The following is a 72,089-nucleotide window of genomic DNA, read 5'->3' on the forward strand; positions in this document are numbered from 1 at the left end:
GTGGCCAGTTCCTCCTCCCTCGCATCCAGGCAGCCCATCGAGTCGCTCTCATTTCACCTTCATCTCCATAACCCGACGATCGACGTGAACAGCTGCAGTTTCGGCACCAAGAATTCTTCACTGTTCGACGCCGATCCTCGGTATTCCGGAGGCGTGCCCCAAGCCTTTGAGGAGATGCCCCTTACGATCACGTCTGATTCGGCTTCTACGAAATTGGGCAATGCAAACGGGATGTATCTGTACGACGCTAAGTCGGGTGACATCCGGTTCTTCCTCTTCACTGCGAAACTGGAGTGGGAGGGTCGGAATGGCGCGATTGTGGTGATGGGCAAGGTGGACTGCAGGGTCTCGGACGGAGCCCTATCAGTGATAGGGGGAACGGGAGACTTCTCGTTCGCGCGCGGGCAAGCCATACTGAGCTTGGTCTATGCAACGTTTTCGTTCGAGGTGGAGTTGCTTTATCCGCCGGTGGAGAGCGTCCATAGCGCGGTTTTGTAATGTTTCGACGTGAAGCTGAAAATCGTACGTAAATAAATAACTGGGAGATGGCAACGTTCCACAGTAGTAGAGCACCAACTGGGAAATAAATAACCTGTCGTTGGTGTTGGGGCTCCTGTATACCATGTGCTCTACAAGCCTGAAACACGCTCCTCGACCACCTCGTCCTGCACACTCTCGGGAGCTATGGGTAGGATTAGATGAAAAGAAGAAGAAATGATGCATCGACTTACCTGCCTCCTTAATACAAGAAAAGTTTAACAGACACCAATACTTTGCAATGCTATTTCTTTTTGCTTACTTAGAATTCGAAAATTGCAAAGATGCCACGACGGAGTTCCATTCTATGTCATCTCGTACCTTAATTTTTACTCCTTTCTTAGTAGAGAAAAGAAAACGAACGTAATTTTGTGCAAGTAGCAAGCATCTTGGAAGCACACAGGTAAGTCATATAAATATTAAGAGATTATATATATATATATATATATATATGATTGGTAAGTATAATTAAGGGGCTTGTACATGGATTCACTCTTACAATGCAACGATTTCCATGTCACTACCTAATACCATGCTTATGATGGCATGCACATTGCAACGATTGTGTGTTAAAAACAAGTTTCTTTTTACACAACATTTTCACTTGTCTTCACTTTTCTCAATCCTTATTTCCTTAAGATGAGATTCAAGGAGAAAATTTTCCAATAAAGAAACTTGTCTATTTGCCATCAATTAATTTAAAGTCAGCTGAATGCATTGCTTAGCTAGTGCAAGCGTCACAAAAATCTATAAGATATTATTCTAATTGCCTGTAACATGTATTAATTGAAAGTAAGCTGAATGCATTCTAACATGTATTAATTGTAACATGTATTCTAATCTATTAATTGAAAGTAAGTTGAATGCATTGCTTAGCTAGTGCAAGCGTCACAAAAATCTATAAGATATTATTCTAATTGCCTGTAACATGTATTTCATTAATTTTGGATTGGTGCACTCTCCAAATTTATTTTAGAGGTACTTTTGGACTAAAATTAAAGAAAAAAGGACTCTTTCAAAAAAAAATCAAAATAGTCGATAAGCACTGTATCTGTCGTATCGGGGGTCTCGCTTATCAGCACGAAATCTTTCAGTCGCCTCTCGGGGGTGTGTGTGTGTGAGAGAGAGAGAGAGAGAGAGAGAGAGGGAGGGGGAGAGGGAGGGAGAGAGACATGGGAGAGACATGGGAGAGGGGAAGGGAGGGAGGGAGAGAGAGAGAGAGAGAGAGAGAGAGAGAGATGGGAGAGACATGGGAGAGGGGGGGGGAGAGAGAGAGAGAGAGAGAGATGCGAGAGGGGGAGGGAGAGAGGGAGATAGAGAGACATGGGAGAGGGGGAGGGAGGGAGGGAGGGAGAGAGAGAGATAGAGACAGAGAGACAGGGAGGGAGGGAGGGAGATCGGGGGAGTCAATCATCATATGTAACCCTATCTCGTGAGTTCAATAGAATGATATTTTTTATTTCTAAAATTTACAGAAATAAATATACATAAGGGACTATTTAAAATAGTTTCGAAAAAAAGTTACAGATTTGTATAGAAAATGGGTACATTTTATTAATGAAAAATTTACTCATAAGGGATTTTAAAAATAGGCCTTGAACGCACGTGATATTAAGGGTTTATACATAGTGACCCCCCCGAAGGAGGGAGGGAGGGAGAGAGAGGGAGAGAGAGAGAGAGAGAGAGAGGGAGAGGGAGGGAGGGAGAGAGAGAGAGATGGGAGTATGTGTGTGTGTGTGTGTGTGTGCGAGAGAGAGAGAGAGAGAGGTGGGAGTGTGTGTGTGTGCATGAGAGAGAGAGATAGAGAGATTGATTGTACAGGGGGAGGGAGAGAGGGACAAAGAGAGAGAGAGAGAGAGAGAGAGAGAGAGAGAGTTTATTAAAGTCTTCGGAAGAGCGATGGGTCTATGAGACTGTAAAAACCTGATACAATGAGCTGTGGTAGTGGAGCTACTAAATGAGCATCCACACCAATGCAGAATGCAAAAAATGCAAAATGGTAGTACAAAATCCTAAGTACAACATAGTCATATCTCGATTGTATATATCAATCAATCTCAGCATCATCGTCGACATCATCATAACCATCATCATCATCATCAGCACAACAGCAGGACATCAGGATGGATGAGGTTGTGGAGGTGGAGGCATGAGGTCATCAATAGAGCATTGTCGCCTCCCCAAGGGTGCAATCTTGGTATGTCTCCTGGTTGTAGCTCTACTCTAACTAGGGCCACTCTGACCCCCGTCAGTCGAGCTCCAACCCTAAATAAGGAGGGCAATAAAATGCAGCTCAAGCAAGAGTTGCATAATGTGCAGAGAGAAAATATGAGTATCAATGACTAAGGTGAAGAAGATTTCAGATGCACTTGCTTCCATTGGGTCGCTAGTGGAAGATGATGATTTGGTTTCTGTGACCCTGAATGGTCTAGGAAAGGATTATGCACAATTCCGGACATCCATTGCCGACCGTGAAAAATTTCCTGATTTTGAGGAGTTGATTGCTCTTCTAATTTCTGAAGAGCAGAGAAATGGTGGTGCATCTTCTTCAGGAGGAACTTCAAAGGAAACTAACCCCTTCTCAAATGCTGGAAGAGGTAGAGGTAGAGGTAGAGCAGGCTGATCTGGAGGCTGTGGTAGAAATCAGAATATGCAACAAATTCAAGAAAACCAATCCTATGGAGGAGGACGTGGTAACTTTAGAGGCAGGGGGAGCCAAAGAGATCGTGGTGGATGGCAGAGAGGCCAAAATGCAAACATCAATGTTGAATGCTACTACTATGGTAAAATGGGTCATATGGCTAAAGACTGCTACAAAAAGCAGAATGACATCATGAGTGGAAAATTGCAGCAAGGCAATTATGCATCCTCTAATAGACAGGGTGATGAAAGAAATGAGCATTTCTTTATGGTGCAACACATGACCAATTCTGTGACAAGTGCAGAAGAAAGCAATGATGTGTGGTATGTTGACTCAGGTGTGTCAAACCACATGACAGGTCATGTAGAATGGATGTAGGATGCAAGGAAAATGGAAAGAATAGGATTTGTGGAGACTGGTGATGATACTGCACATCCTATTGTGCAGATTGGTAAAATTCTTTTGTCTATGCAGGATGGGAAAAATAAATACATGTCTGATGTATTTCATGTCTCGAATATCACTAAGAACTTGGTTTCTATTGGTCAAATGGTTGAGTAGGGCTCGCAGGTCAAATTTAATCCTCATGGATGCTTTGTTGAGGATATGAAAAATAAAGGCTGCTTGATAGCAAAAGGGAAGAAGAAGGGCAGGATGTTTACGTTGGATGTGGACATGCCTAAATTGAGTGTAGCAATCTTTGCACATGGGACCGGTGTAGTTGCAAATATTAATATCTGGCATAAACACATTGGTCATGTTAATGTACAATGACTGAAATTAATGCAGGCCCAAAATGTTGTTGTAGGATTGCGTAAGTTCAAGGTTGTAGAAATGCATAAGGTATGTGATGCCTGTCAATTTGGAAAACAGGCAAGGAAACCATTTCCTAGACATGTTCAAGAGAGTAAGAGGCCATTGGAATTAATCCACTCTAATGTGTGGACTACTAAAGCTGCATCTATTGGAGGCTGTCATTATTTTGTCACTTTTATTGATGACTAAAGCAAAAAAGTTTGGGTGTATTTTATGAAAAACAAAAGGGAAGTGTTTGGACATTTCAAAGCTTTTAAAGCTATTGTTGAGAAAGAAACAGGCTTGAAATAAAATGCCTAAAGTCAGATGGAGGGGGAGAGTACCTCTCAAATGAGTTTGCAAGGTTCTTGCAGGAGCATGGCATAAAGCAGCAATATTCATGCAGTCATACCCCACAGCAAAATGGACTTGCAGAAAGGAAAAAGAGGCATATTGGAGAGGTATCTCATCCCATGCTCAACAAAAAAGACCTGCCAGATTATTATTAGGTGAAGCAATTGCTACAGTAGTCTACATAATGAACGGGACTCCCACTGCAGCAATACATGGCATAATGCCAGAGGAGAGGTATATTGGTAGGAAACCAGATATTTCTCATTTGAAAGTTTTTGATTGCATTGCCTATGTTCATGTGCCAGATGAGTTGAGATCCAAGTTGGTTCCAAAAGCTGAGAAGTGCATCTTTATTGGTTATTGTCTGCAGCATAAAGGGTATAGATGCTATAACCCTTCTACTAATAAGTTAACAATAACCAGAGATGTTGTTTTTTATGAAATGAGAAGCTGGTATAAACCAATAAATGTGATTGATGATGTAGATGCACAAAATGGTAATGCTGCACAAAATTCACAACAGCAATCACAAAATATTAGTGGACCTGTAGTGTCCTCTAGCAGTGGTTCACATACTTTGCCATGGACAGAGGCAAATTGAGATCAAGAGAATTTCCTCAAAGCAATGCAGATAGTGATATGCAAGTATCACAAAAAAAAAAAAAGAAAGTAGATCAGCCCATGTTTGATGTGAATGCAAGTCACTCTTATGTGGATGGTGAATCCAATGGCTCAAAACAGAGCCTTGATGATGAGTTGGGTATTCCTTCTGTTGTTACACCTAGAGTAAGGAAGACATGGGATGTTTTGAGAGCACCTAGTAGTGATCTTATTTTGCATAGATCTACCAGAGTTAAGTATCTTGTGGATAGGCCAAAATATGATGGATTTACAGCCATTCACTATGCCTATATGGTCAAAGTGATACAAGAACTAGAACCCACTTCTTTTGAGCAAGCCATGGGAAAAGAAAAATGGGAGAAAGCCATGGCTGAAGAAATGGATGCCTTGGAAGCAAATGCTACATGGGAATTGATGACTTTGCCTAAAGACAAGAATGCAATTGGCTACAAGTGGGTTTATAAGGTGAAGCACAATGCAGATGGTTCTGTGAATAGATACAAGGCAAGATTAGTTGTCAAAGGTATGCACATACATATGGCATTGATTATGAAGAAACATTCAATCTAGTTGCAAGGATGGCAACTGTAAGAGCAATCATTGCTATGGCTGCATCAAAGGGATGGTCTTTACATCAAATGGATGTAAAAAATGCCTTCTTGCATGGTGATTTGCAAGAAGAGGTCTATATGGAGCAGCCACCAGGTTATGTGCATGTTGTTCATCCTGTTTACAGGTTGAAAAAAGCCTTGTATGGCTTGAAGCAAGCACCCAGAGCATGGTTTGATAAGATAGGACAGTATCTTGTCACTATTGGCTTTCAAATTTCCAAGGAAAATTTCTCACTTTTTGTGAGAATAACAAAGAAAGGCATTATGCTGCTTGTCATTTATGTTGATGATTTGATCATCATAGGTGATAGTGTTGAAGATATCCTTCATGTGAAAATACTATTGAAGCAAAAGTTTGAGATAAAGGATTTGGGAGAGCTGCGTTACTTCTTGGGCATTGAGGTGATTAGATCCACAAGTGGGATATGGCTCTTGCAGAGGCAGTATGGATTGAACATGCTATCCAAATATGGGATGACAAGTTGTAAGCCTATTTTAGTTCCTTTGGAGCAGAATGTGAAGTTGAGCGCAGATGCAGGTGAGCTTCTTGAAGACCCTACGATGTACAGATGCATAGTAGGAAGTTTGATTTATATGACTATTACTAGGCCAGATTTGAGCTATGCTGTTGGGTTGGTAAGTCAGTTTGTGCAGGCTCCAAGGAAATCGCATTTGGATGCGGCTAGATGCATACTGAGGTATGTGAAGTCCACATTACAATACGGACTATTTTATGAGACTGGGGTTCAGATACAGTTGCATGGATACAGTGATGCTGATTGGGCTAGTAGTATTTCTGATAGATGATCTACCAGTGGATATGTGTTCTCTTTTGGTAGTGTTGTAGTCACTTGGAGCAGCAAGAAACAACCTACACTTGCTTTGTCACATATAGGGTTCACCTATTCCTTTTGTACTAAGAGAGAGATTCTTTTGGCTTTTACAACTAAGAAGAGGAAAACTGTTTTCAGCCTCCACCTTTGTGTGTATTCCCCCATTATGTATGTGAGAAAGCTGCAAGTGAGACTCCTTACTTCTCTCCCACTCTCTTCACATGGTTTGCTTCCCAATATCATATGTATGCAATACCTTCAAAACCCTTTTGTTTTTTATTTTTTGGAAAAAGGGCAAAATGTTAAAAAAAGAGAATTGCCTTCAAACCTCTTGCATATGCAAAACCTTTTTAAAAAGCCTACTTTCCTTCCCAACCTCTTGCTTACTTAATACCTTATAAGTACAATTTTCAAGTAAACTAAAATTACCTCATAAAATGTAGAGATATAATAAAAGTATAGTATATTTATAAGAATTTAAAATATATAAATATAATAATATAATATAATATATTTATAAATACATATGAATATGATTATTTTAAAAATTATAATATTATTGATAAAAATAGATAGATATGCACCTCAAAACACATGAAGAGTGGGAGCAATGACCTCCTCTAGTGATGATAGAAGAGATAGGGTTGCCGCCACCTCCAAATCTTCCCAATCTAAAGCCACCAAAGTTAATGACTCCACTAACAGAGATTTAGGGACAACACTCAATCATGAGATGGACACTACTAGGGAGCAAGATGCAGACATGCATGACATGACAAGAGACAAGATGACAAATCTATCCAATGTACCGAGTTTCACCTTACACTTGGACGATAGAGACATGCAAGACCTGTAGAAAGGCATAGTCAAAAAGGGCCTCAAGAGACTATTGGTAGACTTCAAGTCTGCACCATAATGTTTCTCAATTCTCCAACAAGACATGAATAGAATTTAGCCAACCATGATGCATTTATGTGGCTTAACATCCAACTTTCTACGATGACTATCATGTATGTGGACATATGTTATGCAAACAAATATGCAGAGATGCCCAATGCATGGCTTATATCTAGTGAATATCTCATAAGGTGTTATACCCTAGATCAATTCGATCAAAAGCCGATGAAGCAAGTAATTTGTAGTGGCAATTTCTTCCAACCAATATTAATTCAAAAGATGCTTCACACTTAGCATTCTTGTCCACTAAAGTACCATTCTTCCTTTCAGCTATTGCATTCTATCAAGGAGCATCTACACATGTACCCTCTAGCACTCCTACTTTTTGCTATAGCAATAGATGCACTTGGATGGCTCACAAGGCTAACAGTGGCACTCTAGAAGAAATATAAGTGGAAGAAGGGAGACAAATCACCTGCTAACAATTTGTTGATGAACCAACCTGACACCGCACAATGATGAGCAATCAGTGTGACTGATTCTTGGAATGCCTAAATGTTTTTTGTCTAGCCTTAAGCTCCAAAATCAAACATGGAAAAAAATGCATACACGGTACCAGGAGCCCACCTCCCATAACTCCTCTTAGATACCGAATGCAAAGTTATATGGAAAGAGAAATTTTTAGACTTCTTAGTATCCCGATGGGCTTTAAATGCTTGTTGCTAAATGATCGATGGGATTGGGTAATAGATAAAGTAAAGGATAAACTCAAGAAGTGGCAAGGCCTATAGCCAACAACACTAGCAAGAAGAAAGTTTGTTCTTAACCACTACATTTATCCCTTGATCCTTTACTATATATCCTGCTAGACCCAAGCCAAAAAGAGTTTGAGAAAAATCAACAATCTTTTTTTATCCTTCCTGTTGGGGGGGAATGTTGACCATCACAAGATGATTCAGGTCAAATGGCAAGTGTGCACGATGCCCAAAGAGGCAAGAGGGTTGGGGATTATGAACATTGAGGGGTCAGTGGTGGCAAGATTCATGAATCAGTGGATAAATAAGGAATTTCTAGACCCTGACCCAATCTGGGTGACCTTAATTTATGCAATCTTAAAAAAGCTAGACTCAAGAGATGTAGAAACTAGAAACATATTCCCTTTGAGGTGGCACTAGAGGGTAATAAAACATGTATCACCAAAGGGTCAAAACTATGGATGGGAATGTGGCAAGGTTGGGAGTCAATGTGCTTGTATATCAAGTGGAAGGGCTTGTGAAGAAGGACGAATACCTTCTATAGTCAAGACTTAGTATGATTCTCTATAATTTGGATGGATGCATAGGTAAGCAATGAAGACTTCAAATGAGCTCTCAAACTTAACTAGAAGGGAATCCAAATTTGTGGGGATTGATGGAACCAAGAGCAGGGTACCTTGATGGAAGATGGAAGCTTGATAGCCAAATTTTGACTCAACAGATTCGACCTGATACATAAGAGACAGCTTCTCATGTCAAGAGAAAGCCTATTGTGCATGGGATGTTAAATTACATGGCGCAGCAGAATAGAAACTGAACAAAGAATAGAGAGTACACATCAAACTAGAGAGGAACAAATTTTCCTTCAATACTAATGTAGTACAGATGATGGCTCCGTCCACCCGTGCGCTCCCACAATGGAGCTTAGATGGTGATCTAGACAGATACTAGGTGAAGAGCTACTAGCCAGAAGATCTGATCTGATCTGAATTGATCTGATACAATGGAGTGGGGAGGTCGCCTCAGTCAACCTAGTCGGTGGAACCGACTAGTCGTCCATGGCATATTCAAGGAATATTCCCTATACCGTCACAGTAGCAAGAATAAGGGATTCCCACACAATCACCTTTCTACCATCAACGGTCTCATTGATAAACCTCATCTGACATGCAAGTCAAGATCCATCCAATGTCCCGGGCTCAGACATGGCTTCTCCTTATATGGGGGCCTTACAACTTGAGCACCTTAGACCACTGGTGGTTACCAGGAGGGTGGGGCATTGAGCATATCTAACACCCCCCTCAATGTCCACCCGTAGGTGAACTACCTTTTTGGCCCAATGCTGAGTCTCTGAAGATGACCCTGAAGCTGATCCTTCTTGAGTGCCTTGGTGAAGATATATGTTCCATTTTGATCTATTGGATAGTAGACCAATTCCACTATCCCATCCTTGATCAAATCACACACATAGTGATACTGAATCTCTATATGTTTTGTGCGCACATGAAATGCTGGATTTTTAGCAATGGCCATGCAACTTTGATTGTCGCACCTCAGCACAATTGCCTCATCCTCGCACTCCCATGTGCCATAAGGTCCTCCTTAGCCACACTGCTTCACATGCAGCAAAAGATGCTGCCTTGTACTCAGCCTCAGTAGAAGATAATGCCACTGTTGGTTGTTTCTTACTGATCCAAGAGAAGATACCTGAACCTAAAGAGAAACAATATCCAAAAACTGATTTCCTGGAATCAACATCTCTAGCCCAATCTAAGTCACAATGACTAGCCAAGGAAGTGCTTATACCATAGGTGATGCCATAATCAAGAGTGCCTTCACATACCTAAGTACCCGCATCCTTGCATTCCAATGATTCTCCCAGGGCTTATTGGAGAACCTGCTCAAAATGCCAATAGCAAAACTGATGTGAGTCACCAATCTGAGTCATAATGACCAGCCAAGGAAGTGCCCGTACTATAGATGATGCCATAATCAAGAGTGCCCTTCACATACCTGAGCACCTGCATCCCTGCATTCTAATGATTCTCCCAAGGCTTATTGGAGAACCTGCTCAAAATGCCAACAGCAAAACTAATGTCCGATTTGGTGTTGCAAAGATAGATGAGACTGCCAAACCAACTTTTGCATTTACCTCCATAGGTGTAGCTATAACTTGCACTTGGACATACCAAATGCCTTCAAGATCTCCCTTGCATATTTCTACTGAGAGATGAAGATCTTGCTTGGCTTGCTAGGCTTCAATCCCCAAACAGTAGTGCATCAAGCCTAAGTCTGTTATCTCAAACTCCGTGCTCAATGCCTTTCTGGATCATGTCTTCATAGTCACCAATAAGGAGATCATCCACATATAGAACAATAATAGCAAAATTTCCACCTTTCGTATACACATACAAGTTAGCATCTGAGGCACATCTTTTGAAGTTTAATTTAGGAAAGAATTTATCTATTCATTGGTACCATGCTCTTGGGTCCTGTTTTAGCCTGACCGTATAGAGCCTTCTTCAGCTTACATACCTTGTTATTAGAATGGGGGCCTCAAACCCTGGTGGCTGAGCCACGTACACCTCCTCCTTGAGGTCACCATTCAAGAATGCTGATTTAACATTCATTTGATAAACCGGCCACTTTTTATGAGTAACCACCGATAGTACCATGTGAAAAGTGGTCATTATGGTGGCAGTTGGAGCAAAAGATTCCTGAAAATCAAACCCTTCAACTTGTGAAAATCCTTATGCAACCAATCTGGCTTTGTACTTTTCCAAAATCCCATCGGCATTGTACTTTACCTTCCAAACCCACTTGGTCCTAATAACCTTTCTGTTAGGTGGTTGATCTACCAGCTCCCAGGTTTCATTCTTCATGATGCTATCATATTCTACTTGCATAGTGTTTTTCCAATCTTGGTCTATAAGTGCTTCCTCCAAACTCGTAGGCTCCTTTACTTTTGCAATAATCTCAGCCATCAAGGCCATATTGACTATGTGAGTAGAAGCCCTCCTTTGCTCCTCAATTCTCTGAGACCGCCTTGGTCCATCTGCATGCTGCTCAATAGACATAGGCATCTAATTATCATGGTCGAGAGCTACCTTACCCACCATCGTGGCAAAGGCTTTTCCGATGGTGTAACAATAGGTTGGTGACTTATACCTTCATTTTCTGATATTTCCTCCTCCTTTATAGCTCTTGGAATAGGTCCATAGTGAATTACCTCTTCACTTGATGAAGAGCCTCCACTGCATGTGAATGCTCCCTGAACACCACATTGTGGCTCGCTATGATCTTCTTTGCCTCTTGGTCATACAACTTATAGGCTTTTTTCTCATCACAATAGCCTAAGAAGATACATTTGGTGCTTTTTTGTTGTAGCTTATTTCTCTCTTTGTCTGGTACATGCGCATAGCATTCACACCCAAACATTTTGAAGTGGGAGACAGATGGCTTCTTATCGCTATAAGCCTCATGTGGTGTTTTAGCTTTGAGTGCCTTTGTATAGCGGCGATTAAGGATGTAAACTGTAGTATTGATAGCCTCAACCCAAAAGTGGTTTGGTAGTCTAGCACCTTTCAACATACACCTCCGCATCTCCATGGTGGTCTACATTTGGTGTTCAACAACCGAATTTTGTTGAGGCGTATGTGGTGTCATCATTTGTCACTTGATCCCTTTACTTTTGCAAAAATCTCCAAACTCTATAGAAACAAACTCACCACCACCATCCGATCTGATTTTCTTCACTTTTCTCCCCGTTTCATTCTCAACAAGCTGTAGCCATTCTTTCAATTTACCAAAAGCTTGAGCCTTTTCGTGAAGAAAGTACACCCACATCTTCCCACAATAGTCATTGACAATCAATAAAAAATAGGAAGATCCCCCCAAGGCCTCTGTAGGCATCTTACTGCACAAGTCAACATGCATCAACTCTAGAGGAGCATTTGCCCTATTCTTGCTTTCTTGTTGAAATGCCTTTCTCTGTTGCTTGCCCATCATGCAAGCTTCACATGGTTCTTTGATTTCTACTACTACAGGTAAGTGAGCCACCATACCTTGCTTCTGCATCTCTTTCAACACGGCCGAATCTTTTGTGCCAAAGTCTGCTTGTGCCCACTCCAGCGGTGGCTGTAAGAGTACTTAGCTCATACAGGTTGTTTCTCCTTACTCCTATGTCAACAATATTGCCTGCACTATCTAGAATTTTTGCTCCTATCTTGTTGAACCTCATCTCATGGTAAAGGTTAGTTATGGAAGCATTTGATAGCAAATTTCTCTTGATTTGTGGAACAAATAGCACATTAGATAGTTTCTTAACATCTCCATTTACAAAAACAAATGAAACCGTACCTGTACCCTCAATAGGGCATTTTGTGTTACTTTCAACTGTCATAGTGATGGGTTCCTGTAGAGGCTGCATTGAACAATATAGACCCTTCTTGCAAGTCATGTGATGGGAGGCACCACTATCCAACCATGAATCAGTGTGGTTGAAGCTTCTTGAACGGGGGAACACTCTTCCTCAATGGTCAGAAAAAGATCCCAATTCCACTTCCACTATGTTAGCTGTCTCTTTCCCTTTATCTGTCTTCTTCAAGGTGCCATTCTTTTCATCTGCTTTCTTGACCTAGCAATCTGCAATCACATGGCCCAGCAATCTGCAATCACATGGCCCTTCTTCTTGCAGTAGGAGCATTCTCCCTAAAACTTCTTCTTGCCGCCCTTCTTTTTGTTGCCACTAGTAGAGGACTCATGTTTGGTTGAGGAACCACCTATGCCTTTCGCAGTGGCAGAGAATGCAACATCCCCATTGCCGCCTCCATCTCGAGCTTTAAGACTCAATTCCTCCTCCATAGGTAAAGCACAGAACTCCTCAAATGACAATGGTTGGGATCTCACCTGAGTGTTAAGCACTGTTACCAGCCGATCAAACCTTGGTGGACATATCCGAAGACACTGCCGGGCTAGCTCTTTGCTAGTCTTTTGTATCCCAACACCAGCCATTTGGTCACACAGATTTTTGATTCGGGTTATGAATGCCTCCACTATCTCTCCTTCATTAAACTTCTCAGCTGCGAGCTAATTCTCTAGGTTCTGTATCCTTGTCTGATTCTACGTCTCATACTGACTCTTCAATATTTCCCCCTTCTCTCATTCTCTATTTGCGCATGAGCTTATGCGGAAATAGAGAATGAGAGAAGCATAAGCTTATGCTTATGCTTCTCTCATTCCCCCTCATCTCTTTCCCCCTTCTCTATTTCCCCCTTCTCTCATTCGCATAAGCTCATGCTTATGCTCATGCATGAGCATGAGCTTATGCTTAAGTTTCCCCCTTCTCTATTTATCTATTTCCGCATAAGCTTATGCTTATGCATGAGCTTATGCGGAAATAGAGAATGAGAGAAGCATAAGCTCATGCTTATGCTTCTCTCATTCTCTATTTCCGCATAAGCTCATGCTTATGCTTTTCTCATTCTCCCTTCTCTATTTCCGCATAAGCTCATGCTTATGCTTCTCTCTTTCCCCCTTCTCTATTTCCGCATAAGCTCATGCTTATGCTTCTCTCTTTCCCCCTTCTCTATTTCCCCCTTCTCTCATTCTCTATTTCCGCATAAGCTTATGCTTATGCATGAGCTTATGCGGAAATAGAGAATGAGAGAAGCATAAGCTCATGCTTATGCTTCTCTCCTTCTCTATTTCCGCATAAGCTCATTCCCTATTTCCGCATAAGCTTATGCTTATGCTTCTCTCATTCCCTCTCATCTCTTTCCCCCTTCTCTATTTCCCCCTTCTCTCATTTGCATAAGCTCATGCTCATGCATGAGCATAAGCATGAGCTCATGCTTATGCTTCTCTCTTTCCCCCTCTCTATTTCCCCCCTCTCATTCTCTATTTCCGCATAAGCTTATGCTTATGCATGAGCTTATGCGGAAATAGATAATGAGAGAAGCATAAGCTCATGCTTATGCTTCTCTCATTCTCTATTCCCGCATAAGCTCATTCTCTATTTCCGCATAAGCTTATGCTTATGCTTCTCTCATTCCCCCTCATCTCTTTCCCCCTTCTCTATTTCCCTCTTCTCTCATTTGCATAAGCTCATGCTCATGCATGAGCATAAGCATGAGCTTATGCTTAAGTTTCCCCCTTCTCTATTTCTCTATTTCCGCATAAGGTTATGCTTATGCATGAGCTTATGCGGAAATAGAGAATGAGAGAAGCATAAGCTCATGCTTATGCTTCTCTCATTCTCTATTTCCGCATAAGCTCATTCTCTATTTCCACATAAGCTCATGCTTATGCTTCTCTCATTCCCCCTTCTCTATTTCTGCATAAGCTCATGCTTATGCTTCTCTCTTTCCCCCTTCTCTATTTCCCCCTTCTCTATTTCCGCATAAGCTCATGCTTATGCTTCTCTCTTTCCCCCTTCTCTATTTTCCCCTTCTCTCATTCTCTATTTCCGCATAAGCTTATGCTTATGCATGCGCTTATGCGGAAATAGAGAATGAGAGAAGCATAAGCTCATGCTTATGCTTTTCTCCTTCTCTATTTTTGCATAAGCTCATTCCCTATTTCTGCATAAGCTTATGCTTATGCTTCTCTCATTCCCCCTCATCTCTTTCCCCCATCTCTATTTCCCCCTTCTCTCATTCGCATAAGCTCATGCTCATGCATGAGCATAAGCATGAGCTCATGCTTATGCTTCTCTCTTTCCCCCTTCTCTATTTCCCCCTTCTCTCATTCTCTATTTCCACATAAGCTTATGCTTATGCATGAGCTTATGCGGAAATAGATAATGAGAGAAGCATAAGCTCATGCTTATGCTTCTCTCATTCTCTATTTCCGCATAAGCTCATTCTCTATTTTCACATAAGGTTATGCTTATGCTTCTCTCATTCCCCCTCATCTCTTTCCCCCTTCTCTATTTCCCCCTTCTCTCATTTGCATAAGCTCATGCTCATGCATGAGCATAAGCATGAGCTTATGCATATGCTTATGCTTAAGCTCATTCTCTATTTCCGCATAAGCTTATGCTTATGCTTCTCTCATTTCCCCTTCTCTATTTCCACATAAGCTCATGCTTATGCTTCTCTCATTCCCCCTTATCTCTTTCCCCCTCATGCTTCTCTCATTCTTATGCTTATGCTTCTCTTTCCCCCTTCTCTATTTCCCCCTTCTCTCATTCTTTATTTCCGCATAAGCATAAGCATGAGCTTATTCTCTCTAACTCTTATTCTCTATTTCCCTCTTCTTCCTCTTCTCTTTCCTTTCCCTCTTCTTTCCCTCTTTCCTTTCCCTCTTCTTTCCTTTCCCTCTTCTTTCTTCTTGCCTATGCCTATGCCTATGGCTATGCTTATGTTTGTTTTTTTGTTTTTTGTTTTCATGTTTGTGTCTATGTTAGACATGGGATCACGTCGCTCATCCGATGAGTACGGACAGCCTCGCAGGAGAAGAGCTCATGATCTTTATGCTCCATAGGACTTTGATTCCTCTCAGGCGACTACCCCGAGGACTACCCCTGGTCCGACTCCTCTCGGACCTAGCACTACGACTACCCCTGGTCCGACTCCTCTTCCACATAGCACTGCGACTACCCCTCGGGGAACTCCTTTGCTAGCCGCGCATGGCTTTGTCGGGAGTCCCGACGAGTTTGTAGCGTAGATGAGCGATGAGGAGGCAGCGAGATTCTTCTCTCTGCTATCTCAGAGGACCTTAGCAATTCCCTCCCCTACACCGATGGGTGGACGTACTGCCCAGCCATCCCCTCGCACCCCTTCGACCGTAGGATCATCACCTGCGCATGCCTCTCGCAAGGGAAGGAAGAGTAGGATGGGCGGCTCATGTTGTGCTGACTCGGGAGATGTAGACGAGTTAGCACACTCACGCTCCTTTAGGTCTCCACTTGGTCCAGAGACACAGTATCAGTTAGGTCCCTTTCCCTCTCCTACTCCCACTGCTACTCCTCGCTTCGAAAGCGCTCGCACAGCTTCCACTCCTTCTGACTCTACTACCGTCAGTCCTCCTTACTCATCAGGGGATCTCTCCTATCAAATCACATCTGCCGGAGAGACAATAGAAGATAAAAAGGGCAAAGCAGTGATGGCCGCCATGAGGAGGTTGATGAGTCATCACTTCAAGAGCGGCATAAATACCAATTGGCGGTATCAAGATGCCCAAAAGAAGCAGGTGGTCATCGATGAGTTAAAACAAAGATACCCTAATCCACCAAATGTGGAGTTTAATGATGATTATATGCGAGAGTGCATGGGTTTGGTCTTGAAGCATCGTAGATCAACCTTGCGTACTTCCATCACAAAGGGGTTGGCTAAACCCAGCTAGGTAGACAAAGCTGATTGGAAGTACTTCAAGAAGCAACATAGGGACCATCCTAAAATGTTCGAGGGTCAGAGGAGGGCTGCGAAGAGATGGCTAGACGTCGTAGGTACTTCGCACTTTGGTGCAGGCGGACGGTATGCGTTCGAGGCAACCGTGATAAGTCTACTTCTTCTCATTTAATGTATTGTTCTATTTGTTTTACTACATATTACATGCACTTTAGCTAACTCTAACTCTCGTAAATTGGATCCACAACAAGCTGCGATGGGTCGTCTTCCTACAGATGCAGAGACGCGACGCGCATTTCAGATAGGAACAAAGCCGTGGTTCATTGAGCAAGAGGCAATGGGAGCGACGGTCGATTGGGCTGAGGTGGCTGCTCGCACGGTATAAGTTTACTCCTACTTGTAATCTCACTTTTTAATTTAAGTTTCAATCTAATTTTTGATTTATATGGTTCACTCTTAGGGTCAAAGCTCAACCGTCCCATCATCGGAGGCGAGCGATCAACAGGGCCAAGGATTAGACGCAGGTGGTGACGACGAGGGAGAAGACGCAGGTGTCGAGGACCAAGGAACAGGCCAACAAGACGAGGATGATTCGGATTCGAATGAGTAGTAGTGGTAGTAGCATTTTGTATATCCGCTCGTTTGAGCAATTTTGTATCGCTCTTTCGAAAGGGTAATTTTGTTACAAACAATGTTGTATATGTCCGACATGTATATGCTTTTGTTGCTCATCATTTCACAAGAACGATTTTGTATCACCCTTTTCGCAAGGGAAATTTTGTTATAAAAAAACTTTGTTTTGTAATTACAAAAAAAAAAAAGGATTAGTGGGGCTAAACAGGGCCAAAAGGAAGCCCTGTTTAGCCCCACTAACCCTTTTTTTTTACTTCTATTAATCATCGCTATATAGCGACGTTTACCAGTGTTGCTATATAGCGATGATTAACAGTGTCGCTATATAGCGACGTTTGCCAGTGTCGCTATATAGCGACGGTCCTTTTTCGATGCTTTTAGCGACACTTATAGCGACGTTTGCACCTGTGAAAAAAAAAATTTTAATGTAAAAAGCGTCGGTATTTTCATTGGAAAATGGCCTATGCCTTGTAGTGCTTAAAACACATGAAGAGTGGGAGCGATGACCTCCTCTAGTGATGATAGAAGAGATAGGGTTGCTGCCACCTCCAAATCTTCCCAATCTAAAGCCGCCAAAGACAACAACTCCATTAACAGAGATTTAGGGACAAGACCCAATCATGAGACAGACACTCCTAGGGAATAATATGTAGACATGCATGAAACGGCAAGAGACAAGATGATAGATCTATCCAATCTACTGATTTTTACCTTACACTTGGAGGATAAAGACATGCAAGACTTGTAGAAAGGCACAGTCAACAAGGGCGTGAAGAGACTATTGGTAGACTTCAAGTTCGCACCATACCACTTTTCAATTCTCCAAAAAGACACGAATAGAATACAAAATGCGAAAGCGATTTTGTTTGCGGCACAATCTCAAAAACGTCCTTCTCATGGAGCCCTCCCTAGTATACAATGCAGCAAAATTAGAAAGGGGTAAGCCTTGATGGAGGTGAAGAGAGGGACCTATGTGGGAGCTCTCCAAGGAGGCAATCGAAGCCTATTTAAATCCCCCATGCCCTCAAATCAATCAGCATGGGAGCAGCTCTCATAGAGAGCAAGGAGAATCTTCAACGATCACCCCCATAGAAGGACATCCTTAAAAAACTTGAGCAAATACTAGCTCTTTCAAAGGTAAACTTCCTATGGTGAAAGTTCACAAATGGTATTCTGATTGAGACCATGAAATGGCTCTGTTCTTGTGTGGTTGTAGGATATATCCACGGCCCCCAACCACCTGCACTGTTCCTCAAAGTATGGGTTAGGAAATTTTGGTGTCAAAAAGGGTTGAATGTCACTAGCGTTTGCTTCCTAAGGAACAGAGGCATTGAAAGTAGTTCATAAGGGCTCATGGATCATTCAAAGGTAGCCTTTGTGTGTAGTACAAATGTGGGAACCTTCCTTAAATCCCGACTTACCTCTGCCCACCAAAGCATCAATTTGGGTAGAATTCCCCAACCTCCCTCTCTCCCTCTTCCCGCAAGCTAAGCCTTTATGCACCCCACTAGGTCAATTCCTAGCCTTGGAAACAAAAAGGTTTTGTCAACTCAAGAGGTAACCCCCAACAATTCTATGTCTTGATGGACTTAGCGATAGACCCTCCTAATGCCATTTGAGTTCTATATGGGGATGGAGTGGAGTTGATCCAGGTCTTTTACAAGAACATCCCCAACTCTTGTTTCCTTTGTGGCCTGGGAGGACACTTCATCAAGAACTATCCATCCAAGAACAACCATCGTAGGAAAGAAAACACATAGACACCTAATCATCCCCCCCCCAGAATGTGCGAGTAGAAGAAGAATCCCCCTCATGTGAACCCAAAACCAAGGACCACGAGAAGGATAAAGTCCAGTGGAGGGAAGTTAGAAAAGAAAATCAAGTAAACCATTTAGACACAAGAGCGACCACTGATGAAAATCCAATAGATAGCTCAGAGAAAGAAGAGTTTGTAGAAAACACTTAGGACTTTGAAGCTCAACTAGAGTGAGCAGAACATGAAGCCCTGCATAGAGATGATCCCTACCTTATCTTGGTGAAAGGGAGAAATCTATACGGGCTGAAAGGAGAAGTCTACAATCACCCCCTATGAGTGAGAAGCTTAAGGACCTAAGCTCCACAAAAAGAGAGAAGAGAAGGCTATCAAGAGGCTGTACGCTAGTGCTCCAAGTTAATTTCAAGAAGAAAAGAAACAAAATAAGTAGCCCCTAATACCATTAGAGATAGAGTTCTCGTGCGGGAGGAAAACCTCTACAAGATAACACTATCCTCTTGGGGATTTCAAGTAGTTGAAAGTAGAAGAGATAGATGGAATGGGCTAGGAAATGCTCTAAGAGAGAGCAAGTTGACATCCTGGAACAACCTAAAGGATTAAGCATTCTTGTATCACACTTTAGAAGACCACTTTCACCTCGACAAACAACCAACTAGGACAGAACCATAGAAATCTCATTTGGACAGAGCCTACTTTTCTAGAAGGCTTTTGGAGGATGCCCTTTGTCACAAGCCCAGTGCCCTGCTATCTCTCCCCTTCTCTGACCACCATAAACCGGTGCTAATTTCCTTGAAAAGGGATAAGGGAGGAGATTCTGATCCCAGTTCAAAGCAAACCCTTATTTCTTTCAACTAAAATCTATGTATGCAACTAGGAACAAAATGATATTGAGCAGAAAATCTTCTCAACCAGATGCAGATATAGGTGTTCACTCGGAAAGAGGATGACCTGGCCAAAGAACAGAACAACCTACTCACTCAACTACAAGAACTTGCAAAGAAAGAAGCTTATGAAATAGAGTAGACACCTCTCCAAGAGCGAAGAAGCTCAGCTCCTCAAGGAATGCAACCGCTTAGCTCGAATTAAGGTGCTAGCCCTCCCCGTTTCTCTCCTGTCCCTATTGTTGTACCTTCCCATTCTCCAAAAGAGAGTGCAAAATTGCAAAATGTGCTACCCACACAAGCTTAGGAAATTAGGATTCCCACTAGACCCTCTACACTATCTATTGGTTGGAGTCACTTCCTTGTTGATATGGCACTCAAAACCACTTCTTGGTGAAAATCATTACCTCTCTTGATTGTTTTCTTTACTGCAATGGATCTACATCGATTCACATAGATTGATTTGTAACTCGTGTAGGAGGTAGTTAACCTTGGGCCTAAGAGCCATTATAAATAGGATAAATGGGGGGATAAATGCAAGCCCAAAATCAATGTTTCGTCTCTCTTGCTTGGACCCCATTTCTTGTCATGTTTGCCTTCTTCCTCTATAGTTGTTACAATACAATGTTTTGTTGGCTAGAGATAGAAAATTATTTTTGGCAAGAGATAGAAACTCAAGAGCATGTATAAATCTCTCTTAAATATCTTTTAGTTTTAGTAATTAAGGTGATTACCAACCTTCCTAGTCCACATATGTCTTAAGACATTACAAGTAGTTCAATCAAGAGTATGCTAACATTGTATGTCACTCACAAATTGTTCAGCTTAGCTATCATCCTCCATTGACATGGGCTCTTTTCCTAAGCATGGGCCACATGGGTTTTTGCATTTTGTGTTCTCCCATTAAAGGGAAAACAATATAAATTTTAGGAAAAGAAAAATGCTTGACCCGCTATCATGGTTGGGTTAAGTCTTTAAGAATGCAATACATAGATGATTTAATGCAAGCACTTGAAGGAGATAAAGGAGCAAACTTATACATTTTATAGTAAATGTATGGTTTTGATATGCACCCATTGAAAAACATGTCCCATTAGGTCTCGAGTTTGAAACTTCAAGATTGAGCTAACTATGCAATGTGGTAGTGAATCGTGATTAGAGCTCTAGATGAAAAATCAAAGTTCAATTAGTATTCGTATGTCTCCCCCTCAATATAGTTAACAAATAGAGGGCTGCAAAAGACAACCACAACAAGACAAAGCACCCATAGACGCGTGCACAGACGCGTTTCATGAACTAAATAAAAAACTTACGGGCGCGTCTATTTGCGCGTCTAATTGCGCATCTGGAGACCCGCGTCTAATTGCGCGTCTATATATCAAACTTATGCGCGTATAGACGCACACAAAGACGCATAAATAGACACGCTTATAAATGCTTTTATAGACGCACGTATAGACGCAAGTCAAACAGACAGACGCGAATATAAACGCGTTTTTAAATGCACTGATAGACGCGCTTTTTTTTTTTTTAAATTTTACAGAATACTGTGTATGTTGTGTATGCTATATAGTTACAAGAATCCCATATCCACATTCTGTAATTCAATTCTTACAGCCAACCGCATTTTAATTACAATTCCAAATAAAATATTACAACTCCAAAACGCAATAAAATTGAAAGCTCAAAAAGTGCTTGTATATACATATAGCACGAAGCTAAGCCACGTCATGTGGCTTCAAGTGCAAAAAATAAGGAAGCTAAGCCATGTCATGTGGCTTCAAGTACAAAAAATAAGAGGAGTCTATATACAAGAGGCACGAAGCCAAGCCAGTGGCTTTAAGTACAAAAAAGAATAGTAGCACTACTTCTACGACTAATCCTCGCTGCCTTCCACGCTCCCTTCTGTGCTCCCTTCTACGCCTCCTTCCTCGTCTTCCTCGTCGTCTTGTGCATGGGCCTGTAAACAAGGGACAACATATATCAATGTATGAAAAATCAAATCTTTACTTATAATTTTGGCATTATTTAATTACTTTCAAATACCTGGGGGGCCTGTCCAGTAGCTCGGGTATACTGCTCCTTAGTAATCAACCCGTCATCATAGAAGTGCCTCCATATATCTCCTCTGCGATGGTGGCGGTGGTAGGCTGTCTCCACTGGAGTAGGGTATCTGCCCACGATCTCAAGCTGCATGACCGTGATACACTTTGTGGAGGGATTAGTACAAAGAAACAACCAACCTCCTAATAAACTACATAAGCAATATAATTTGAGATCGATACTTACAAATTGGGCCTCCCATGATTCAACACCCCCTGCTCCAAAATGCGCGCTTCCATATTCCTCCATCTGGATCCTCCGTGCCTCCACGTGCTGCAGATTGGGCTCCTCCCTCGCTGACTTCATTGCCTTCTTCCACTCACGCTTGTGAGCGGTGTGGGGCGGGCCCCTTGGAGGTTGACCTGCCTCAAGCCTGGCAAGCTCCACTAGTGCCTGCCTCTTAATTAAGCAAAGATCTTTTATTGCTAAGTATCGTAACAATCTTTGACTTCCCCCATTTATCTGTGAACTGGCGATTGGGGGGGTTAGGATACCTAGAGCGAACAGTAGCGAGGGTCTCATCAGCCAACCTCTTTGGGTGGTCTTTATAGTGGATAAAGCAATCTCTGTAATTGTTAGCAATTACAGAGCGCATGAAGGCCATGATGTCCTTCCCTCGCGCATCCATCAAGATGCCTCCTGTTTGAGTGATGTCATAATAAATCGTACCATCACCCAGAGGCACGTCTAAATCATCTGAATCATCCTCCTCCTCACCGCCACAGGCCCAAAGCACTGTGCCATGCATCCGCCACCGCTCTCCCTGCTACTACGCCTGCTACCCTGTCGTGTCGAGCTCGTACGCTGGCCACTCGTAGCTGGGGACTGCATGGGACTACGCTGACCACTCGTAGCTGGAGAACCGAGTCTCGATGGTTGGGGAGTACGTCGATGGCTTGCCGAGACAGAAGGACCTCCTAACGGCATGGGGGAAGGGGCATAAGACGGGATGGCAGAAGGGACATAAGACGGCATGGGGGAAGGGGCATAAGATGGTACGGGGGAAGGGGCATAAGAAGGGGCATAAGACGGCTATGCTGACTCCGCTGGGGTGATCTCCGGCGGTGTGGGGTGGCTCGGAGTCTGTAGTGCCGACTCCTGGGGAGTGTTAAGGGTACCTGTCATATACCCGTATAACTCCGCAGGACTAGGAGGGTGCCCTAAAAGATTATATAAGTCCTTCCAAATCGATTCCCGCGGATCAGGTGAGCTAGAAGCACTTCCTGGCCACATGTTGAACTGGAAAAAAGAAAACAAATCTATTACTTTGGGAGCTGAGAAGAAAGGGGAAGAAAAAAGAGGCTCTGTCAGAGCGCGTCTATAGACCCGTCTGATTTGCGTATCTATAGACACATCTAACAGAGCGTTTAACAGTGCGTTTAACAGTCCGTCTAACAGTGCATTTAACAGTGCGTCTAACAGTGCGTTTAAAAGCGCGTCTAACAGTGCGTTTAAAAGTGCGTTTAATAGGGCGTCTGTGTGAGCATCTACAGACGCATTTGTGTGTGTCTGCAACAAGCCAGATGCGCCTATAGATGCGCTTTTAGACGTGCCCTGAGACGCACTTATAGACGCGCTCCGACAGGCGAGAATACTAAAAAGTCGAAAAGGACGTTGCACCCGACAAAAGAACGTGACGCTCATACCTAGATCCTGCGTTTCCTGGATGTGATAAAGTACAAAACTGGAAAGAGCAAGCAAGAACAACTTCAAAAGGACTTACTTGGATAAAGGTATGGAAGGTTCTTTCTTTTCCAAACTTGTTTCTTCTCCTTGTTCGTACTCCTCCTCTCCTTTAGGCTTGGAAGTAAGTGTAGGTACGGTCCCTTTCTCTTGAGTGAAAGCTTGGAACTATGTATGGGAGGCTCTCTCTTAAGCTTCAAATCTATGGAACTGCTAATAAAGAAGAAAGGAAGCCGCTCGCGAAGTTTAAGTAATGAAAAGAAAAGCAAAGCGAGCGGCATGCCGAAAAGCAGGTTTAAAAGCCGCGTCTATAATCGCGTCTATTAGCGCGTCTATAGGCACGTCTGAATACATAGATAGACGTTTAGATGCGCCATTAGACGCAATGTTAGACGCGACTATAGATGCGGCGATAGACGCAACACAGAGTTCAAATTAAGCATTTGAAGAATAGCAAATTTGGTGGGTTGTTTGTTTGTAGGATGTCTCCATCTTCAACAAGTAGCTCCAGTGAGGATGAATCCCTCCATATCCACCATCGCGAAATGTGGTTGGAGCAAAAAATCAAATGTCTGTGTGATCGATGTCGAGGAAACATGTATCGTGCATGCAGGATTACGCTCAATCATATCTCAAAGTATGGAGAATGGGATGTGACCGTAAATAGGGTAAGGGTTTGTAAGTTAAGGTTGATTGAGATACCTATGGGTGTTCATATGTTTGAGTTATGATCCCGTTTTAATTTGATACAGGATGCAGTGCCACACCCGCACATGTTACCCTATGCCCATCGTGAAGAGGCAAAGCGTCGGCGATATGAGGTGGGATCTTCAGGAGGGACCGTTACGGATGCATGGAGTGATGGTGATAGTAGCCCTCTGCCATTACCTCATGAAGCCGTGGAGGAGGAGGTGTTTGATGATATGGTGCGGGATTTATATGTCCATCAAGGGAGGGATAATAGCATGGAGCAGGATGATCTTTTTACCGCAGCATCGACTCCACTGTTTGAGGGGTGCACATTCTCTGTTCTACGTGCCTCCCTCGTTTACCATATTGGTCCCACCTTAAGATCAATCACCTGCTCGATCCCATGCATATCTTCAAGAATGTGGCATCTACCATTTGGGAGCATTTGAATGGGACACGAGATTCGGTAGGCATAAGGGAGGATCTACGTACCATAGGGAGGATGCGTGAAGCTTGGCCTCAAGAGAGACTAAATGGGCGTGTTTTTTTACCTCGTGCACCGTGGATGTTATCAAAGCTAGAGATGGCGATGGTGAAGCGTGCTATTACTACAATTCGTACTCCCACTAGATGCATGAGGTGTTTGAAGGGAGCCTTTACAAAGAGCAAGAAAAGAGGTGTAGAGCAATTATATGGCTTGAAATCTCATGATTGGCACAAGATGCTCCAAGTAAGTATTTTATATGCATAATATCTTTTTCCTTTCAAATTTGTGAGTGAATAGCTATAAGCAACTAATCAACCACCTCCTCGCAGGTTCAGTTCATACTACCTACTAGCATTTCACGTAGTGCATCAAAGGACATGAAAGATTGTATTTACAAGATGGGCGAGCTTGTGAGGTATGTGAGCTCAAAGGAAATAGATCCCACCACGCTTGAGAATGCTCGAGTTATGTCAGTGGAGGCGGTTTGTTTAGTGGAGGAGACATTTCCACGTTCTATTCTCACAAGCCAACTACATCTCATAGTACATTTGGTGGATGAGATTGCTATATGCGGTACTATACATGCACAATGGTTGTTCTTCCTCGAGCACTTCATGAAGACCTTGAAGGGCTTTGTGAGACAAAATGCAAGACCCGAAGGTAGCATGGCCGAGGGTTGGTTGGTACAAGAGTCACTTGTATATATTTTTGAGTTTCTTGTTGATGTGGATAGCTCTCTCCCACGACTATGGAGAGATGATGAAGACCTAAGGATGACCTCTATTGTGCCTCAAGGAAAAGGACGCAACAAAGTAATAGACATGGAGTTGCATAATAGTATCAACCTCTTTTGCGTGCTTAATAGTGATGTGATGAAAAGATGGGTGACAAGATACGAGGATGCAAAGGCAAAAAGACAAGAAGAGAGGGCCCTCTTTCGTACACACCACGGATCTCGTGTGCCATACCCTCAGCATCTAAGAGCACTTCCAAAGGATATTCATGTGGATTGGCTACTTGATGAAATGGAGAAAGCAGAGAAAGACGAGGGGATGCATATCACAATGGAAGAATGGGAGTATGCTAGGGGATGCATGAGCAAGGTCAGTATATATAATGTTATGCATAAGTTAGGAGCTTTTTATAATTTAGATTGCTTATTTAATTGATTTTTTCTTGGTGTAGTGCACTATGTTCAATGCTATATGGTGTGAGGGTAAGCATTTTCGAACACAACGGATTGATGATAAGAGAAACACACAAGATTGCGGCGTCATTGCTAGCTTTGAGGGAGCCAATGGAGCCATGGATGATTATTGTGGCATAATCCAAGATATCATTATGCTTGACTTTCGACGCTTCTTTGTGTATGTTTTGGATGTAAAGTGGTTTAAGGACATGGTGGAAAGAGGCCCTAATGCAATGATCAAATGCCATGCATGTGGCTTTGTAACTATTGACTCCACAAAGTTTTGGCAAAGTAGGAAGGACACACTAGTACTACCGCAACAATGTGAACAGGTACTGTGCACACACATAAAAATACTTGCTTTTAAATATTTGATGCAAGAAAAGTAACATGATTGTATTTGTGTTTGAATTAGGTTGTCTATCAACCAATGGTGGATAATAATAGATGGTGGCATGTCATACCTATTATGCCACGTTCCAAAGTGATGTATAGTACATTTACTAATATGGAGCGTATGGAGGATGATCATGGCCATGGACGTGATGATGACCATGATACAAGAGAGGAGGATGATCATGAGATAGGAGATATAGATATTGAGGCCGGCATTACCCGTGAGGACGAGCCTACCATTGGAGATGCTGATTTCGATGAGCACATGAGTGGCACAAGTAGTAGTGGGTTGAATGTATTTGTAGATCTAAACACTTGTTTGGATTTTGAAGTAGATAGTTTGGCAAGGGTTGATCTCATTGAGGATGAGATTGAACCGTAGCCCCACAATTGATATTGGCAAAACTATTTTACATATTGTCTCATTCTCCTCATTTCACTTAATTCTTGTATATGTGGGCTTGCAAAAAATTATGTGCTTTGGTAATCATGGGCAATGTTTGGAAAGCAATGATGTACACCAAAATCTCACTTTCTGTATTCTCTGGAGCGCGTCTATTTACGCGTCTAAATGCGCGTCTGAGTCTCAGTGTAAACGCGTAAATAAACGTGCAAATACACGCGCAAATAGACGCGCTAATAAATGAGATGTTAGACGGGCCCGTATTTTCTCAGGTCAAACGCGCAAATATACGCGGTGATTTACATGCAAAATGACGAGCGTTTAGCCGCGCATTTAGACGCGCCCGTAATTTCTCTACTAAAGCAACGCCTATAGACGCGCCCGCTATTTTGCGCGTCTACCAAGCGTGTCTATAGTTGCTTTGTGTTGTTGTGAACAAGATAAATTTCATTCATGTGGCCGACCAAGAGAGAGAAGAAGAAGGAGAAGAGAGAGAGAGAAGAAGGAGAAGAGAGAGAGAGAGAGAGAGAGAGAGAGAGAGAGAGAGAGAGGCTTGCCCAAATTGAGATTAGAGAGAGAGAGAGAATGAATGCACTTCCAAAAAAGCACACCCCAATTTGAAAGACATGCTCTAAAGACAACACACCACAAGTCTTGAAAATGCTAGAAATTATTTTTGGTTTCTGAAAGTTGAACCTTCACTAAGGCTACCTAAAGGCAGGCCAATGTTCTCAAAAGAAACCTGCATTACCCTCAAAAGCAAACATAAATACGGATGTCATGGTGGATATTCTCAAGTAGAACAAGTGAAAAAAGATGAACGACACGTCATTCAATGGGCTTGCCCAAAATAAATGGGGAGGCAAAGGGGGGGGGCTAGGGACAAGTGGTGGAGTGAGGGAAGCTAAGAGAAAGAGAAAGAGAGAGACTAATGGTGGAGTGAGGGAAGCTAAGAAGAGGCGAAGGGTGGGTGAGTGGTGGAGTGAGGGAAGCTGAGAGAGAAAGAAAGAGAGACCCAAAATCGTTAGTTGTGCATAATTGCCCCATTTATTGGGTTAACATCTTTAACAAAGGCCAACGAGAAAAAGCTAGAATTTATGAAATTTAAAAACTCTCCTATTTTATCTTTGCCAAAGTAGAACCATTGCCAAGGCTACCTTATAAGGGCAGGCCAAAAAAACAAACAAAAAAGAATCCGCTAGAAATGGTGTGGAGGAAGACTCCAGGGGATAAAGGAGAGAAAGAGAGAGAGAGAGGGGGGTAGGAACTTGGAAGACTTCAAGAGATAAAGAAGGGGAGAGAGGAAGAGAAACCACTCCATTCAAGTCCATGCTGAGGTCCAATAAGAAAAATGCACTTCCAAAAATTCTAAAAGTGCCTAATTTCTGCTTTGCCCAAATTGATACGTTGCTAAGGCAACCAAGAGGGCAGGCGAAAGAGTCGCTTAGACAGTATTGTTTTTGTTGGATACGTGAGCTTCTATGCAGGTGAAGACTTTGACAATGCATGCACTCGCTACGAAAACGATGAACGGAAGATGAATGCCCGTCACATCCAGTTACACCAGTCCATCTACCACCGACTTCTTGACTGTGTCTAAGAGTCTAAGACTCTCAACCTGAGGGCCTTTGACAGGACCAAGTCCCGGTCCTCGCGTTATGTATAAGTTTCAGCTCAGAAACGTCTCCGTGATATCTTGCACTTTGCCCTAGAATTGAGACTGAGGGAGAAGGAGCGTCTGTGGAGATGGGTAAGCTCGAGCTCGATGCCCGCATGCTCTTCTTCGTATCTGCCCTCGTCGTGGCAAGCTCCTCGTCCCTCGCATCCAGCCAGCCCATCGAGTCGCTCTCATTTCACCTTCACCTCCATCACCCGACGATCGACGTGAACAGCTGCAGCTCCAGTACCACAAAGAATTCTTCATGCTCCGACGCCGATCCTCGCCATTCCGGAGGCGTGCCCCAAGCCTTTGAGGAGATGCCCCTTACTCTCACGTCTGATTCGGCGTCTAAAATGTTAGGCAATGCAAACGGGATGTATCTGTACGACGCTAAGTCGGGCGCAATCCGGTTCTTCCTTTTCACGGCGAAACTGGAGTGGGAGGGTCGGAGTGGGGCGATTGTGGTAATGGGCAAGGTCGACTGCAGGGTCTCGGAAGGAGCGGTATCAGTGATAGGGGGAACGGGGGACTTCGCGTTCGCGCGCGGGCAAGCCATGCTGAGCTTGGTCTCTGCAACGTTTGCGTTCGAGGTGGAGTTACATTATCCGCAGGTGGAGAACGTACTGCACTCCGTTTTGTAATGTTTCGTCATGAAGCTCAAACTCCTATGTCCAAATGTCCAAATAAATAAATGGACTTTCTATCGTAGTTCTAGCACGAGCTCCTCTAGTGGGTCTCGCACATGTAATCGCAGCTCTACAACCTCGTAGAAGCTCCTCTACTTACTCTTCACTCTCCTTACCTCGAGTCTCTCCCCGAACCACCATCCTCTTGCCATCTCAGAGCTTCGGTAAACTTTTCCTTTATATATATAGAGATAGAGATAGAGATAGAGATAGTGATATAGATATGAGAAAACAAATAACATGCATAGCATCTATGGTGGGCTTATTTATACCAATGCTATGCTATACTATTTCTTTTTGCTTACTTCAGATAATGCAAAGATGCCAGAATGGAGTTCCATTTAGTGCCATCTCATCACTTATTTTAGTGCTTTCACAGTAAAGAAAAGAAAAAGAACATGATATTGTGCAAGTAGCAAGCATCCATGACCTCTTGAAAGCACAAAGGTACGCCACATAAATAGTAAAAAATGTGCACATGTGCATGTGTGCGTGCGTGTGTGTGTGTGTGTGTGTGTGATAGATCATAAGTGTAATCGAAATTGCCACTTGTACATAGATGTGTGCTCTTAGAGTGCAATGATTTGCATGTAGCTACCTAATACCATGTTTAGCAAAGAAATATGAGGCAATTATTCTAGTTATTGCTACTTATTATGATTGTCTATTGTATTTTTAAGATTTCTTAATATAAGTAAAAGCACTCAATCGAGGAGAGAGAAGGGTTTAAGGTTCGTTTTTTCATTAGAGTGCTCATTGCACTCATCTCAATAGTGGAACTCTCTTTTCAAATATAGTAGACCTATTTAATCTTTTTCATAGAGTAAGGAGGCCATTGCTTTCAAACAATGGTAGATTCCAAACCAACTAGGTTATTCTTCTTTTTGAATCTAGGACCATAACATAAAGAATAAGAGAATAAAATTATTTATTATTTTCAATGCATTTATGAGAGCTTGAGAGCTTCTATGTATCCAAGAGCTATTTTCTAAGTAGTCAATTGTTGTCTATGAGATCTTATGACAGCCTTGTGAATAGGATAAAGAATAAGAGGAGGACACATGAATTAGAAAATTGTAGGTCATTGGATAAATATTTCAACAACATATCTATGGAAGAGTATAAAATTGGAAAAAACTTTCTCCAGTATAAAAGTTAAAAATATTAGCTCCATTTTTAAGGCTTTAATTACTGTGGATGAGTATACTTTTAGTTCATAATAAATTTTTATATATGCTAGAACTTAAAAACTCGAAGATTATAGATGCCTTAAGATGATTTGTGCTAATTGATTTGGGTACTTGGATGGCTAAATTCAACATGTATGAGAAAATTATGCTAAGTTTTGAGAAATTTTATCAAATTTAAATCTGTAAATACTTGAAAGCTTGGAGAAGCTCTTAGATTTACCATTGGGCTAGTTTTTGCCCTATTTTTTTCTTCCTTGTGAGACATATTTTATTTTTAAAGCTTGTAAGAGCATTTTTTAACAAAAATAACTATTGAGGGGGGAGGAGAGTACAATTATCTCATTTAGCTTTGTAGAAGAACCCGTTATAGTTTCAAAGCATCTATTTCAAGTTTGGAGTAATCTAGTGCAGGTTACAATAGCTAGGATAAGAAATTTTATTTTTTCAATAATAATTAATGTTTTGAAGCTTGGAAATATCCCAATCAATTCCACCAACAAGAATGTGTTTTTTGAGTTTGAGCATGGTTGGGCCACAACTAGATTGACACACACTACAAGACACGGGCCTCTTTCTGACACTTTGCGGGTGTGGGTACGAAGATCGTTGATACAGTTGGCGGGCAAGGAAGGTGTCAGTGTAGACATCAAAATAGCAATCAGTATATATGTCGGTATAGGGATCGGTATAAACCAACCCCTATATCAACATATATACTGACTACCATATCGACTGCTACCAACCCTTGCACGGATGCTTTTACTGACGCTTTCATCGACTTCCAGGTACAATTCTCCATACCGACATTTTTACAGAATGTCATTTCCAAGGGTCCCAACATAATTTTGGACCACAAGTTTGGTCATTTAAAATATAAAAAATATAAGAGTATGTACACCGAAATTGAGATCAATGCACTCATATATTAATAGTTAACTTAACATACAAATTAATGTATAAAATGTCACTATAAGAATGTGAGGGCAGAATTACACATAGGAAGTCTCATCGATATCTAAACTATGAATCAGTATCATTTACATCGACGGCTTCATCTTGGGCCAAGTCTTGCATGCCAAATATGTCTATCTCAAGGTTTACATATAATTGATCACCTACATCATCATCCCCTATTGTCTGTCTACCTAAGACTTGATCCTCTAGTTCATTAGCCTCTAGTTCTCCCTCTTCTTCCCCAAAGTTGTGATCTCCACCTTCCTCCATTACAGTGTCATTATTGTCACCTTCTTCGTGGCCCATATTGACATCTTCATCCTGTTCCCTAGATCCATCAGCATCATTATTTGGATCTTTTGCCAGCATCTCTGTATCCACATTCCTATCTTCAAAAATATGTTTACTTCGAGGAGCGACTTGGACCACGTACCACCATCTTGGATCCAAACGATCCAAATGAAAGACCACCTATGTTGAAGATACAAATTGGGTGCTAGTAATTATATTCATTTATGCTCAAGTATAAATATATATGTATATAAACATCTACCAACATTTATTAAAAAATGAAGATATTAGCTTTTAATCAATTCATTAGTGTGTACCTAATCAAAATGCTCTAGAAGAACAAAAGTATCACTTTCATCGGCGGTCCAGGGCTAGTGAAGTCAATGGCAAAGAAACCACAGCTGTAGACTGGGTCATTGTTTGCTTGGGTGTAGCCATTTTTTTAAGGTTTAGGGAATTTTTTGTATATAGGTATCTTGCATGACCTATACTTATGCATTGCTCAACGAAATTTGGTAAACTTTGCCTTCAAGTTATAGTACATTCCAAACTTGAAAATGAGAGAAAAAAATTATCAAATAAGGATATGGAACGAGACCGTTAAAGCATTACAAGTGCTATGTTGCATGTCAAGCATGCATCCTGAAGACTATAGGATATAGCAATTTATTCAAAAACATCAAAATTTTATTATTTACATAAATGCAACCAAGTACTCATTCAAAAGTACAATATGTGAGTTTCTCCTCAACCCAAGGACACACCTAAATGAGAACACTAGGCATGGGTTAATAGGCCTCCAATGTTGTGCTAAAGTGATGCATACCCATTTGAGGGCACGCTCTATAACTTTTTTTTGATTTGTTGAAAACAAAATTGGATTGAATATTTGGAATCCAAACTAGTGGGACTACTACATGGGGGTCTTAGAACATTGATAGTTGTTGGTATTGGTATCTAGATTCACCCTAAAATGGAAGAAGTTGAAAAAGTGCAATTTGTGCATGTGCAAATATCTTTTATTAATACAACATTATTTACAATTTTGAATTGTTTCTTTTTCCATTCACTTGCTTCCTATATGGATCATAAGCATGCCAGAGGTCATTGCATTTCATAATGCATAGCATCAAACCCGATAGCATGCCCTTTGGCCTATTTGTGTTTTGAAGCATTTTAGTCCATATTGCAATTGTTTGGGATATCCAATTTTGTTGACGTGTATCATCCGAGGGGGGAAAACCGACAGCTGAAATTTTACTACTCCCACAAATTTTGAATTTTTACACCTACCGCCCATCAATCTTAGAAGATTGAGTACCTGCAACCTCGCGCCGCCCTGTAAATGCCTTGCAGCGCACGGACCTCGACGTGACCTTGCGCAGACTTTGGTTTGCCATTGTCTTCTTTTGGCTAAGTTGTCTTCTATCCTTTGCTTGCCTCATCAGCTAGGTTCTCTTGGCCTATCCTTTGCTTGCCTCATCAGCTAGGTTCTCTTGGCCTAATCATGGCCATCACATCAATGGCAACATGCAACTTGCCATGGCTTACAAGAGAAGCAGACAGAGGCTGCAAGATAGGAAAGTTGAAAATCCAGGTCAAGGTACAAGGAACAGAGTGTGAGTCGAGGAAAGCATTGGCACAGTATCGAAACGGCATCAAAAGACACTTTTGCAACATCTGCGAAGGGAGAAACATCGAGAAGAAAGAAGACTCCTTGCAAAGTAGTAGCAAGAAGCAGTTGCAGATGCACACATTCGATTATTGCCATCGGAGCGAAGAACACGAGCTGTGGTGTCAAGATTGGTGGGAGCATTCGAGGCAGCAACATCAAGCCATTCAAGTGATTACCAATCTTGAGTATTCACAGGCTTTAGCCTACACCCTATATTTTGTAAAGTAATAACCCTACCAACACCTTGGGAGATACACGCCCAAGAGGCAATGCTCTCTAACCTGAGAAATGGCATACAGAAAGTGAAAGGGGTGCATAGCTTAGATCAACTAGTTGCAGAGAGGGTGACATTAGCTATGTTGGTGTCACCTGAAACAAAGGAGAAATGGCTTGGGTACATAATGTCAAAGATGTTGTCAATCATAAGGACCAATGTGGCTCCAATGATTGAACGTAGAGCAAAAGCAATGCATGATCATTCGGATATGAGAAGTCTATGGGCTTCAACAAAATGCAAGAAAAGGAGAGACAGCCTAAGTGCAGAATTCATTACTACAATGATGACATTTTGGCACAAAAATACAAGAGTTTCTCCAAATATAAAGGACATATGTAAAAAGCGGGCGGGAGGCAAGGTGTTTGAGGAGTACATCATAAACATGCTAGATAGAATGCAGGTTAGTGGTGCCTAAACCAACCCAGTGGTTGTTTGTGGTTTGAGCCTTGGGATAGTTTCTCAGGGGGGGGATCACTCATCATATGTAACCCTATCACGTGAGTTCAACATACATAAGGGAGTATTTAAAATAGTTTTTGAAAACATTTACAAATTTGTATAGAAAAAGGGTACATTTTATTAACGAAAAAGATAAGGGATTTTAAAAATGGGCCCTAAATGCACGTAATATAGAGGGTTTGTATATAGTGACCCCCCCCAAGGATAGTTTACTTATTTCATTTCTTAAACCAGGCTTGGACTAAATGTGATTGTCCTAAACCAGCCCGGTGGTTGGAACATCAGGCAATCGTAGGCTGGTTCAGCTCAATTGCCAGTCATGTGATTATCCTAAACCAGTGTGGTTGATAGTTGTTGTCCAGCCTGGTGGCGTGGTTGAGTAAAAATTAGCAGTAATGTAGTGTTATTTTACTAAACCATCCCGATGGTTGGAACATCATGCAACTGTGGCTGCTTCAGCTCAATCACTAGTTATGTAATTGTCTTGAACCAGCGTGGTTGAGTAGATATTAGTTATTGACCAGCCTGATGGTTGAAATTATTGTGTTTCTTAGTACTTAAATTCGTTATATGTAATTTCATGTTATTTGGGTCACATACCACTATTTCTAGACTGAGATGGCTTGGAATTAATGTGATTTTCCTAAACCATCTCGATGCCAGTTCACGATAAACAATAAATAGTTACTGACACTATCACAATGATTGTTATTTTCTTATTGTGAAATTTGAAAATGAAAACCAATATACTTGTTACTATCTAATATGTGAAGTTGAGACCGTCATGCTAAACCAGCCCGATGGTTGAAATTATGACAGTGTCCTAAACCATCCCGATGGTTGAAATTGTGACTGTCCTATATTGGCCCTGTGGTTGACTATCCTAAATGTGTCCTAAACAAGCCCAGCGGCTGGATGTCCCAAATGTGTCCTAAACTAGTCTGGTGATTAAAACTGTATTGTCCTAAACTAGCGCAGTGGTTGAAAATTGCTTTGCTTCATTATAATGTACAAGTTTAATTAGACCGTGTTTTGTCTTCTTTTTGTGATCCAAAAAGGGGGCTCACTATTCTATTGTTCTTGCATGTTGGGTCAAAAAATGGAGTTTTATCCCTATTGTATCTCAAGTTTATGGATCAAAATCCATAGATTTCAATTGGGTAGAGGAGCTCTGAAAATTGTAAGCCCTGGTATGTCAGGAAACTCAAAGACAAGAATGTTTGTGATTGTAAAACACACATAGACTTTGACCTGGCCTATCAAGCTATGAATGACTTGAGATTTAGTTGTGTTGGAGTATTGCTCCATGGGGATCAGCCTCCCCAATGAGTGTGCAGTCTATAGGCCACCTGTCTCATCATGCATTGCAAGGGAGGGCAAGTTTTGTAGCCTAAGGTCTCTGTGAGAGCCAGTGGTTTGTCCAAAGGGAGACCGTGTGAGTGGCATTGTATTGAATGCATTGGATGCACATGCAAGCATTGCATTTTGAAGGTGAAGAAGAAGACATTCAATGTCTATCCAAATGAAATGAGGGAAGACAACCATGTTGCTCTAAAATGGAGGAGATTTGAAAATGTCAATGTTGAAGGATCCGATAAGAAGAGATGGCTACTGTCATATAAGAGCACTCAGCCAAGGGAGCTTATAGGTCACATGGCTCAATCCATCCCAAAATATGTGCTTCACAATTTCACAATTAGCTAGTAGGATAAGTAGTTCAGGATGTGCTTTGCCAATTTTCCCAGTGACACTATTGTCTCTGTCATAGATTTTGCTAAAAATTATTCATTTCAAGAACAAGATGAGATACAAAGTGCTAACTGGTACAACAATCAAATAACAATTCTTGTGCTTATCATGTACAATCATTTGCTTAATTCTTCTAAGCCTGATGTCAATCTTCTTGCTGACTCACAAGAGTCCAGGTCAGTGCAACACACATACCATTTCTACATCTCAGATGATAGGGAACATGACACCTTATTTGTGCAACATGCTTTTCTACTGCATTGGGAATGGCTGAAAAGGGAAAATCCCCACCCAAAAAATATATAACAACATTGGGTGTGGTCAGATGGTGCTCCCTCTCAATTTAAATCAGCCCATGGATTCTACTTCATCTCAAGATTCAAATCCCTGACCAATCTAGACATGATGTGGAATTTCTTTGGGTCTAGCCATGGCAAGGGTGGACATGATGGATGTGATGCTATTATTAAAGCAAGCTTTGTCTAAACACCAATTAGCATGCCCTCAAGAAAAACTCAATGATGCCCATGATGATGTAACATGGCTTACAACCAACCTCTCCATAGGTGTGCATTCAACATAAAGTAAACAAAGCCTTAAGAATACTATAGTATGTAGAGTATTCCATGAAGTGAAAGTGGATGAAGTGCAAAGGAGAAGCTAGGGGATCATGACGATTGTGAGAACATTGCAACTGTGAAGACATGGGAGCGAGTTCAAGTTTTCTCTCTACGTTCAGATGGAGTGACAAACAATGGAGAGACAAACTACTCACCACAGTTTGGGGAGAGTTTCAATAACCTCACTGACTATCTAGAAGAGGGGGATAACTTTGTAGTTGTCGATGCATCTGGGGAGAACGAGGAAGATGACCCATACTTTCTGTTTGCAATGCACAAAACTGAAGCACAAGGTTGAGGAAACATTTAAGGATTATTAAGGAACATGGATGATTTTTTCAAGTTAGTTTCGTTAAGAAGCTAAACTTTTATATTGGCGTCAAAAGTTTGTATGACCTAATAAAAATAAATGTTTGAAACATTCGCCAGAATTTGAAAATTTTATGCAAAACATTTTAAAGTTTTGCCAGGATTTACATTTTTCCTTCAAAATTTCAAAGAATATATATATAAAAGTACTACATTCTACTAATATTGTGAAACTTAAAAAATGATATTGAAAACTTTCGCCAAGATTTTATATTAATATATGAGCATAGCTTCGATAAAAACATCCATGCTGCGGAACAACCTATGAGAAGTGGGATGTAGTAGTCGAAGCTTTTTGGTACAAAAAAACATCCAAGAGAGGCTGCAATTACAAACTGCTACATAAGGGTCCACAAACGATTGTGTACTCTCATGTAGTATCAGCTATTAAGTTCCAAATACAACCTGTGCCACAAAGAAAGAAGTTCAAGAGTGTCTTCAAATTGGATTTACACATGCATGAGCACATCTTGGGGTGTCTTAGAGCAGTGGAAGAGCATGACTGAGATAGTATTAAGAAAATGTAGTCTCATTACAAGGAAACAATATTCCACTTATCCTAGAAAATGAAAAATGTGTTTGGCTGATGAGAGCCACCACCACCGTGCAGTAATTCCCACAAAAGTAAATTATGAAGCCTAATCACCTCTAGTCACTCAGTACCATGCACTAGATAGTACTCTACTGAGCATGCAAGCCCAGTGACTGGTAGTTTTTACTGCACTCATAGTGATCATGCATGCTTAAGCCGATGGTGGGGGTGAGCAGGCCACTGTGGTGCTTGGCTGGTAATTTTAACTGTTGCCAGCTTGGTGCAATCATAGCCATAATAGACGTGGTTGATGAGAGCCACCACCACTGAGTAGTAATTCCCACAAAAGTAAATCATGAAGCCTAATCACCTCTAATCCCTCCTTACCATGCACTCTAGTACTCTCTTGAGCATGCAAGCCCAATGATTGGTAATTTATTGCACTCATAGTAATCATGCATGCAAGCCTGTTGGTGGCATAACTAGAAGGTGAATAATTATGGGCCACTAATGTAGCTGGTAATTAACTGCCAACCTGGTGGTCTTAGCCGCCACTTCTGCCTTCTTGAATTAAACAAAATTTGGGCCAACCACCATGGTGGCTCTCACCTTGACAGTGTAGTCGGGCTACAAACTGAAGCCTCTGCTATTTCATTCCCTTAAGTGTTTTCTTTTCTATCCTCTTGACCTTTTGTTTCTCCCTTACACTCTTACTACGAACTCAAGCCTCCACTATTCCATTTCCTTCACTGTTTTATCTTCTATCCCTCAACCATTTCTATCTACCTTGCACTTTTCCTACAACTTCTATCCCCTCTCATAATGGACCCTGCATAGTTCGTAAGCTCCTTGCACAATCTTTCCTCCCCCTCTACAACACATTGTGAGAGCCTCTCCTCCCCTGATCTTGAAATCGTGACATATGGGAGATCCTCTCTCGCTCTTCAAAAGCCCAATTTGGATGCTCTCAAAAACTTCACCAGGTTGGTATAGGAGGTGAACGTGAAGGAGGGGCAACAAGTCTATCAAGGTCAGAAGATTACCATCACTAAAAGCGTGATTGAAAATGCTCTAGGAATTTCTGGAGGTAGTTTGCAAACCACACTTCTTCAAGAAGCAATGGAAGAGAAAAGATATTCTAGATGTATACCCCAGTGTGCATATTAGTAAAGATGGTGGAGTCAAGCTTTCTAGCTTGCCAAGAGACCTCCAAGATGTCTTGAAGAAGACCTTTCACTTCTTTCTCGATACGAGAGGAACTGTGAAGTTCTAGCAAGTTCAAGCAATAGTAGAGAAACTGAAAGGACATGATGTATCTTTCTCAAGGGCAATCTCCAAGAGCATGTCAACCAACCTGAAGAATTGTGTGGATGATAAATCCCAATTGTCATCTCAGTCCACTGGAGTTGCAATGCACTTGATGGCATCTACCCTTGAAGGGATTTTTGAGCAATACGATAAGCAGATGTCTCACAAGGTGAATTTTCTACAAGAGAAAGCTGCTGATGCAGCAAAGGCAACGCAACTTGAAAAAATTCTCAGGGAAGGTTTAGAAGCCAAGGTAGAGGAGACAAAAGCAAGGGCCTTGTAGGCAAAAGAGTGAGCTGAGGCTGTTGTAAAAATGGTCAACATGGAAAGGCATAAAAGAGAAGGAGCAGAGAAGCGCCGCATGAAGGAGCTTCAAGATAGGCTCGAAGAAGTGAGAAGTGATGGGGACATCGCCAGACAAGGGGCTAGCAATGATGTGAAAGGATCTTGAAGATTAGAAAGACAAAATGGAGGGTCTTTACAGATGACTTTGCAACATGCATGCCGAATTGAACATTGTAAAAGACCAGATGATAGAGGAGCTAAAAAGGGAGAATGCAAAAACCAAAAAGGTGATGCAAGAATATGAGAGAGCTTCAAGGCTAGTATGGATGGGGTAGAGAGAAGCCGGGGTGGAGAAGACAGCGAGGTAGCTCTCCAAGGCAAGAAGGATGCAGAGAGCAGCCATGGTGGAGCAAGTTGCAACAGCCACACGGTGAGGGTTGTTTTTTTGAAAAAGTATTGGAAGTCCAAAGAGTAAGCTATAAGACCCTACAACAAGATTATGATAGGGCTATGCACAAGCTTTTCGTGGCTTTCAATAATTATGAAAAGTAGTCGATCATCCTGAGAGATTTCCAAACTAGAGTGGAAGTCTTGGAAACAGCCCATATTGATGTTTTTGAGCAATTTAAACAGCTTCAATAGATGCTGAGGGATTCAAATGAAGCTATTGCATAGATTGAGCAAAGAGTGGAGGAGATGAAGGAGATCATCGGTAGCCTCAAGATGAGGGAGGAAGGAAGCAAGAAGCAATGCCATCATGTACAGAGCAAGACTGTGGTATTGTTGGATGCAATAGTTAAATTGGATGCCTATCATACTATGCAGTAGGGTCTGAAATGCATGGTTTGCCATACCCCCATCATAGATGATTGCATGATTTGATGACCTGCGTGCTACCACCCTGTGCACATTTTTTACTTTAGGGTGTTTGTGCATGCAAAATTGCTATGTAGAGAATGCCATTTGCCATTACCTAGGTCATGGAGAGATACCTACTATAGCTATCTACGACGAGAAAGTAGATGTTGCAGCTCAATTTTCCATTTGGGCAAAAGATGCAAAAGACAAGGAGTTCAAATGAAGAGGGCCAAGACCAAGCCTAACTGTGAGGAAAGGGAGCCCAAAGGGAGGAACCAGGCCCCTTCAAGAAAGAAGCAAAAAAGGGTTGAGCTTGCAACTAGGAAGCTCAAATCAAGGAAAGAGAAAGTGGCATTAAGGGAGGGGCTAAGCCCTTGAACGAAGGAACCAGCCCCATTCTCGAAAGGAGTAAGCAAGGCCGAGCCTACAATCAGGGAGCTCAACAAGGCGACCTGCACAAAGCAATGTGGAACCAGCCCCCTGAACGAAAGGAGTCCTTGAGATATAATCTAAAGGAAAGGAGTCTTTGAGATGTAATCTATGTAATCTGTGATCTATTGAATTGTTAATCTTCTCTAGAGTTTACTTGGGCAATATTTTCTCAGCTATGTGACTAGATAATGTCCTTGAGGGATGCACTCTTAAGAAACCAGGTGCGTTCAAGGGGTATTTAAAAAACCATTCAATTAAAATTTTCCCCCTAATAAAGGAAAAAAATCCCCCCAATAAAGATACCCCTCTTTACTTATGAACTAACAGATTTTTTCCTGAAGTTGAATTAAAAAACCCCTCCTATTACTGTAAATTTGTTAAAGTTTTTCCAAAAGTTCCATTAAAATACCCCTCCTTTTGAATGCACGTGGTATTCTAAAATTTTGTGAGGTGAACCCCCTGAGATAGTCTCCTTGGACATGCCAAGGACCATAATGTGAGACGAGAGATTTCAATTTGACAACAAATGTGAGACGAAAGATTTCGATCAGACAATTAATGTGAGATTGAAAGATTTCGAGTAGTCAACTAATGTGAGATGAAAGATTTTGATTAGTCAACTAATGTGAGATGAAAGATTTTAATTAGACAACTAATGTGAGATGAAAGCTTTCAATTAGACAACTAACATGAGACTGAAGAATGAGAAGGTCGTGCTTAATGAACTCTCTCCCTATTTAAGTGCAGTGTAGACACAACTAAGACCCCATTATGAATTATAGCCCCAAAACTCTATACACTGATCCGCCTACTGCAAATCTATGGCAGGCCCAAAAAACTTTGGAATGCTTTTGTTCTATCTGAAAACGATGTTGGATGACCTCCTTGCAGAAATAGACCCGAAGAAGGAGGAAAATAGCTACAAGGAGGACATGCTTCAGTGGTGGGTGTTTTATTGGAGTCGGCACAGATGGTGACTATTAATTTCCCTAGCTATTGTTTTTCCTGCTCCTTTAAGGTGCTTGTCAAGATCATGATGTAGGTTTCTTTTGGCAGGACATGATAGAGGCACAAAGATGTATAGCGTGCAAAGACTAGGATGAAGAGGACCCCCAGCGAAAGGAGGAGTTACTATGGGCATATAAGTTGACAGAGTCAAGCAAGAAATGTGTAATTCAAGTGTGTGAAGAGGTTTGCCATTGTGCATTAGACTGGCCTAAAGAGCTAGGAGATGCTTGCTATAGAGAGGTTGATAAGAAAGTTGGGAGTTTGGAATTTCCTTGAGCCACAAAATGTCATTGTATTTTGAAAAAGTAAAAATCTTGCAAACATTTCTTGAAGTTGTGGACTTTCTCATGGTGCTCGTAATTCGTAATTTTGTGTCGACCTGCTTCCATGTTAGTACTTAAATGTTTTAAGTAGCCCGGTGGTTGAAATCTAATGGTTAAAGATAACCAATCTAAAGGGGACTATTTTAGTATAGCACTATGCAACAAATTTTAGAATAGCACGGCAGTAGTGTAGGGATAGTACGATAGTAGTGCATGATAAGTGTTCGCCAGTGTGGTGGTTAGTTGCACTAGGATATTAATAGCCACTAGCATGGTGGTTCGCTTCTATTATTAAAAGATGAATGGATTTGTGGATGTGTGGATTCGTTACGGGAAACTAATGTAGTGGTTGTTGGGATATAACACATATTTCATTAATTTTGGACTCATATGTCTACATTTAGAATAATCCTAAAAATCCTTCCCAAATGGAAATTTTACTTTATGAAAATGTTGTTTGAGAATCAAATGTTTACTTTTTGGCACTGTCATTTCCACATAATCAATTTTAGAATCTCTCTCTATAATGTTGCACTTAATAAAAAATTTAAATTAATAATTTAATAAAAAATAATAGTTTAATTACATTTAAATTAATAAAAGTAATTTAAATGTATGAAAAAATTATATGTATGCATGCATGTATGTATGTATGTACATATGTATGTATTGAAGGACAAATTGATGTAATGGGATCTAGAGTCCTAAGGTCTAAGGTTGTGAGTGTGTGAACACATGGTGTGCCTAGATAGGTGTCAATAGGTGTGATTGAGTGAATCTAGGTGTGTGGTGTGTGATTGAGACAATCATGGAACTGATTGAGAGATTTGTGGATCTAGATGCTCTACTAAGCTCATATGTGATGTCACTTCTACTGGATGTAATTGGAGCCTATATATTGGGCTTGTCCCTCTTGAATAGAGGCTCTCTCTTTTGCTTCACTTACTCAATCCTTATTGCAACTCCAACATGTGGTATTAGAGCCTTGGTTCACTCTTCTTGAGGCCTCCTTGAGTGCCATGTCATCATCTTCTCCCTCACACTCTCTTCTTCTCCATTTTCTCCTCTTTTGAGCAAAATTTCCAAGCGCTTGTTCTCCCAATGTAGGCAAACATTCTCCAAACCCTTTTAGCCATACATTCCCTTCACATAGGCTCACTAGAAATTGTCCTTCTACAGCCTATACTGATACTCGCTTCATCTCGCACCATTTTTGTTAATACAGCTTCTTGGAGCCACCATTTCAAAAATGGTCTGAGGTGCACTTAGGTGACCCTATGGCTACCTTTTGGTGAATTTTGAGGGCAAATTGTCAAAGGAATGAGGAGAAACTAAAGAAAAACCAATCGGGTCTTGAAGAAGACATGTTTTTGGAGGTGGAGAAGATGCTGCTACCCTTGGAGGTGTGAAGCTTCACTTGGTCTGAGGCTTGCACTAAGTCTTCGACTCCCAACTACATTTGATTGTGCAGAAAATGCCCTCTACTTGATTCTTTGTGGAGTGAGGTAGAAACCCTCCAAGGTTCCTCTATTTTTTGAAAGCATTTTTAGACTATTTTTGAATTTTGATGCTACACTAAATGCTAAGCTAATTCTTAAGGAAAGTATAAATCAGAGATTCAGAGATTTATTTTTAAGTTCAATTGAATACATTTTTTACCTTTTATGTTGAGGATTGAGGCTATGATACTTTTAAGTGGATTTGAAGTCATACTATCTTGTTGACTAGTGAGGTTGACTATAACAAGAGCTTACATAAAGGAAGAATCTATCATGACTTGCAAGATGATTTACAATGGATATGATTGGAACAAAGGTTTTAACTACAACCATTATGATTCTTATTTTGAAGATGCCTTAGTTATGGTTTCAGTATCTTTCATGATGTATGAAATGTACTTGCATTTGGTTCACTATACCTTGCCATACAATCATGACCACCTCTTGTACAAGAGTAGACATTGCCCTTGCATGACAAGTGGTAAGACCCTCTATTCACAAAATGTTTTTAAGGCTTGGACACTCAAAGAAGGTGAAGGACTACAAGGATCTTGTATTGCAGAATATGGACAAGATACATTGAAGAGTGTAGAGAAGGAAAAAGAGCAAAGGAGTTACAAAATTGGCTACACCAAGAACCTCTCCAATGACAATGAAACTCACACTATGGTAGCTTTGAAGAGAAGGAGGAAAAGGACAAGATATGTCATCAAAGAGGGGTATTTCCCCACATCTTCCACTTAGAATGTTTTTGTGTGTGTGGTTAATAAGGGTTCTCTACCTTGAGATGTCCCCCTCAAATGATTGTTAGTCATATGTGTTACCTTCTTGGATCTAAGGGTATTCCCATGGATAGTCATTGTCTATCTCCCAATTGTAAACCAACAAACCAAAGTCAGAGTGAGATCATGTTGGGATGAGAATGGCCAAATGAGTCTACTACTAATGCAACTAGAGTGAGTACCAGGTTGTGGATCATGTGTGTTGCCACTAGAGGTGGGCAAGCCATGAAGTTTCCCATGGACTACTGCTAGGGTTGAGGTCATCAATTTGTGGGGGGGAATGAAGGACAAATTGATGTAATGGGATCTAGACTCCTAAGTCTAAGGTTGTGAGTGTGTGAACACATGGTGTGCCTGGATAGGTGGCCGCAGCCACCCAATTTGTGTTTTGGAATGGAAGGGGGAGGGATGAAGGGAAGAGAGAGGGGAGGGAGAACAGAGAGGGGGCAGGGAGGGGAAGAGAAGAGAGGGAGAGGGGAGGGAGAAAAGAGAGGGAGAGGGAAGCAGAAGGGAAGAGAGAAAGATGAGAAAGGGAGAGGGGAGAGGAAGAAGAGGGAAGAGAGGGAGAAGAGGGGACGAGAGGGGAGAAGAGAGAGAGAGGGGAGGGGAGAGGGAGAGGGGAGAGGAAGCACAAAGTGAAGGGAGGGAGAGAGAAGGGGAATGTGAGAGGGGACGGGGAATGCCAATATATAAGGCATGAAACCCTAAAAGTTTTTAATTCAAATGGGGAGAGGAGAAAGCGACAGGAAGTTTGAATTTTAGGAGAGGGAAGGGAGAAAATGACAAGGAGAGAGTGAGATGTTCGAATTCGAGGGAGGGAGAGGGAGCGGGAGAGGGAGAGAGAGAAAAGAGAGGGAAATCCAAAACTTTAGGGTTCTGTGCTTTATATATAGACTCTCACATCCCCCTCCCTTCGCTTTCCCCTTCCTCTTCCCTCTCCTTCTCCCCTCTCCTATCCCTCTCCCTTCTCCCCTCCCTTCCCCTCTCCTTTCTCTCTTCCCTTTTCTTTCTCTCCCCTCTCCCTCTCTCTTCTCGCTCTCTTCCCTTCCGCTCCCCTCTCCCTCTGTCTTATGGCTCTCTTCCTTCCGTTCCCCTCTCCCTCTCTCTTCTCCCTCCCTCTTCTTCCTCTTTCCTCTCTCCCTCTCTCTCCTCCCTTCCCTCTATCTTCCTTTCACCCCTCCCCCTTTTAATCCAAAACACAAATTAGGCGGCCGCGGCTGCCAAGCCCCACATTTTTAATTTCTTTTGTGGGGACTTGGTGTCAGTGGCAACGGCCTCCAGAGCATGTGTTTGTTGTTAGCCCCTCCCCTTTGCTTCCTTTCCTCACCCCTCCCCTCCCCTTCCCTTTCAAGAGCATGCATTAGGGGCTTGGCAGCTATGGCTACTAGAGCATGCATTAGGGAGTCCCCCTCCCTACTCCTTCCCTTCCTCACCTCTCCCCTCCCCTTATCCCTTGCATCCCCTCCCTTCCCCCTTCCTCTCCCCTCTACATCCTCCTTCCCCTCCCCTTCCCTTCCTCACCCCTCTCCCTTTCCCTCCCCTCCCCATCCCCATTCCGCTCCCCTTCCCTCCCCCCCCCTTCCTTCCTACCCTCCTTTCCCCTTTCCCCATTCTTGACCTTGCCCTTCCCTTCCCCTCAACTCCCCTCCCCTCCCCTTTCCCCCCCCCCTCTCTCTCTCTCTCTCTCTCTCTCTCTCCCTACTCTTCCCTGCCCCTTCTCCTTACCAACCCTTCCTTTCCTTCCTCCCTCCCCTAATCTTTTCCCTTCCTTTTCCTCTCTTTCTTACCTCCCTCCCTTTCTCTCTTGTCCCCTCCCTCCCTCTGTCAAATAGTCATAGTGTGAATCCCACATGGACACGAATCAACTAAAAGCCTTGTGGACATGCCCATGCCACGTGGACAACACAGGTCCCACCATATGTATCAATCGCCTTCCATTGATGAACCATGGACATGTACATTCCAGGCATGCATGTTTAGCGTCGTGTGTCATGCCATGTCTACGAGATTTGAGAGTTTTTAAACTCTCAAAAGGCATTATTGATAGCGTTATGATATCTTGAAGATTTTAGAGAACTCGTATGGTATATTAATGTCATACATGGGCCATACATACATACTACATATATGCATTAGAGGACTCTTATAGTAAATTAATGTCATGCATGGGCCATACATACATACATACATTAATTTATTTATTTATACATTTAAATTATTTTTATTAATTTAAATTATAATAAATTAAGTAAATAATTAAGGAAAAATTGAGTCTTTTGATGTAACTATTAATGAGAGTTTACAAGTGTCTTTTATGTATTAAAGTGTCGCGTTAAATTTTATAATTTTGATTTAATTTCCTTCAAAAAACTCTTAAAAACTGCTTGTTTTTATGTTTTCATCTTTGTTTTAAAGAGTGGGTTTTTTCTTAAATTTTATCCAAAATCTAGTCAAAAAGTCTCTATAAAAATGAATTTGTACATTGATAAGTCCAAAATTAATTAAATAAGTGTTATACACTGATTATGAAGAAACATTCAGTCTGGTTGCAAGGATGGCAACCGTAAGAGCAGTCATTGCTATGGCTGCATCAAAGGGATGGTCTTTACATCAGATGGATGTAAAGAATGCCTTCTTGCATTGTGATTTGCAAGAAGAGGTCTTTATGGAGTAGCCACCAGGTTATGTTCATGCTGTTCATCCTAAGTTTGTTTGCAGGTTGAAGAAAGCTTTATATGGCTTGAAGCAAGCACCTATAGCATGGTCTGACAAGATAGGATAGTATCTTGTCACTATTGGCTTTCAGATTTCCAAGGCAGATTTCTCACTTTATGTGAGAAAAACAGAGAAAGGTATTATGCTGATTGTCATTTATGTTGATGATTTGATCATCACACGTGATAGTGATGAAGATATCCTTCATGTGAAAATGCTATTGAAGTAGAAGTATGAGATGAAGGATTTGGGAGTGCTGCAGTCACTTGGAGTAGCAAGAAACAGCCTACAGTTGCCTTGTCGAGCACAAAGGCTGAGTACAGGGGTGCACCAATGGCTACATGTGAGGTAGCTTGGTTGCATAAGCTACTTTATGATATGCATCAGTCTACAGATGGGCCAGTTGTCATTTATTGTGACAACATGAGCAGTATACACTTGGCAAATAACCGAGTCTATCATGCTAGAACAAAGCACACTGAGGTGCATTATCACTATGTGCTGGAGAAGGTTTTACTAGGTCTTATTGATCTAGTTTATGTCAGCACAGAGGATCAGGTAGATGACATATTCACGAAGGCATTGGGCACAGAAAAGCTGCGCAAGATCAGAGACCTGCTTGGTATGCAGGAATTGGGATTGAGCTCGAGGGGGAGTGTTGAGATATCGAGCTCCACTCGTGATATGCCAAGGTGATCGTTGTGCATTTATGTCACTGACTTGTTAGCTACAGATGCAGTTGGTACACCACCCATGAATAATAGCTGGATGATAGCTATCCTTATCTACTCTAGTTCGTGGTTCAGTTAGTATGCCACCTTAGTTAACTGAGTTTGGTTTGAGACCCACATATAGGGTTCTCCTATTTCTTTGTACTAGAGTTCTTTTGGCTTTCACAACTAAGAAGAGGAAAACTGTTTTCAGCCTCCACCTTTGTGTGTATTCCCCCATTGTATATGTGAGAAAGCTGCAAGTGAGACTCCATCCTTGTCTCCCACTATCTTCATAGCTAGACCCCTGAAAAATTGGTCATTTGTGCACTTTCACTAAGAATTTGAAAATGCTTAGTGAATGTAGGCACATGACCAATTCTTGGGGGGTTTGGCTATGGCATTAGACCTATAAATGTGCCATATTTGTTTCCCAAAATTTGGGATTATTCTTGGAAATTTTGTCACCCTAATAGATACATTCTTCTGGAAACTTCACCATTTGTCCAAGCCACCACCCACCCCCCCCCTGACAAAATATGAAGAGGGGAGAGGAGAAGAATAGAGATGAGGAGAGAGGGCACAGCTAGAGAGCACACCACAAATGACTAACTGTATACTAGATTTAGTTGAAAAATAGAATATATACAAACCCTTTTAGGGTTAGGGTTAGGGGATCTAACCCTTTCCATTATAGCACTCTATAAGGTTAGTGCTATGCACATATGATCACATGATGGTGCTATGCACACATGATCACATGATGTTGAGCGTGAACTCTCAACACCTTCCCTCAAGATCAACATCATGAAGTAGGCCTTCCCTCAAGATGATGATTCTGGGGAATCGAAGAAGGACTGAGCATTACATTCCATCACACCCCTTTAATGGGAATGTCCTTCCTCTGTGTCAAACCAAGAGCTAGTCGGTGTTTCTCGAATAGCTCTTTACCGAGTGGTTTGGTAAAGATGTCTGCAACATTCTCTTTGCTATCACAATGCTGCAGTACGATGTCACCAAGTAACACTCTTTCTCTAATGAAGTGCTCTCTGACATCAATGTGCTTTGTCCTGGAGTGATATACTAGATTTTTGGCCAATGCTTGAGCCGATTTATTATCACAGTATATTGTTGTTGGATTTGACTCATCAAAGTAATCTGTTTCTGACAATAGTCTTCTGAGCCATATAGCCTCACATGCACCTGTAGTGAGTGCTCTATATTCTGCTTCAATCGAAGACAAAGAAACAGTTGGTTGTTTGTTTGACAACCATGATATAGCACCTTGACCAAGGAAAAACGCATATCCCTGTGTCGATCTCCTGGTCTCATGATCTCCAGCATAGTCACTGTCATAGTATCCATGCAACCGTGGATGACTTCCTCTATATTCTATCCCAAACTGTCTTGTACCTCTGATGTATCTCAAGACTCTTTGGGTGCATTCCAGTGAGACTGTTTTGGATTTGCCATAAACTGTGCTAGTGAGCTTACTGCATAACAAATATCTGGCCGTGTGATTGTCAGATATATAAGAGATCCAATGAGCTGCCTGTAGTATCTGTCATTGACTGTAGGCTTTTCTGAATCTTTAGTAAGTTTCAAACTCTATTCCATGGGAGTGGCTGCAATCTTGCAATCTGCCATATGAAACTTCTTCAGGAGACTGTCAACATACTTGAGTTGACTCATGAATGTGCTGTCTGAATCTCTCCAGAACTCAATTCCAAGATAATAGTGCATAAGTCCGAGATCTTTCATGTCGAACTCTGCAAATAAGTCTTGTTTTAATTTTGTGATGAAGCTATCCTTGCTTCCTGTCACAATCAGATCATCTACATACAAAAGTGCAATAGTAATGTCTTCCCCTTGAACTTTGTAGTAGAGAGTATGATCTGCATTGGAATTCATGTATCCCAGATCAGCAAAATACTTGTCAATTCTGCTGTACCAACTTCTGGGTGCTTGTTTTAAGCCGTAGAGACTTTTCTTGAGATGGCAAACCTTATTCTCCTATCCTGGTTCAACATAACTTGCTGGTTGTTGCATGTAGACTTCCTCGTCTAGGTAACCATTAAGAAATGCATTTTTGACATCGAGCTGATATACATTCCATTTGCTGGTGCTGAGTGTCGCTAGTGATATCAAGAACCGTATGGAATCCATCTTTGCTACTGGAGCATAAGTCTCATCATAATCTTGACAATATTGTCGTGCAAATCCTTTTGCAACTAATCTGGCTTTGTATCTTTGAATACTGCCATCTGGATTGTACTTCACTTTGTATACCCATTTGTTTGCCATGGCCTTCTTTCCTGGTGGAAGGTCGCATAATTCCCAAGTGTTATTTTTATACAAAGCATCCATTTCTTCATTCATAGCAGTTTGCCATTCTGGCTTGTCTACTGCGTCTTCGAAGTACACTGGCTCTTCTGTAGCCATGATGGTAGTCATAAGAGCATAGTTGGTGGTTTCCACCTGAATTGCTTTGCCTTTTTGAGCTTATGTCAATTTGGCTGGAGGTCTGCTTTCCCTAGTAGACCGTCTGAGCTGCTGTGGCTCTGCTTGGGGTGTTTCTAGCAATTATTGCTCTTCTTCATCAACCTATTCTGTAGATGACTGTGATGTCGATGCTTCTATCTCCTATATAGGTGAGGTTTTCCATTCTGATTCCTCATCAAAGATTACATGTCTGGAGATAATGACTTTGCGGTTGATGGGATCATACAATTTGTATGCTTTGCTTTCTTCACTGTAGCCAACCATGATGCATTTGCGTGACTTCGCATCCGATTTCCTATGATGATCATCATGTATGTGGGCATATGCCATGCAACCAAATATGCGAAGATGCCTAATGTGTGGCTTTTGTCTAGTGAATGCTTCATAAGGAGTCATACCTTGTATCGGTTTGGTAGGAGGCCGATTAAGCAAGCAGTTAGCTGTAGCTATTGCTTCTACCTAATACTGATTCGAAAGATGCTTTTCACTAAGCATTGCTCTAGCACTGTCTGCTAAAGTCCCATTCTTCCTTTCAGCTCTTGCATTCTACTCAGGAGTATCTGCACATGTGAATTTTCTTCAAATGCCGTGATTTTTGCAAAAGTTCATGAATGCTGAAGACATGTATTCACCTCCTCTGTCTGATCTCATGACCTTGATCTTTCTTCCTATCTGGTTTTATACCATGGCTTTGAATTCTTGAAATCTGGAAAACACTTCAGATTTCTCTTTGAGAAAGTAGACCCAACAATATCTGTTGTAGTCGTCGATGAAGGTCAAGTAGTAAAGTGAACCATTGATGCTGCAGGTCTGGGCATAACCCCATACATCTGCATGTATTAAATCAAGAATACCTTGTGCACAAGAGGTACTTTGACAAAGTTGGTTCGCTTTTGTTTGCCGAAGTAGCATGCTTCACAAACTTTTCCAAGAAACTGTAGCTTCAGAATCCCAATTGCCATATTCTGATTCCTGAGATCTAACAAGTACTTGAAGTTGATGTGACCATATCTCTTATGCCATTTTGTAGATAGTGGCATCTGTTGCATTTGAACTGACATGGCATGCTTTTTTAGTACTGTAGCTAGCATTCTGTATAAGCGTCCTTCCTTGACAGCTTTTGCTACTAGCTGACATCTTTTGGATTTGTCTCTGATAGTGCATTCATCACCATCGAAGATGACTTTGTAATTGTGTTCCATCATTTGACCTACTGACAAAAGGTTCTTGCTAAGCTTCGGAACATAGAGCACATCTTTGACTAATCCTTTTCTACTAGTGAAATTCTTCATAGGAATAACACCTGTCCCTTGAACTAGATTTGGTGTATTGTTTGCAATGTAGATGACATTTTTCTGTCCTTCTAATGGCTTCATTTTTGTGAACCATTCTTGATGATTTGTCATATGAGATGATGCACCGCTGTCGATGTACCAAGGATCCTGTTCCACTTGGTTGACTTGATAACTGAAATCCTCTTTGGGATTGAAATCAGTGTCTAGGTGCATTATATCAGTTTGATGCAATTCCTCGCTTGCAAGAAACATATTTCCATGTTCATTTGCAAAATGACTATGACTAGAATGTCCACCACAATGATTTCCTCTACCTCGAGAATTCCCTCGATTACTGCTGGATTGACCGCCTTGGTCGTATTGCTTCTTGCAGCAATCTCTTTCATAGTGTCCAAACTTGTGACAGTAATTGCACTGGATGTTTGACACATTGGTGGATGCATTCCCTCATCCTTGGAATCTTCCTTGATTGGAATGATTTCCTCTTTGCTGATTTTGATGTTGCTGAGGATGATGCTGATGATGATTTTGATTTTGTTGATGATGACCACTTTTCCGGTATGATCTACCTCTGCTTCTTCCTTTGCCTCTGCTTCTGTTTGAAGATGTGAATGCCTGATCATTAGAATGACCTTTATGTGCTTGACTAGCTTGAATCCTGATTTCTTCACCAAGTAGGACTGATTGAAGTTCTTCGAGTGTTGGAATTTGCCGTTGGATAGCAATACTCTCGTATCCGTCTCCTAGTCCATTTAGAATGACTTGAACCATTTCTTCAGGGTTCACAGTCTCTCCTGCTGTTGCAAGTTGATTGTTGTAGTCTTTGATGCGGAGTACATAAGCATGACCGGTCTCACTGCTGTTGCGAAAACTCTGGTTGATTTGGTTTCTCAGGGTGAGAATCCTGGATGTGTTCTTGGACTCGTAGAGAGCTGCGAACATATCCCATGCTTCTTTTGATGTCTTGACTGTGTTGAGCTATCCTAGCATGACATCTTGCACATTCTGCTTGATCAGGTGATAGACATACTTGTCTTTCTTATCCCATTCTGCTTGAGCTCGGGCAATGGCAAGATCTACTACTGGTGCAAAAATTGTTTGTGTAGATGTAGATACCGATGTAGATTCCATTACTGGTGCTATGATAACAGATGGACTAGAGCTACTAGTGGCTGGATCGGCCAATGGTCTAGGTGTAGACCCATCGACATACTCGCATTTATCCTGAAGAACAAGAATGGTCTCCATTCAGTATTTCCATGTACCATAATTGGAGTTGTCTAACTTAGCAGATGCCTCCAGATTGAGGTTGCTAGTCGACATGGTGCAAGAAATGTACTCAAAAGTGTCGTGAAGATCTCTGTATGAATCAACTGCAAATATATTGAATATGCCAAGTGAAATCTCTGTACCATTGGTGAAGATAGAATTGCAGTATATAAAATATGATCTGTATTACAAGGCTTGTGGCAATGATGCCTAGAATAGCCAAGAGGCTTTATAAGGTTGAAATGATGTGCACGATGTCGTGAGATAGCCGAATAGGCTTTACAATGGTGGCATGTGTGTGTGAAATCAAATGCTATCTGCCCACTGAAACAATTTGCAATGCCTCTGAACTCTGAACATCTACTCACTGAACTGATGAATGTAAGGTCTTAGGTAATGTAATGATGTGAAACCGTATGTGAGCATATGGACTGCGAGTAGGTACTAGTCGGGAATTTCGAGCATGGCTTAGATTGGCAACTTGGGAAAATTTAAAGCGTCCCCTCTATGGCAATCTAGTCTACTCTGATCTAGATCTAAACCAACCATCGATCGATGAAAGAACAGCAAATAATTCCTTTTCTTTTGTTCTTTTAAGTGCTGGGTCAGATGCGTCGATGTAGAGGCAAATGTGCGTGAAGGAAGTGGTTTTGTTAGTGAGCCTCAAATGTGAGTGTAACTTGCACCGAAATGTGATATGATGTGATGAGCACGTAGAGCACAAAAAAACAAGCGACTTTCTTTTTTGAAGCGCCCTCAAATTCTTCCTGGATCAAGAGATACGACTTGATCTAGGTGGAGGGGCAAAAGGAGTGCAAATGGTACTCAATGATGATGTGTCACTATGAGTCACATGTAGTGATGATGTGGCACTGTGCCTAGCAAGAGGTGTGCCTGTGAAGCAATGATGAGGTGGCAAAAGTGGTCACATGAAGTGCCTATGGAGCACTATGTGTGCCTGGCAGGGGTCAATGCTGACTGGACAACTGAGGTGGCACTGCTGAGGTGGCACTATTGAGGTGGCAGAGGTGATATGGCAGTGATGACATGGCTTGATCATGTGGCTTGATAATGTGGCCTGATGATGTGTTACTAATGACATGGATTGCTGATGTGGCACAAGTGACATGGCTATCAGTGATGACATGGCAGTCAATGATGACATGGCAGTGGTGACGTGGATTGCGTATGTGATCGATGACATGGGTAAGCTGACATGGTAATGATGATGTGTCAGCTGATGTGGCACGTTGAGCGAGGGCGATGATGTGGTAGATAAGGTCTGCCACGTGGCTGTCCTTGACTAAGCCCTGGGGTGTGGTGACCCTGAGGATAAGGTGACCAGGGTAACTGCCACGTGTCGTAAGAAAAACGATTGAAATCTTATGAGATTTTAACGGAATCTTTCATATTTCATCGTCTTCTCTGTTACTGGTTGATAAAAATCGACGGAGGTGGACATTAGCATAGGCGTTTGTCAGCTATCGTTGCAGTTCGGAGTAGCCGGGTATGGAGAGAGCCTCACTGTTGATGAACTAGCAAGGGGCTTTAGTAGGGCGGAATGCACAGCCTATGCTGACACCCGAGGGCAGCCCGAAGAAGGCGCGTCTCTCTGAGCATCTTCCTTCTCTCGTTTCTTTTTTTCCTCCCAATAAAGATAGAGAGTTTGAGCAAGCAGTGGAGAATACAAAGGGTGAGGCAGAACCCGAAAGGCTGGAGGCTGAGCATTGTATGAAGAGGCTATGGTGCAGTATGCTCTATGAGCTTTAGAGCCTGTGAGCCCGTGAAGTAGTTGATGGCGCAACGTTAGGTGTGGCTGGAAAGACATAGAGGATGCTGTTAGCCTTGGTGGGAGGCGTGCTTTGCTTGAAGGTGCTCCTGCTATCGGTGAGGTCACTTGAACTAGCTAGCTCATCGCGCTATTATAGTTTACAGCAGGCATGGAGGTCAACCGTTGTAGAGGCTTGTAGGAGGCCGCTGCTACTGCTGAGTCGTTGGAGATGGCATAGGGAAGGAGCTACAGGAGCCTCAAGTGTTGAGGCCATTGCTAGATCCTTAGTCTAGCCGAGGAGCAATGAAGCTATTGCTTTGGAGGTGCCGGCTCATTGGTGAGGGAGTCGCTGCTAGAGAGGATCTCTTGGTGTTGGTTGGAGCCGAAAGGTGAGTTGAAGGAGCACGTTATTGGAGACAGCTGAGAGCTTTGGAGCTAGCCATGTAGAGAAGCTGTATTTGCAGAGAACTCTTTCTCCCTCTCTTTCACTCACAAAAGTTCTCAGAGAACTTCACACATCTCAAAGAAACCTTTCTTTCTCATAAATCACAAAGCTCTCTCTCACACAAATATAAAATAGATCTATCTAAATCTCTCTCTTCGGAAGAGAAGAACAACTCTCACTCTCATAGAAGAATGAACGGAATAGAGAGTCGAATGAATCTCTCAATGAAACTCTCACAAAATGAATGGAAATTTCTCAAAAATGACGAAAAATTTATCTCAATGCAATGAACAGAAACTTTTCTCTACGGAAGTGAACTCTCACAAGAACACTCGAGAAGCTCTCAATCTCACAATCTCTCTCACACTCTCAAGAATCACAATGCCTCAGCGGAAGGCAAGGGAGCTCTGATACCATGACAAAATATGAAGAGGGGAGAGGAGAAGAGTGGAGATGAGGAGAGAGGGCACAGCTAGAGAGCACACCACAAATGACTAATTGTACACTAGATTTAGTTAAAAAAATAGAATATATACAAACCCTTTTAGGGTTATGATTAGGGGATCTAACCCTTTCCTTTATAGCACTCTATAAGGTTAGTGCTATGCACATATGATCATGTGATGGTGCTATGCACACATGATCACATGATGTTGAGCATGAACTCTCAACACCCGCCACCCTAAAATAAAAAGAAAACTAGGGCCCTTTTGCACATCAGGTGCCAAGGCTGGACCTTATTTTGAAATACTTAGTGAAAGTGGCCAAATGACCATTTTTTGTGGGGTTTGTCTAGGGAATCTGACTTGCTATTTTCTTCCCAAATTTTGGGGACATTCCTAGATTGTGGTCACTCTAACATACACATTCTACTAAAAAGTTCACCATTTTTCCAAATGATCGCAAGAAACTAACAAAAAACTGGGGCACTTTTGCATATCATGTGCCTAGACCAAAATTTTCAAAAAGTGGTCATTTGGTCACTTTCACTAGGTGTTTTAAAATTCTTAGTGAAAGTGGCCAAATGACCACCTTTTGGGGGGGTCTAGATAGTACATCAGTCCATAATTGTGCCCTATGTTTCCCCAAAATTTGGGATGAAGTCTTGGATTTTGGTCACCCTAATTGTCTCGTAATCTCTTGTAGACACATTAGCCTAAAAAATATTTTGCTTGTTACTTTAGAATAAAAGCCCAAGTTATTGAAGAAAGTGAGTTCTCTTCAGGGTATGGAAAACCTTTCATAAGTGGTTTGCTTCCCAATATCTTATGTACGCAATACCTTCAAAACCCTTTTGTTTTATGTTTTTTGGAAAAAGACCAAAATGTTAAAAAAAGAGAATTGCCTTCAAACCTCTTGCATATGCAAAACCTTTTTAAAAGGCTTGCTTTCTTTCCCAACCTCTTACTTACTTAATACCTTATAAGTACAATTTTGAAGTAAACTAAAATTACCTCATAAAATATAGAGATATTAGTATATTTATCAGAATTTCAAATATATAAATATAACAATAAAAATATGATATACTTATAAAAACATACGAATATAATTATTTTAAAAACTATAATATTATTGATTAAAATATATAGATATGCACCTCAAAAAACATGGAGTGGGAGCGATGACCTCCTCTAGTAATGTTAGAAGAAATAGGGTTGCCGCAACCTCCAAATCTTACCAGTCTAAATCCGCGAAAGACAAGAACTCCAATAACATAGATTTAGGGACCACCCAATCATGAGACGGACAATATTAGAAAGCAACATGTAGACATGCATGAAATGACAATTGACAAGATGACAGATCTATCCAATTTATCGAGTTTCACCTTACACTTGGAGGATAAAGACATGCAAGATGTGTAGAAAGGCACAGACAACAAGGGCCTCAAGAGACTATTGGAAGATTTTAGGTACGCACTAGACAGCTTCTCAATTTTCCAACAAGACATGAACATAATGCAAAAAATCAACAATCTTTTTTTATCCTTCCTGATTGGGGGGGATGCTGACCATCACAAGATGGCCAAGGTCAAATATCAAGTGTGCACGATGCCCAAAGATGCAAGAGGGTTGGGGATTGTGAACATGGAGAGGGCAACGATAGTAATATTCACGAATTAGTGGATAACTAAGGCATTTCTAGACCCTGGCCGGCTACCTTAATTCTATGCAATCTTTAAAAAGTTAGACTTAAGAGATGCAGGATCTTGAAACATATTCCCTTTGAGGTGGCACTATATGCTAATAAAATGTGTATCACCAAAGGGTCATAAATATGGAAGGGAATATGGCAAGCTTGGGAGTCAATGCCCCCATATATATCAAGTGGAAGGGCTTGTTAAGAAAGACGGGTACCTTCTGTAGTTAAGACATAGTATGGTTTCCTATAATCTAGAAAAATGCATAGGTAAGTGATGAGGACTTGAAATGCGCTTTCAGACTTAACAAGAAGGAAATAAGAATCTGTAGGGATATATTATATGCAACCAAGAGCAGAGTACCTTGGTGGAAGATGGATTCAACTTGAGACTGATACATGAGAGACAGCTTCTCTTGTCAAGAGAAAGCCTGTTGTGGAGGGTAGGCCACCTCAAACCCTTTCTAAGGAAATTCACATGGGTTGGACAAAACCAAATGACTGTTATCCCAATTTGGGTTGAAGGGCAAGAAGAGATAATAAGGACAGTTTTTGAAAAACTTTTCAGTTTTGAAAAATGGCAATTGTCTCATAACTTCTTGCATACACATCAACCTTAAAAATATTTTGTTTGTTACTTTAGAAGAAAAGCCGAAGATGTTGAAGAACGTGAGTTCACTTCCAGGTATGGAAAACCTTCCATAAGTCGTTTGCTTCCTAATATCGTAGGTACACAATACCTTCAAAACCCTTTTGTTTTTTGTTTTTTGGAAAAAGATCAAAATGTTAAAAAAAGTGAATTGCCTTCAAACCTCTTGCATATGCAAAACCTTTTTAAAAAGCCTAACCTCTTGCTTACTTAATACCTTATAAGTACAAGTTTCAAGTAAACTAAAATTACCTCATAAAATATAGAGATATAATAAAAGTATAGTATATTTATTAGGATTTCAAATATATAAATATAACTGTTACGTCAACTATAATACTATGACATCGGTACAACGGGGAAACCATGAGGGCTTGACAATACTTACCCGTGTGGCTAATGAGGGCTAGGGTCTAGGGGGAAATCCTAGGCCTAGGCAATTAATGGAAGGGTGCATTAGGGAACCTAAAGAGGGGTTTAATGGTAAGGTCCACTTGGACACATGGCACCATGAGGGTTGGCCACTTGGGAGGTATTGAGCAAGGGGGAGGATTCTAGAAAGAGAGCTCCACATGGTAAGTAGAGGGAGCTGACTGGAATTCGTGGTTGGGTGGAAAATGAGGAGAAGCCCTCAAGGATTGGGGTTCTACAACATTGGTATCAGAGCCGGTCGCGATTGATAGATTGAGGAGATGAGATTCACTGCCGTGAGCATCAGGAAGGACTTCAATGCTCAACTGAAGTCGTGCGGCCCACAATGGACTTGAAGTAGCAACAGCCCAAAACGATGGCGCAGTAGTAATTAAATGGCATAACAAAAGCCTACAACGATAGGCTTTGGAGAACCGTGTGCAACTGTGTTTAGTAGCAAGATTACGAGAGTGCAACAAGCCTTTGATTTGCTCTTGCCTATGTGTAGCAGCTGTCTTCCTACGCAATCCTCTTTCCTTTGAAACAAATGGAGTACCCAGACACTATGTGATTACTATCACCATGAAGGAGCTGTGATCGCCATGAAGGAGTTGTGGCTAACATGCGGCCATCATCACGAGAGCAGGAACTGCAAGATTGGTAGGAAATTAAACCAGAGAAAGCTGCAAGTACTTGAATGAACCTGCAAAGGGTGGCACAAATCATTGCGCAGCAAATTGTCACGCGATCGTCGACCTGCACGCTGCACAAAATGCAGAGTTTTAAGCTTTGTGAAAGCCACATCATTCAAAGGTCTAAAAAACCTTTGGAAAAAAGCCACCTCATCAGAGTATTAATAGCCCTCTCTAAAGTTTAAAACCCCCTCTCTTTTCAAAGTCTTTTCACCTTATCCTTCTTTCCAAAATTTATTAGCCTCGCCGATTTCAAGTAAAGGATTTACAATCGAAAGCGAGACATTCGAGATCGAGGGAAGCAAGAAGAGCGGGATCGGGGAGAGAGATCAAGAATTTAAAGCGTGAGAGGATGCGTCAGCCTCAAGGACAAATTCAAGACCATCGAACAAATACCAAGGAAGTGGGCATCATATTTTTCTATCTAATATAAAGTGCTTTACTCTATATTTTTTGGAGAATATACATTTTTAAAATGACAACTCCAGAAAGGGATGGTATGATTAGGGAGGCTGAGGAAAGGGCTAGAAAGGGAAAAGCAATAGTTAGAGAGGAAATACATGAGGAGGTACAAACTGAAACTCAAGAGGATAATGTAGAAATGGAGGATATTGATTACGGTGATTATGGAATTTCTTCTTTCAATGATTTAATGTTTGAATTTAAAGATGTTTTTCTGCTTGACTTACCTGATGGTTTACCTCCTAAGAGCGAAGTAGCACTACAAGGCATAGGCCATTTTCCGACGGAAATACTGACGCTTTTTACATTAAAATTTTTTTTTTCACGGGCGCAAAGGTCGTTATAAAGGTCGCTAAAAGCGTCGAAAAAGGAGCGTCACTATAAAGCGTCGCTATATAGTGACGCTGTTAATCGTCGCTATATAGCGACGATGCAAACGTCATTATATAGCGACACTGTTAATTGTCGCTATATAGCGACACTGGTAAACGTCGCTATATAGCGACGATTAACAGAAGTTTAAAAAAAGGGTTAGTGGGGCTAAATAGGGCTTCCTTTTGGCCCTGTTTAGCCCCACTAATCCTTCTTTTTTTTTTGTAATTACAAAAGAAACTTTTTTTAAACAAAATTTCCCTTGCTTGCAGGGTAATACAAAATTGTTCTTGCGAAATGATGAGGAAAAAATGCATATACATATACAACAGTGTTTGTAACAAAATTACCCTGTGAAAGGGCGATACAAAATTGCTCAAACGAGTGGATATACAAAATGCTACTACCACTACTCATCCGAATCCGAATCATCTTCGTCTTGTTGGCCTGTTCCTTGGTCCTCCACACCTGCATCTTCTCCCTCGTCCTCGGCACCTGCGTCCGATCCTTGCCCCTGTTGATCGCTCGCCTCCGATAATGGGACGCTTGAGCTTTGACCCTACGAGTGAACCATATAAATCGAAAATTAGATTGGAACTTAAATTAAAAAGTGAGATTACAAGTAGGAGTAAACTTATACCGTGCGAGCAGCCACCTCATCCCAATCGACTGTCGCTCCCATTGCCTCTTGCTCAATGAACCAAGGCTTTGTTCCTATCCGAAATGCGCGCCGCGTCTCTGCATCCGTAGGAAGACGACCCATCGCAGCTTGCTGTGGATCCAATTTACGAGAGTTAGAGTTAGCTAAAGTGCATGTAATATGTAAGTAAAACAAATATAACAATACATTAAATGGGAAGAAGTAGACTTACCACGGTTGCCTCGAACGCATACCATCCGCCTGCACCAAAGTGCGAAGTACCTACGACGTCCAGCCATCTCTTCACAGCCCTCCTCTGACCCTCGAACATTTCGGAATGGTCCCTATGTTGCTTCTTGAAGTACTTCCAATCAGCTTTGTCTGCCCAGCTGGGTTTAGCCAACCCCTTTGTAATGGAAGTACGCAAGGTTGATCTACGATGCTTTAGGACCAAACCCATGCGCTAGAGCATATAATTGTCATTAAACTCCACATTTGGTGGATTAGGGTATCTTTGTTTTAACTCATCGATCATCGCCTGCTTCTTTTGGGCATCTTGATACCGCCAATCGGTATTTATGCCGCTCTTGAAGGGATGACTCATCAACCTCCTCATGGTGGCCATCACTGCTTTGCCCTTTTTGTCTTCTATTATCTCTCCGGCAGATGTGATTTGATAGGAGAGATCCCCTGATGAGTAAGGGGGACTGACGGTAGCAGAGTCTAAAGGAGTGGAAGCTGCACGACCGCTTCCGGATCGAGGAGTAGCAGTGGGAGTAGGAGAGGGAAAGGGACCTGACTGATACTGTGTCTCCGGACCAAGTGGAGACCTAAAGGAGCGTGAGTGTGCTGACTCGTCTACATCTCTTGAGTCAGCACAACATGAGCCGCCCCTCCTACTCTTCCTTCCCTTGCGAGAGGCATGCGCAGGTGATGATCCCGCGGTCGAAGGGGCGCGAGGGGATGGTTGGGCAGTACGTCCACCCGTCGGTGTAGGGGAAGGAATTGCGGAGGTCCTCTGAGAGAGCAGAGAGAAGAATCTCGCTGCCTCCTCATCGCTCATCTGCGCTACAAACTCGTCGGGAGTCCCGACAAAGCCATGCGCGGCTAGCAAAGGAGTTCCTCGAGGAGTAGTCGCAGTGCTACATGGAAGAGGGGTCGAACTAGGGGTAGTCGCAGTGCTAGGACCGAGAGGAGTCGGACCAGGGGTAGTCCTCGGGGTAGTCGCCTGAGAGGAATCAAAGTCCTCTGGAGCATATAGATCGTGAGCTCTCCTCCTGCGAGGCTGTCCGTACTCGTCGGATGAGCGACGTGATCCCATGTCTAACATAGACACAAACACAAAAACAGAAAACAAAAAACAAACACAAGCATTCTCATAGGCATAGGCATAGGCAAGAAGAAAGAAGAGGGAAAGTAAAGAAAAGGGAAACGAAAGAGGGAAAGAAGAGGGAAAGGAAAGAGGGAAAGAAGATGGAAAGGAAAGAAAAGAATGAGAATGAGGAAATAGAGAATGAGAGAAGGGGGAAATAGAGAAGGGGAAAGAGATGAGGGAAAATAGAGAAGGAGAGAAGGGGGAAATGAGAGAAGGGGGAAATAGAGTGGGAAATAGAGAATGAGCTTATGCGGAAATAGAGAATGGGCTTATGCTTCTCTCATTCTCTATTTCCACATAAGCTCACGCATAAGCATGAGCTTATGCGGAAACTTAAGCATAAGTTCATGCTCATGCATGAGCATAAGCATGAGCTTATGCTTATGCTTATGCTTAAGCATAGGCATCGGAAAGAGAGAAGGAGCTTATGCGGAAATAGAGAATGAGTTTTCGCATAAGCTTCTCTCATTCTCTATTTCCACATAAGCTCATGCATAAGCATAAGCTTATGCGGAAACTCATTCTTATGCATAAAAAGAGAGAGAGGAGCTTATGCGGAAAAAGAGAAGGAGCTTATGCGGAAATAGAGAATGAGAGAAGCATAAGCTTCTCTCATTCTCTATTTCCGCATAAGCTCATGCATAAGCATAAGCTTATGCGGAAACTTAAGCATAAGCTCATGCTCATGCATGAGCATAAGCATGAGCTCATGCTTATGATTATGCGGAAAAAGAGAAGGAGCTTATGAGGAAATAGAGAATGAGAGAAGCATAAGCTTCTCTCATTCTCTATTTCCACATAAGCTTATGCAGAAACTTAAGCATAACCTCATGCTCATGCATTAGCATAAGCATGAGCTTATGCCTATGCTTATGCTTAAGTTTCCACATAAGCATAAGAGAAGGAGCTTATGCGGAAAAAGAGAAGGAGCTTATGCATAAAAAGAGAAAGAGGAGCTTATGCGGAAAAAGAGAAGGAGCTTATGCGGAAATAGAGAATGAGAGAAGCATAAGCTTCTCTCATTCTCTATTTCTGCATAAGCTCATGCATAAGCATAAGCTTATGCGGAAACTTAAGCATAAGCTCATGCTCATGCATGAGCATAAGCATGAGCTCATGCTTATGCTTATGCGAAAAGAGAGAAGGAGCTTATGCGAAAACTTAAGCATAAGCTCATGCTCATGCCTGAGCATAAGCTCATGCTTATGCTCATGCAGAAAAAGAGAAGGAGCTTATGCATAAAAAGAGAAAGAGGAACTTATGCGGAAAAAGAGAAGGAGCTTATGCGGAAAAAGAGAATGAGAGCAGCATAAGCTCTTCTGATTCTCTATTTTCACATAAGCTTATGCGGAAACTTACGCATAAGCTCATGCTCATGCATGAGCATAAGCATGAGCTTATGCTTAAGCATAAGCATAAGCATAAGCTCATGCTTATGCTTATGTGGAACGAGAGAAAGAGCTTATGCGGAAACTTACGCATAAGCTCATGCTTATGCATGAGCATAAGCTCATGCTTATGCTTATGCGAAAAGAGAGAAGGAGCTTATGCGAAAACTTAAGCATAAGCTCATGCTCATGCATGAGCATAAGCTCATGCTTATGCTCATGCGGAAAAAGAGAAGGAGCTTATGCGGAAATAGAGAATGAGAGAAGCATAAGCATAAGCTCATGCTTATGCTTATGCGAAAAGAGAGAAGGAGCTTATGCAGAAATAGAGAATGAGAGAAGCATAAGCTCCATAGATTCTCTATTTCCACATAAGCTTATGCGAAAACTTAAGCATAAGCTCATGCTCATGCATGAGCTTATGCTTATGCTTATGCTTATGCATAAGCATAAGCATAAGCTCATGCTTATGCTTATGTGGAAAGAGAGAAGGAGCTTATGCGGAAATACAGAATGAGAGAAGCATAAGCTTCTCTCATTCTCTATTTCCGCATAAGCTTATGCGGAAACTTACGCATAAGCTCATGCTCATGCATGAGCATAAGCATGAGCTTATGCTTAAGCATAAGCATAAGCATAAGCTCATGCTTATGCTCATGCGGAAAAAGAGAAGGAGCTTATGCTCATGCGGAAAAAGAGAAGGAGCTTATGCGGAAAAAGAGAATGAGAATAAGCTTCTCTCATTCTCTATTTCCGCATAAGCTTATGCGGAAACTTATGCATAAGCTCATGCTCATGCATGAGCATACGCATGAGCTTCTGCTTATGCTTATGCTTAAGCATAAGCATAAGCTCATGCTTATGCTCATGCGGAAAAAGAGAAGGAGCTTATGCGGAAATAGAGAATGAGAGAACCATAAGCATAAGCTCATGCTTATGCTTATGCGGAAAGAGAGAAGGAGCTTATGTGGAAATAGAGAATGAGAGAAGCATAAGCTCCATAGATTCTCTATTTCCACATAAGCTTATACGGAAACTTAAGCATAAGCTCATGCTCATGCATGAGCATAAGCTCATGCTTATGCTTATGCGGAAAGAGAGAAGGAGCTTATGCAGAAATAGAGAATGAGAGAAGCATATTATGCGGAAACTTACGCATAAGCTCATGCTCATGCATGAGCATAAGCATGAGCTTATGCTCATGTGGAAAAAGAGAAGGAGCTTATGCTCATGCGGAAAAAGAGAAGGAGCTTATGCGGAAAAAGAGAAGGAGAGAAGCATAAGCTTCTCTCATTCTCTATTTCCGCATAAGCTTATGCGGAAACTTACGCATAAGCTCATGCTTATGCTTATGCGGAAAGAGAGAAGGAGCTTATGCGGAAACTTACGCATAAGCTCATGCTCATGCATGAGCATACGCATGAGCTTATGCTTATGCAGAAAGAGAGAAGGAGCTTATGCGGAAACTTACGCATAAGCTCATGCTCATGCATGAGCATACGCATGAGCTTATGCTTATGCTTATGCTTAAGCATAAGCATAAGCATAAGCTCATGCTTATGCTTATGCGGAAAGAGAGAAGGAGCTTATGCGGAAACTTACGCATAAGCTCATGCTCATGCATGAGCATAAGCTCATGCTTATGCTCATGCGGAAAAAGAGAAGGAGCTTATGCATAAAAAGAGAAAGAGGAGCTTATGCGGAAAAAGAGAAGGAGCTTATGCGGAAACTTACGCATAAGCTCATGCTCATGCATGAGCATACGCATGAGCTTATGCTTATGCTTATTCTTAAGCATAAGCATAAGCATAAGCTCATGCTTATGCTCATGCGGAAAAAGAGAAGGAGCTTATGCATAAAAAGGGAAAGAGGAGCTTATGCGGAAAAAGAGAAGGAGCTTATGCGGAAAAAGAGAATGAGAGAAGCATAAGCTTCTCTCATTCTCTATTTCTGCATAAGCTTATGCGGAAACTTACGCATAAGCTCATGTTCATGCATGAGCATACGCATGAGCTTATGCGGAAAAAGAGCTTATGCGAATGAGAGAAGGGGGAAATAGAGAAGGGGGAATGAGAGAAGCATAAGCATAAGAGAATAAGAGAGAAAGGAAATAGAGAATAAGAGGGAAAGGAAAGAGAGAAGGGAAAAGAGAGAGGGGGAAAGAGAGAAGGGGGAAAGAGAGAATAAGAGAAGAGGGAAAAAAGAGAAGGGGGAAAAAGGAGAAAAAGAGAAGGGGGAAGAAGGAAAGAGAGAGAGGGGAAGAGAGGGTTCCTATGCCCATCACTGCAGCTAGCGCTTAAGGCGCTAGCTGCAGGCCAATGCAAATAACAAAAATATTAAATGGAAAGAAGAGGAAGCACTTACCTGTAAAAGTATGTCCCGCTCGGTGTAGTGGACTGGCCCCACAAAAGAGAGAGTATGTCCCGCTCGGTGTAGTGGACTGGCCCTACAAAAGAGAGAAAACAACCCATTTTTTCAAATAAGATGTTAGTGGAAAGAGGAGATTACAAAAGCAACTTCTTGAAAGGAGACAAGGAAAAAGAAGATTGAGGAGACAAGGAAAGGAGGAGATTGAGGAGACAAGGAGAAAGAGAAGGAAGAGAAATACAGAAAGAAAAGGTGAGTTTTCTTTCTTTCTTTCTTGAAATCTCGTTTTTTGTTTCAATCCTTTCAAATCAAGCATGAAAACTAGTTTACAGGTTTAGCAATACAAGTAGAAACACTCACAAAACCAAAGCTAACAAATAAACAACCTACATTGTTGAAACAAACTCACCTCTTGAAGAACTTTCTTTCAGGAAACCAAAGAGGGAAAAAGGAGAGAGAGGGAGTACAAGAGGTAGGAGAAGGGTGAGGAGTGGAAAATAGAGTGGGAGGTTGCTTGGAATAGATGGGAGGTCATCGAAAATAGGTGGGAGGAGATTTTGGGTTGCTTACTTGAGAGATTAGGAATGGATTGAGCAAAACGCCGCGCGTTTCGGCATTTCGGGTTTTAACCCACAGCGTCGCTATATAGCGACGCTTATTCGTCGCTATATAGCGATGTTTTTAATTTAAAACGTCGCTATATAGCGACGTTTTAAATTAAAAACGTCGCTATATAGCGACGGAAGAGCGTCGCTATATAGCGACGCTTACTGTTTATTTTTTTTATATGGCCACCAGTGAAGCTCAAACATGCTATGCTTATAATTGTCAATATCTCCTCTTACTATATAGCCTTACTATATAGGATTTTTTGTTTCAATCCTTACTATATAGCGACGTCATTCTTTTTATATGGCCTCAAGAGAAGCTCAAATTAAACATGCTATGCTTATAATTGTCAATATCTCCTCTTCATGCTTATGTTGTGGTTTTATAAGTGTAGATGGAAAGGACGAGTGGAAGCTCATCCGATGATGCGCCAACGCCCGGGAGCACGAAGTGGCTTACGGAGAGGTTATATTGTCATTGCACTCATTGCAAGCGAGAAGTACGACATCAACGTCGTATTATCATGCGCCACTTGCGGATGTATGGAAAGGAGCCAGAACCAGTACCCCCCATTGGTGTTGCACATGTTGATGGATCATCGGTAAGTCAAAGCTATTTAAGTTCGCAATCTTATTGTATACCAGGAAATAGAAGATCTTATATTTACACGAATGAGCTTATGACAGGATGAGGAGGGTGACGAGGGTACACATATACCTTCTCATTTTTAACAAGACTATAGTCTCCCGGATGATGACGAGGGTATGGTCGACATGATGGATTCCATTTTTAGGGGCACTACATCCCACGTACACGTGATGTCTGAGTCTGAGGTCAAAATGCGAGAGTTGCAATCAACACAATTGTACGAGGGTGCTAGGATGTCTAAACTACGTGCTTGTCTCTCAATCTTGAATCTACAAGTACAGTATGGGTGGTCGGATACAAGTGTCTTGGCCTTAATGAGGTTAGCTCTTGCATTAATTTGACTCATTATTTGGATGTTGTTTGTTTTGAGAATCATCATTTGGATAGTGTCTTTGTCATAGGTTGCTCCAGAAGATGTTGCCTGCACCAAATACCATGCCCGCATCAAGAGATGAAGCGAAAAAGATGCTAACAATGGTGGGTATGGATTATGATACCATCCATGCTTGCCGTAATGATTGTATTCTCTTTCGTCATGAGCATGGAGATTTGGCTAGTTGTCCAAAGTGTGGGGAACAACAATATAGAGATGACTTGCAAGGTGAGAGGATACTGGTACAGGTCTTAAGACACTTTCCCATCATTGCAAGAATACAACACATGTTTCGATGCAAATCCATAGCGGAGTTGATGACATGGCATGCATCTCATCGGTCCACTGATCACACATTGAGGATTCCCACAGATTGTGCAGCTTGGAAGCACATAGATAATCAGTGGCCGGACTTTGCGAGAGAGCCACACAACTTACATCTTGGGCTAGCCATGGACGGCGTGAATCCTTTCGGGTTATGCTCGACATCTTGGTCGACATGGCCCATAGTCGTGGTGAATTACAATATCCCACCATGGCTAACAATAAAAAAGGGACACCTCATGCTTGCACTAGTGCCAGGAAAGTACAAGGCAAAAAACATGGACGTGTACATGGCACCTTTGATAGAGGAGTTACAGATATTATGGAGAGGAGTGCAGGTCTTTGATATTTCCAGAGCTCCTAGGCATACCAATGATATTTTGGTCAGGGGTATCTTGATGTGGACCATGCATGACTACCCAGGATATGGAGAGTGCGTAGGTACGTGGTTATGTCTTTACATGTACAATGAGGGATTATGCTTTTTTTTTACTCTCTTTTGCATGCATGTCTTGTACTAACATATTCATGCACGCGTGCAGGACTTGTTACAAGTGGGTACCATGCTTGTTCTATTTGTGGACCCGCTCTGAAATCGCTTGCACGCTACTCCGAACATATGAGGAAAAATGTTTATGAAGGTCATGCTCGATACCTTCCGCTCGACCATCTCGCACATGGAGGTCAGCTTGATCCACCACCATCATATTTGAAAGCAAGTGATTGGATTCAAGATTGGAGGGAGAATGGAGAGGAACCTCCTCCTGGTATGAAGAGGCTATCGATCTTTCACGAGCTTCCTTATTGGGGTCAGTTACAAATCAATCATCTCTTGGATCCCATGCATATCTTTAAGAATGTGGGGGCTACCATTTGGGCACACTTGGTTGGTTCCAAGGACTCGAGAGGAGTGCGAGAAGACTTGCGTGCTATGAATAGGATGTCTCGTTTGTGGCCCCAAGTGCATGCTTCAGGAAAAGTTATCCTCCCGAAAGCAACGTGGATCCTCTCTACGAGGGAGGAGGCAGCGATCAAGGCAGACATTGCCTCTTTTCAAACACCGACAGGGTACATGCATTGCTTGAAAGGAGCATTTTCAAAGGACAATAAGCTTAGTGGCCTCAAGTCCCATGATTGGCACAAGGTCTTGCAGGTATTCTAAGTAGAATTAGTGTACCGATAATAGTGATGCATTAGCATAATTATTATTATGTTATATTGTTGACATGATTTCATTGTTGCTTTGATAGTTCATCCTTCCAATTACAATAAAAGGGTGCTTACAAGAAGATGTTAGAATGCTATATTCAAGATCTGTGGTATTGTGAGGTATGCTTACTATCAATTTGCATTATGTATTTTCTTCATGGACATGTGAAATAGGTGGATATCTCAAATATCTTACATATGCATGGACATGTGAAATAGGTGGATATCTCAAAAAGAGATCTCTATATCGAGCATCGAGAAGGCTAGGGTGGAATCCATCGAAGCCGTATGCTTGCTTGAGAAGCCCTTTCCCTCAAGCATTATGACAACTCAAGTCCACTTGCTTGTGCACATAGTTGATGAGGTGGCTATAGCAGGTACCGTTCATAATCGATGGATGTTTTTTCTCGAGTGGTTTATGAAAACTTTAAAGGGGTTTGTAAGACAAAGAGCAAGACCAGAAGCAATCATGGCAGAGGGATGGCTTGTGCAAGAGTCATTAGTATATATCACAGAGTTTCTTGCATCCACGGATCCTGATATGCCGCAAGCTTGGCACAACAAGGATGATGATCGCATCATTGGCGAGGTCCCCCAAGGAAAAGGGATTGAAAGAAAGATGAGCGAAGAGCAAATGGAGAAATTCAATAAGTTTTGTATCCTCAATAGCCCTGAGATGGAGAAGTGGATTGAGAGATATGAAGTGGCTAAAGCAGAAAGAATAAATGCAAGGACGAGATTCAGAGTAATGTACAGGCGATCACAACCATATCCACGAGATCTGGCTCTTCTCCCTACTCACATGTCACTTGATTGGCTACAACTGGCTGTACATAAAGCCGAACGTGATGGAGAGACAATAAACGAGCGCGAGCGGGAGTTATCATCTGGATGTATGGTGCATGTAAGTTTCGTATCTCTTGACGTAATTAAGTAATTATTTGTGGCAATATATGCTATAAAATAGGTGCATCTTCATTGTTTTAATGATGCTCTTTTACAGTACAAAAAGTACAGTGCATTATGGTCATATGGACGACATTTTCACGTGGAACACATCGATTCAAAGAGAGTCACGTATGATTGTGAAGTCATGGCTAACTTCACACAAGATAGCCGAGCAAGTGCTTCAGATACCAATATTCTCTCCTCACGATTATTGTGGAACCATACACGACATCTATGAAATTGATTTCAGACGATTTACTATTTTCATTCTTGATGTAAAATGGTTTAGAACTACTTACAATGGTCCCCATGCGACAGTGAGAAAAGATAGTAGCGGTCTCTTTGCAATAGACTCCACCAAACATTGGACCGATGAAAGTGATACTTTTGTTCTTCCTGAGCACTGTGAGCAGGTGCATACTAATGATTTAATTAGTCGAAGCTTTCGTTTTTAAAGTCCATTGATATATATAATTGACGACATTTGGCACCCATCTTCAATATAGGTGGTTTTTCATCCGGATCGTTCTGATCCAAGATGGTCGTACGTGATCCAAGTTGCACCACGAAGTAAGCAAATTTTTGAAGATCGAGATGTGGATATGGATATGCCACTACCAATGCCGGATCCAATTGATGAATCTAGCGAAGAAGATGTAGATCACCATATGAGGCAAGAGAAAGATGCACATAATGACATCGCACGGGAGGAGGATGGAGATCATGATATTGACGAGGAAGACAACAATCATCAAGATCAATCACCACACTTAAGCTTTATTGAAGAAGATGATCAAATACTTTTAGGTGAACGTACGATACTAGAGTACGATGATGATATAGGAGATCAACTCGGTATAGAGTTGGAGATAGACTTGCTTGGCGCCTTAGACTTGGCTCAAGATGAAACAGTTGATGTAAATGCTCTTATTTGATTTTTCTCATCTCAAACTTGGACATGAATATATGAGCTTCAAAGGCTTGATGTACATGCTCTCATTTTTTTATTCTCTATGAGCTCAAACATGTATGAAAATTTAAAAAATTTTGTCATTGGAAAAAACTAATTTTTAAGGCCAAAAAAAAAAAAAAACCTTTCTGTAAAAACGTCGCTATAATATTTTGTCTCAGTGTCGCTATATAGCGACTTTTGGCAAAAGTCACTATATAGTGATGATTTACGAAACCTGATTTTTATACCGACGATTAACGCTAAGCGGGCGCTAATTGTCGGTACGTAAATGTCACAATAGGATGCGTGTGTAGTAGTGTAGATCATAAAATAGATTTAATTCTTGGATGTACCCTTGTTTGTAAACCCCATATAGGCTTAGTCAAATGGAGGAACGTGAGGTCGAAAGACAGTTAACAGAATATCTTAAGAAAGGCCAAATCCAAACAAGTAGTTCACCTTGGTCTGCACCAGTTTTACTGGTAAAGAAAAAGGATGGTACTATGCGTTTATGCATAGATTACCGAGCACAAAATAAAATCACCATAAAAAATAAGTATCCTATGCCTCGCATTGATGAGCTCTTTGATCAATTGCAAGGGGCAAAATACTTTACTAAAATTGATTTAAGATCAGGATATCATCAAGTACGAATTAGGGAATAAGATGTCCCTAAGACATCATTTCGTACTAGGTATGGACATTATCAATTTAAAGTAATGCCATTTGGATTAACAAACGCTCCAACAACTTTCATGACACTTATGAATAGTGTCTTAAGGCCATATCTAGGGAAATTTGCTGTAGTATTTCTAGACGATATCCTTATTTATAGTAAAACCAGAAAAAAACATTTGGAACATTTGCAAAAAGTGTTTCAACTGCTTAGAGATAATTCACTCTTTGCAAAAGAATCCAAATGTGAATTCTTTGCAAAAGAAGTGAAATACTTGGGACATATAATATCCCAAGAAGGGGTTCGTATGGACCTTGACAAAGTAAGGGCCATATTGGAATGGCCACATCCTACAAATCTAGAAGAATTACAGATATTCTTAGGTTTGTCAGGATTCTATAGGAGATTCATCCAAGATTATGCTAAGATTGCTGTTCCAAAGACGGACCAGCTTAAGGGGAAGGGAAGCACCTTCATATGGGATGAACCTCAAAAGAGAAGTCTTGAAAAATTAAATGTAGCTATAGCGGCAGCTCCTGTCTTAAAAGTAGTGGATCCCAATGAACCATTCGTGCTTGAGACAAATGCCAGTAATTTTGCTGTTGGGGCAATACTTATACAAAAAGGTCGACCAGTAGCTTTTGAAAGCAAAAAGCTAGATCGTGCCCAACGGAATTACTCAGCATATCAGAAGGAACTATATGCTATAGTCTATGCTTTAAAGAAGTGAAGGCACTATTTATATGGTGCAAAATTTGAGATCATCTTTGATCAAGAAAGCATTAAATGGATTTGTAATCAGCCAGAGCTTAAAGGTAGAAAAGCTAGATGGTCTAAATTAATGCAAGAGTTTGATTATACAATTGACATATAGGAAAGGGAAGTTTAATGTGGTAGCAGACTCTCTTAGCCGAATGCCAATTGTTAAATTAATTGAGTTTTACTCAATTTCAAAATGATTTCCTAGAGTCCTTAAAAGGGAAATGTCAATTTGATCCTCACTTCTCTGAAATATGGAAAGCAATTAATAACAGGGATCCAACTAATTGAGAGGCTTTCACTTTGGAGTCGCATGGAAATGGCGACACACCACAAGTTGGTGATAAAGGACTCAAGTGGAGAAAATATACTATTGAAGATGGCTACCTACTCTACAAAGGAAGAGTATGTGTCTCGGATGATAATGACATTAGGTGCCAAATCCTTTTTGAATGTCATGATAGTCCGAGTGCTGGACACCCGGGAATTCAGAAGACACATGTACTTCTGAAAAGACAATTCTTTTGGCCTGGAATAGGAAAGGACGTCCAAGATTATGTATTGAAGTGCCAAAAATTCCAGGTCAATAAGGCTGAACGCCTTAAGGTAGGAGGTCTCCTACACCCATTGGAGATTCCATCTAGCAAATGGGAAAGCATCTCCATGGATTTCATTGTGGGACTACCTAGGACACAGAGGGGGCACAACTCTTTGTGGGTATTTGTGGATCGGTTGACCAAGATGACTCATTTTATTCCTGTCAATGAAGATGTCAAAACTCCAGAATTAGCTAGG

At 41.6% G+C, this 72,089-nt stretch overlaps 2 protein-coding genes across 2 annotated transcripts in view; both read left to right on the forward strand.

Moving 5' to 3' along the window:
• Window positions 1–498, forward strand: part of LOC147893626 (dirigent protein-like) — a 546-nt gene extending 48 nt beyond the window's left edge. The window contains exon 1 of the mRNA XM_087386327.1: window positions 1–498. This exon is cut by the window's left edge and continues 48 nt beyond it. Within this exon, the coding sequence (XP_087242453.1) occupies window positions 1–498 (498 nt within the window).
• A 27,768-nt stretch (window positions 499–28,266) lies between these two features.
• Window positions 28,267–29,362, forward strand: LOC147893627 (disease resistance response protein 206-like). Its single transcript, XM_087386328.1, has 2 exons — window positions 28,267–28,877; window positions 29,326–29,362. The coding sequence occupies exons 1-2, from the start codon at window positions 28,381–28,383 to the stop codon at window positions 29,360–29,362; spliced, it is 534 nt and encodes a 177-aa protein (XP_087242454.1). The 5' UTR covers window positions 28,267–28,380.
• Window positions 29,363–72,089: the final 42,727 nt, after the last annotated feature.

This window comes from Dipteris shenzhenensis, chromosome 15 (genome assembly GCF_047967505.1).
Source record: "Dipteris shenzhenensis isolate YYH24624 ecotype China chromosome 15, Dip_SZ_1.0, whole genome shotgun sequence".
Taxonomy (NCBI): Eukaryota; Viridiplantae; Streptophyta; class Polypodiopsida; order Gleicheniales; family Dipteridaceae; genus Dipteris; species Dipteris shenzhenensis.

What these genes read in the sequence shown, in the direction of transcription:
- LOC147893627 (XM_087386328.1), top strand. Translation starts at nt 28,381, where the DNA reads ATGGGTAAGCTCGAGCTCGATGCCCGCATGCTCTTCTTCGTATCTGCC. An exon ending in TTGGTCTCTGCAACGTTTGC is followed by an intron (nt 28,878 to 29,325) that starts GTTCGAGGTGGA and finishes AGTTCCATTTAG; the next exon opens with TGCCATCTCATCACTTATTT.